The sequence below is a fragment of the Anser brachyrhynchus genome, assembly GCF_964034855.1.
Source record: "Anser brachyrhynchus genome assembly, chromosome: 1".
NCBI classification, from domain to species: domain Eukaryota; kingdom Metazoa; phylum Chordata; class Aves; order Anseriformes; family Anatidae; genus Anser; species Anser brachyrhynchus.
This window is the reverse complement of record NC_137694.1, coordinates 199438638-199510726: the sequence shown is the minus strand read 5'-3', so window position 1 is coordinate 199510726 and position 72089 is coordinate 199438638. Positions and strand designations below refer to the sequence as shown.

The 72089-nt window shown below is 36.9% G+C and overlaps 1 long non-coding RNA gene across 1 annotated transcript; it reads left to right on the top strand.

Moving 5' to 3' along the window:
- Positions 1–38723: 38723 nt before the first annotated feature.
- LOC308187694 lies at positions 38724–43538 on the top strand. The gene is made up of 3 exons (XR_013944869.1): positions 38724–40133; positions 40538–41218; positions 43071–43538. It is a non-coding gene; the product is annotated as an uncharacterized lncRNA (long non-coding RNA).
- Positions 43539–72089: the final 28551 nt, after the last annotated feature.

Genomic DNA, 72089 nt, shown 5'->3' with positions numbered 1-72089 from the left:
GAGATGGAACTTGATACTTTATCGGTATATGACATGGCTATGTGAAAGCATCAGAGTGGATCCACTGACTCATGATGTTCCTACAGCTGAAAATTCTTTAAAAATTACCTACTAATTACATATTAAGTATATCTTGTCTAAAAATTTCAATAGAAGTATCACAGTTTTAAATGGGGTAGGAGATCAGTGAAATTTGTTCATAGCTGTTGACCATGAATTGTAGTCTTGTTGACAGAAGATTGCAGTAACCCAAGGATTTAGTTTTAGTACACATCTTCAAAGACAGGACCTTGGAGACATAACCAACTAAATCTATCATTTAGGCAACTCTGCTGTTCACAAAATGGCCATAAAGGTGCTACCTAACCTAATAAAATCACTGACAAAGGTATCTAAAAGCTTCCACTGATTTATATTCAATGAGCTATACAGAACTCAAATTCAAGGCATTTATAATAGAATCAGAGAATCATAGAACTGTTTGGGTTGGAAGGGACCTTAAAAATCATCTAATTCCAACCCCCTTGCCATACCATCCAGTTCCAACACCCCCTCCCATAGGCAGGGACACCTCCCACCAGACCAGGTTGCTCAAAGCCCCATCCAGCCTGGCCTTGAACACCTCCAGGGTTGGGGCATCCACAGCTTCTCTGGGCAATCTGTTCCAGGGCCTTACCACCCTCTGAGTAAAGAACATCATCCTAGTATCTAATTTAAATCTCCCCTTTTTTAGTTAAAAAACAATACCCCATGTCCTATCATTACACTCCCTGACAAAGAGTCGCTCCCCAGCTTTCCTGTAGGCCCCCTTTAGGTACTGGAAGGCTACTGTAAGGTCTCCCCAGCGCCTTCCCTTCTACAGGCTGAACATCCCCAACACACTCAGCCTGTCTTCATAGGAGACATTCTCCAGCCTTTTGATCATCCTCGTGGCCCTCCTCTGGACTCGTTCTAATATGTCCATGTTCTTCTTGTGCTGGGGGCCCCAGAGCTGAATGCAGTACTCCAGGTGGGCTCTCACCATAGCAGACTAGAGGGAGAGTCACCTCCTTCAACTTGATGGCCACGCTGCTTTTGATGTAGCCCAGGACACGGTTGGCTTTCTGGGCTGCAAACGCACATTGACAGCTCATGTTGAGCTTTTCATCAACCAGCACCCCCAGGTCCTTCTCATCAGGGCTGCTCTCAAATCATTCTCCACGCAGCCTGTATTTGTGCTTGGGATTGCCCCAGCCAAGATGCAGGATTTTGTACTTAGTCATGTTGAACTTCAAGAGGTTCCCACAGTCTCAAATTTCAGGTCTGTCAAGGTCCCTCTGGATGGCACCCCTTCCCTCCAGTGTGTCAACCACAATACACAGCTTGGTGTCAACGGCAAACTTGCTGAGACTGCTCTCAGTTTCACTGTCCATGTCACAAACAAAGATGTTAAACAGTGCTGGTCCGAATACTGACCCCTGAGGAACACCCCGCATTACTGATCTCCACCTGGACACTGAGCTATTGACCGCAACTCTTTGAGTGTGACCATCCAGCCAATTCCTTACCCACTGTGTGCTCCATCCATCAAATCCATATCTCTCCAATTTAGAGGCAAGAATATCATGCAGGACAGCGGCGAATGCTTTGCACTAGCCTACGCAGATGATGTCAGTCGCTCTTCCCCTATCCACCAATGCTGTAGCCCCCTGGTAGGAGGCCACCAGATTTGTCAGGCACGACCTGCGCTTGCTGAAGCCATGTTGGCTGTCACCATTCACCTCCTTATTTTGCATGTGCCTTAGCGTACTTTCCAGGAGGATCTGCTCCATGATTTTGCCAGGCACAAAGGTGAGAGTGACTGGCGTGTAGTTTCCTGGGTCTTCCTTCTTTCCCTTTTTAAAAATGGGGGTTATGTTTCTCCTCTTCCAGTAAGTGGGAAATTCAACAGACTGCCACAGCTTCTCAAATATGATGGAGAGAGGCTTACCAACTACATCCGCCAGTTCCATCAGCACCCATTGATGTATCTAGTCAGGTCCCATGGACTTGTGCACCTTCAGGTTCATTAGTTGGTCTCAAACCTGATCTCCTACTCTGGGGAGTTCATCATTCTCCTGGTCACTGCGTTTGCCCTCCGGGGGTTGGGCCATGTGGCTGGAGCTCTTGTTGGTGAAGACTGAGGCAAAAAAGCAATTGAGTTTCTCAGCCTTCCCCATATCCCAGGTGACTAGGTCTCCCTTTTTCGTTCTGGAGGGAGCCCACAAGTTCCCTAGTCTTCCTTTTATCACCACTGTACCCACAGAAGCCTTTTTTTTTTTTTTTGCCCTTGATGTCCCTGGCCAAATTTAATTCTAAAAGGGCTTTGGCTTTCCTCTGGCTGCTTGGATAATATCTCTTTCTACCTACCTGACAATTTGTCCTTGTCTACAGTTTCTGCAGGCCTTCTTTTTCTGTTTAAGCTTGTTAAGGATCTCCTTGGTCATCCAGGTAGGTCTCCTGGTGTTTTTGCCCAACTTCCTCTTTGTTGGGGTGCATCACTCCTGAGTTTGAAGGAGGTAATCCTTGAATATTACAACTTTCCTGGGCTCCTCTTCCCTCCAGGCCTTTGTCCCATGTTAGTCTACCAAGCAGATTCCTGTAGAGGGCAAAGTCTGCTCTCCCCATTCCAGGGTAGCAAACTTGCTGTGCTTCCCTCTCACTGCCCTATGAATGCAATACTGCACAATTTCATGATTACTGTAGCCAAGGCTGCTCTTGACTTTCACATTCCCCATGAGACCTCCTTGTTGTTGAGAATGAGATCCAGCATAGGAATTGTTAGCATCCAGCATTTCTTCTAAGGAAGGTACTTCATACTGTAATGAATGTGTAGCTATATAGAATGAGATCATCAGAACTCTCAGGGAAAGAGGTCTGGAATCAATGGTGGTTACTTCCTGTGCTATTTCCTATCGTTTTGTTACTGTTGGTGTTGTTTGTTCTGTTTTGTTTTGTTTTGTTTTTCAAAAAATTCATATATGAGAACAATATGCAGTATCAGAGAACAATATGCAGTATTATATTCATAGGCAAATTAATCTCCAATACATTATGTCTGCTTGTTTACAAATTCAGCAGATATGATAACATTTTCTTACCCTTAAAATTCCTTCTAAGATACTAAGAACTGTCTTCTATGACACTAAAAACTCTTCCAGATTCCATACTCCAACAGAGTAATGGGTTTCAAGCCGTGATGCTCCTTTCTGAAGGTATGGACTTTCTCTAGCAATGGATATTTTAAACATGCTGTTTGAGTTAACCTAACTTGACATATCTTACTATCTTTTCATTCTAATTGCATTTTCAGAAGACTTTTTGACATCCACAAATTTTATCAACAGTTATTTGATATTCACTTCTGCCTATTGATATAAAAGATTTTAATAATCCCCTAACTTTGACTCTTGAAAAATCTCTGTAGGTACAGGATCTGTAGATGACAAGCTCCCTGTTTTTGAAAATTGTCAGTCTGCTATCAATAACTTTAATTTGCGACCTATTTATATCGCTATTTTGACAATCTTAATCCCAAAATCATAATTGTAAAAAATAAAATTCTTAGAAATCTCTCAGAATATTCTATGTACATAGTTATCATTATCAAATAACCAGTAATACTATCATAGAGCTAACTGCTATAGCTGTCATGTGGGAAATGTGCTGTGCATGTAGTTGTCTATGGCAAGAATATCATTAAGATGTAGTCTTTCCTGCTCTTCCATGCCACAGAACAATATACTTTCAACCAGTATAGGTAACAATACATTTGTACATGCACTGCTTAATTCTACTTTCATTGTCATATACAGAAAACTGATATATAATTTCTCTTCTGCCCCAATAACTAAATGGACCTCTGGTGTATTTTGAATGGCTGCTGTTTGACTGTGAAACTCTCTACCTAACTAAAGAGGACTTTAAGAGGAAGTTTAATTCATCGTAATTCATCATCTGGAGCACAGTTTAACTATTCTAGAGCTCTAAGACCAATTTTGACATTGTGTTCATATATTGTACTAGGACAATCACATCTTCTCTAGTCGAGAGTGAAACAACTATTACATCTACCTGTCTAATAGATAAAAATGAAGAGTCGTTTGGGAAGTAGCTTGGGATCTTCAGAAGAAAGGCAAAAGAAAGAAGGTACACTTCAGAAGAGAATGCAAAGTATTACCTACTGTGAAGTCCTGCAAGGAATGAAGTCCATCATCAGCCTCTGTCCCAGAGTCTAAGACTTGCCCATTGAAGCATGTTAATTACAGAGTACATATTTTTTAAAAAAACTTATCATGCATACTTAAAAAATTAAAAAAACTCTGTATACAAAAATATTACTCTTTAGACATATAAGAATTTCAATGTCATACTCCGTAAGTATTAATTGTATATCTAGAGAGATAACAGAAAGCTTTTAGATATTGTGCTGAGAATAGCATAATAATAAAGTAGCTAAATTGATATCCATTAATTATTAGGGCTTTATTTTTGAGTTTATTGAAATTATTGTTTCAAAATATTTTGTAAAGTAAGAGACAATGTTCTTGCAGTCAACTTCAAACATGAAAAATACTGTTTTAAAATTTGATTATATAAATATTTTTATCTTTGGGATTATTATTTTTTTTTTTTTGTGAAAAAAGTCCTAAAAACCATCTGTAGTTTGGACAGATCTTATTTTCAACACGAAAGATACTAAAAGAATTTTGACACTATATTCAAAATCTGTCAAGATTCTTTTATCTGAAAAAAAAAATTGAAAAAGGTATAAATTGAATGGCAAAGCAGAATGTAAAGTTACTTTTGCCATATTAACCAGATGTATCTTTTCCAAAATATTCATTATATTTAAGAAAGCCCAAACAATTATTGGATTTGATGAGATAGTCCTGATGAATCTTGTTCTGACTGAGAATTATTATATGTAAAAGTCATGTGCTAAACAATAGGAAGTTAAAAACTACAAAGGGATCTTGGCAGACCTAAGAAGATTGTAAGGAACAAGAGAAATTAGGTTGACAGCAATCAATGGAAAAGTTTTACATTTCTAGTTAACACCCATCAAAACAAATAAGACTCACTGTAGAATTATGTTCACACAAACAATTAATTTTGTCAGCTGCTGAATTTTTATGAAACATGAACACAGGCATGATGCCCTTGATTCAGCCTCTCGTGTGGTAATAGCATTCAGTCCCTTAGAGTTATGCCAGTACTTTACTAGATTGGCTGAACTGGAGCGTGTTTGTTCTGACACTATAATCTCCTGGATTTTCAATTAAGTTAACAATAAAAATGCAGTAGTGATGTTATACAGAGTGTGATCTAAGTAGGATGACTTTTGTAGGGACATCACTTACTATACCAGCTAAAAATGTCAATGTTCCCACAGTGTTTAGACCAGATTTGCTAAGAGCCCTTTTACACTCCTTTATCTGTTTCTGATCAATATTTATTTATCTGATACAGATCTGGCAAACCTCTGTGATGAAGGAGCCTTACTGTATTCAAGTGAGCATTCAAAAGCTGATTGGCAAAAATATCCAGTGTGGACCATGAGATCTTTCTAAGAAGCAAGAACTTGAAAGTATTTTATATGAAACAATCATGGAATATTTTTTAAATGGTATTTCAAGCATGAATCAGATTTTAACATGTCTGCAACTTTGTACCTTGTCCACTAACCATGCTTGTCAAGCATATAACCAAGTTTTGTGGGTAGGGGTTATTTGTTTTCTGTTTGTTATGAATCTTTGGGACTTAACTGGAATACTGGAGAGAGAACCCAGCTGCCTTCTTTAGTGCATTTCTTAACCTTACAGTAATAAAGTATGAATGCTATTGCAAGTATCAGTTACACATTGCCTTTTCTTCCAAAGTGAATTAGTCAAAAATAGCTTCCTGTCTTATTGATACTATTGCCTTCATACTGATTTAGTCTTGCCATAGACTGATAATGCTCCCTCCGCTCCATATCTCATCTAAAATCTCATTATCCAAGGAAAGCTCTTTTTTATACCTTGTTACCATATCATTTAACTCTCTACCATCTGAATGTATCAAAATAGAGCTTCTACATTATGACAATGCTGTTCACTTCTTAGACGGTCTCAGGCTAGGCAGACAAATTTGTATGCATTCAGGTCTATCTCAAAGACGATTTTAATCTCAACAACTTTAAAAATCCTCCAACATTTCACTGTTTGCTTTAGGTGGAATACAACAGAACAAATATAATAACTTCTCCACAGGAGAAGATATTTAGAATGGACTTAAACTTTTTCTGCTTTAAGGAATAGATGGTGATTCCAGACTTCTGAAAAGGTCCCAAAGGTCATTAAGAAGCTAGAGTTGTTATTCGTGAAGCAAGTAATAAAGCACGTTTTCATTCAGGTACCACCATCCATATAAAATGACCCTTTTCTTCCTCGCAGTGATGGCATATTGTTTACAGATTGAGTAAGAAATGAAGAGAGGGAAAAAGTATCTTCTGAAGCACTTTATTCTCAGCAAAGGTTAAGTAGGAGTTACGCCTCTCTTGCTTGTTATGCTTTTTCAGAGCAAGGCAGTAAGACGCATACAAGAGAGAGATTTCTGAAGAACTGCGAGGAGGGTTTCTCTTTTACATATGGAATGAAACTACAAAAGCCATTGTTGCTACTTCTGGCTTCACTATTTCTCTCAGAGATGAATTTTGACATCAGAGTTGAATGTAGAGGACATTGTTTAGTTTTATTACCTCGGGATGAGACCAAAAGCCAGACTATTCAGCTACGATCTGCACCACACTCTCCTTATGTAATCTACCCCTGCTGACACGTTTTTCCTTTTTCTACAATTATTCTCATTTGTTTTCTGGCCAGTGTGCTAAAATATAACCAAATTTTCAGTCTGTAATCAGCTCTATTCACACAGATATTGCCCACCTGTGCATTGCTTGCTTCCTTCTACCTTCTTCGTATGTGCCTTGCTTCTTAAAATCTTTTACAATATACATGCCGAGTAGTGCTCAGGATTGATTTACATGTACAATTCGTTTGTGCACAGAGGAGCAATCACACCAAGTTTATACACAAGCTATCATTAATCTGTTCAGCAGTGTATTCCCGTGCTAGCATGGAGACTCATTGACTTTCCAGAATCACACAGGGCAAAATTCATTGCTGTTACAAGGGCTTAGCACAAGTTTTTCCCTCTGTGGTATGTGACTAATATTATCCACTTACCAACAGGAGGCTGCAGTTCTGAAGCTCAATTCGTTAGCATTTGTAGAATACATCAGAAATTTAAAATGAAATGTGCTATTTGCAGAAAAAATTGAACTGCTAAGAATGTTGAAAAAAATAAATAGAAAGCTACCAAGTGAATTGTCCATTTTCATTAGCAATGCTGCTTCTGATCCATTCTCACATTTTTGAATGTTTTCTGATATATGACATCTCACACTTTTTTTTTTTTCAGTGTCAAGCTCAGAACTTTTTCTTCAAGACATCAAAGAAAACTAAACTGAACTGAAAAGCGGCTGTAGTTCTTCAACTCTCAGCAGCTTTTGAGGGCAGTAACACTAATTTTGCTTGGCAACCATTCTATCATTCTCTCTCCCTCCCTTCCTCTTTCTCTTCCTCTCTCCCTCCCTCCCTCTCTCTTTCTCTCTCAATATATATATATATACACATACACAAAAATCCCTTTCCCCCTGTTGCATGTTTCTACAATTCTCGAGTCAGAATGAGAAACTCTTATGCTGTTTGATATCTTCCAGCTTGTTTGCCTATTGAAAACATTGGAATTGCCTGCAAAACAACTCTGCTTATTTTTCATTATACATTGAGATCACATAATCTGCTCTTTTTTGTTGTTGTTGCTGTTGTTGTTTTGGACACTTGCGGAAATTTCAACTAACATCAAGCTGCTAGTGAGAGTTCAGCCATATAAATTCCCTGAAATATTGTACACCTGTCCATAATGTGACATCTTTTCTTAAAAAAAAATACAGGATAATCCTGTGAAACTTGGGGAAGAATATTTTATTCTAAGGGATATTATATAAAAAGAAAATTTAGAGTTTCAAGATCATATTTGTTTGTTTGTGAACAGTACTTTTGCCCTCAGATTTACAATTCAATTTTCATAATTTTAATTAATTATTTAAAATGGCTTTTCTTACCTATTTTATTCTATTTAAGTACCTATTATATTTAAATTCCTAATTGTCACTTTTTTTTTTTTCTATACTATTAAAATACATTTTAATTTGTAGCCCAGTCACAGCAGAATCATTATTTAGGAAATTTTTGCTAACGTCTGTTTAAACTAGGAAAATTTCCTTGCTAAGGATTTAAGTAAGTGAGGAAGAACTAGCCATAAGAAATTCCATGAGTTTTAAGAGATTGGAGAAATGAGTGTTTAAAGACAGAGTGTCAGGCTGATTCTTAATACAAGACTTCAGAAACTGTGTACATATATTATTACACTGTTCAGAACACGGCCAATTCATATCCAGCCTTTTGTCATCTTAGCTGTTCTCTTACACTTATCGTTTACTGAAAAGTGAAAAAGAGATAAAATGGCAAAATCAGATTAAAATAAATTTGGTTGCTCAAATCCCAGTAAGTAGTCAGGCATTTTGGAGCAGATATATTACTGAAAAAAGTGTGTCTGTATTTTTTTTAAGCTTTATCATGACGTGTTTCTTATAAGAAATTACATTTATGACTCAAGAGTTTGACAGTATTTCTCTGTTGCAATTTATACTTTGATAACATAAATTAGGTCACAATGTTCAAAACAGAGAACCCGATTGTTCTTTTGTAGGGACTGAATCATGAGATGACAAAAGCTTTCAGCACTTTGTGAAAGAAATTAAGACACTGAATGTCTCTGACTTCTTCATCTTCATAATTCCTAAAGAACTTTAAAAATGCAAGTCTGTAATTCTCATTGACAGTCTCTTCACCCAACCCTTGCCATCCAGAATTTAAGTCTATGAACTTCAGCAATAATTCTAAATTAGTTTTTTAGGCTTCTTCTATAATAAATGAAGAGATACATGAATCTCCTTGAGTGGGTCAGATCCCTCTCAGGAATGTCCATTTCTCTCAATTCATTTGCAGTAAGGTTGTGCTTTGTACAAGTGGCTGATTCAGGCTTTCTTCTATATCCTTTTAAAGGACATAGAAGCTATCACATCCTTATCTGAGTTACAAGGCTTAGGATAGACCATGGTTTAAGAAACATGTGATCATACTGTCCTTTTCTGTCCAACAGAAGATGACCTGGGAGTGCCGGTTGACTGCCAGCTGAACATGAGCCAGCGGTGTGCCCACATGGCCAAGAAGACCAATGGCATCTTGGCCTGCATCAGAAATTGTGTAGCCAGCAGGATTAGGGAAGAGATTGCCCCTCTATACTCAGCACACATCCTGAGTACTGTGTTCAGTTTTGGGCCCCTTTCTACAAGAAAAACATTGAGTTGCTGGAAGACATTCAGAGAAGAGCAACAAAGCTGGTGAAGGGACTGGAAAATTAGTTATGAGGACCAGCTGAGGGAATTGGTGTTGTTTAGTCTGGAGAAGGGGATTCTGAGGGCAGATCTCATCATTCTCTACAACTACCCAAAAAGAGGTTGCAGTGAGGAGGTTGTTCTCTCAGGTGACAAGTGTTAGGATGTGAGGAAGTGATCTCAAGTTGTGTCAGTGAAGCTATAGATTAGATAGGATGAAGAATTTGTTCATGGAAAGACTGGTTACGAGTTGGAACAGGCTTCCCAGGGAAGTGGTGGGGTCTCCATCCACAGAGGTATTTAAGAGACGTGTGGATATGGTTTTTATGGACATGTTTTACTGCTGGACTTTACAGTGTTACGTGATGGTTGGAAATGATGATCTTATGGGTCGTTTCAAAACTAAATGATTCTATGATTCTTTACAGAACTTTAATTTCAGATGTACAATCTAACTGTGGCATTTGTATTTTTGTTTTAATTTTGGCTATATTTCTCAGGTTGAATTGCACTCAAGAGAAAATTCATGAAAAGTAATATTGCATAGCTTTATGTCATATTTGGTTTAGTCTTCCCTTCACAGAGAGCGGAAACAAGGACAGGTTGTCTGGGAGGAATAGAGACATTATCCAAGCAGCCAGGGATCAGGTTAGGAAAGTCAAAGTCCTTTTAGAATTAAATTTGGCCAGGGACATCAAGGGCAAAAAAAAAAAAAATGGCTTCTGTGGGTACAGTGGTGATAAAAGGAAGACTAGGGAAATTGTGGGCTCCCTCCAGAACGAAAAAGGGAGACCTAGTCACCTGGGATATGGGGAAGGCTGAGAAACTCAATTGCTTTTTTGCCTCAGTCTTCACCAACAAGAGCCACATGGCCCAACCCCCGGAGGGCAAAGGCAGCGCCCAGGAGAATGATGAAATCCCTAGAGTAGGAGAAGATCAGGTTTGAGACCAACTAATGAACCTGAAGGTGCACAAGTCCATGGGACCTGACTAGATACATCAATGGGTGCTGATGGAACTGGCGGATGTAGTTGGTAAGCCTCTCTCCATCATATTTGAGAAGCTGTGGCAGTCTGTTGAATTTCCCACTTACTGGAAGAGGAAAAACATAACCCCCATTTTTAAAAAGGGAAAGAAGGAAGACCCAGGAAACTACACGCCAGTCAGTCTCACCTTTGTGCCTGGCAAAATCATGGAGCAGATCCTCCTGGAAAGTACGCTAAGGCACATGCAAAATAAGGAGGTGAATGGTGACAGCCAACATGGCTTCAGCAAGCGCAGGTCGTGCCTGACAAATCTGGTGGCCTCCTACCAGGGGGCTACAGCATTGGTGGATAGGGGAAGAGCGACTGACATCATCTGCGTAGGCTAGTGCAAAGCATTCGCCGCTGTCCTGCATGATATTCTTGCCTCTAAATTGGAGAGATATGGATTTGATGGATGGAGCACACAGTGGGTAAGGAATTGGCTGGATGGTCACACTCAAAGAGTTGCGGTCAATAGCTCAGTGTCCAGGTGGAGATCAGTAATGCGGGGTGTTCCTCAGGGGTCAGTATTCGGACCAGCACTGTTTAACATCTTTGTTTGTGACATGGACAGTGAAGCTGAGAGCACTCTCAGCAACTTTGCCGTTGACACCAAGCTGTGTATTGTGGTTGACACACTGGAGGGAAGGGGTGCCATCCAGAGGGACCTTGACAGACCTGAAATTTGAGACTGTGGGAACCTCTTGAAGTTCAACATGACCAAGTACAAAATCCTGCATCTTGGCTGGGGCAATCCTAAGCATAAATGGAAGCAGTGTTTGAACTGGATGGTGTGGCAAGGGGGTTGGAATTAGATGATCAATAAGGTGTTTTCTAATCAAACTAATTCTATGATTCTATGATTGATAAGAGATGTACATCCAGGAGAAAATGGCCACCTTACAGGACAGCTAGGAAACAAGTAGTCAACTATAAAAGTTTTCCATTGTCCTTCTTATTCAATCAAGACTTGATAAAGAGCAGTATCTCTGGTAACAGTGTTCATTACGTTATTGATTTTTTATTTATTTATTTATTTTTATTTTTACTTTTATTTAGCAGTCAAGCTTGGTACATGTTCTCAAAAATAATTCCTGAGTATTTTATTGGCATGATCTTCTGGCTCAAAGGGCACTCTCTTTTAAAAATTAAATTTACAAACAGGGAAATAAAAATGACCTATTCCTATAAATCAGTTTACTTTAAACAGAAATGTCTTATGTTTAAATTGACCTAAAAATGCAGAGCTTAAATCTCTTTCAAAAACTGATGAGCACCCATCATTTTCTTTTTGTTCTTGTGTTTAACAGGGGTAAATTGTTTCAGCCCCTGTTTTGTCCCCGAAGGACTGTTTCTTGCTTACCTCTGTGCCTCACCCATAATTTGCTCTGCACAGTGAGTCTTAGAAATTAAACGAGGTCTCCAAATGAGGTGTAACCTCACAAACAAAACTGGCCAATGGGAGAGAAAGGGAAACAGAAGTTTCCCTCTCTTCTGGCAAAGCAAAATTATTCAAAAAGTCCTAAGAAAAATCTTTCGTTTCCTTTTAATGGTTTGCTCTTTAAGCCAGTCCTCTTTATAGGCATAAACAAAAACGGATTTTTGACCAGTATTAACAAGCTAGAGAGAGACTGACTTTCTGCAAAGAGTCATTGAGTGGGAACATAGGAATCTCATTATTATCATTTGTAAGCAAAGATTGTGAAAAATACACAAAAAGTAAGAAACTTAACAGGTGCCAGATTCTGCATCTTGGGACCGGACAACTCTGTCTATATGTACTGCTTGGGGTATGTCAGCTGGCCAAGGGAAGGGATTGTCCCGCTCTGCTCTGTTCTGTTGTGGCCTCACCTTGAGTACTGTGAGCAGTTTTGGGCATAACAGTATATGCGTATAAAACTGTTGGAGAGTGTCCAAAGGAAGGCTACAAAGACGGTGCAAGGTCTAGAGGGCAAGACATATGAGGATTTTCTGAAGATGTTTGTTCAGCCCAGAGCAGAGCAGGCTGAGGGTAGGCCTCATGGCGGCCTGCAGCTCCCTCACGAGGGGAGCGGAGGGGCAGGCGCTGAGCTCTGCTCTCTGGGGACAGCGACAGGACCCGAGGGAATGGCATGGAGCTGGGACAGGGGAGGGTCAGGCTGGGTAGGGAAAGGAAATGATTCTTCACCTAGAAGGTGGTTTGGCACTGGAACAGGCTTCCCAGGGCAATGGTCACAGCACCAAGCCTGCCAGAGTTCAAGAAGTGTTTGGACAACGCTCTCACATATATTGTCTGATTTTTGCATGGTGGTGTGTGGAGCCAGGAGTTTGACTCAGTGATCTTTGTGGGGTCCCTCCAGCTCAGGATATTCTATGATTTTATTAATCTATTAACAGCAAAATGGTATCTTCTGAAGACAAAAGTAGACTGGGCTGGAATCAAGCCAGAAATAGACTTCTGCCAAAACAATGGCCCTGCTGCCCATGTCCAGGAGTACAGTTCTGCTCACCAGTGTGGAGTTTCTTGGCAAGGACTCAAGCAAATAGGAGCCCAAGCAGGTAAGGTTTGAGGAGAGAGAGCTTCCACGAGCTCTGTATTAACTGCCCTCCCAATGTCCAGGCATCAAGGAAATATTTTTGTTTTGTAAGACAAAACTTTTAAAAGACAACTTTTCCCAATTTTTACCTTTCTTCTTTGTTTCTTTTCATTTTCTCTGGCACTGTACCCTGCAGTTCTGTCTTTAATATCATCTGCTGCAAGATGGCAACTTGATTTTCCCTGTAGTTTGTCACAGTGGAGCTAAATTGTTGATATTTTCCATTGTAATCTTATTAATATTGGCTTAACAGGCACACACTTTTCTCAGAATGTCACTGGGCTCTCTTACTACAAGGGAAAAAAGCAATTGATTTTTCATTTAAACAGACACAAACCAAATTTGTCTATACAAGAGTAATTAAATAGAGATTTTGGTTAGTTTCAGAGTCTGGTTACCTAAATATACAGTCAGAAAATCATCCAAAGAGTACTACTGTCTTATAGTACAATGACAATTTAATTATCTATTCTAAATACAAACATATCTATCACTACACAAAGGAAAAAATACATAAAGTTACTGTGTGAAACCTTGGCTCTCAGAAATCAATAAGAGTTTTGCTCCTGACTTCACCGGGGACAGGATTTTGAATAGAAGGCATAGAAGGAAAACAACCCCTCCTGGTATCCTAAGAATAGCTATAGGTTAAGCAGCAATGTATCAGCTTCCTGATGATAAGCAGATCTTTCCCTCTTCCCTTCAATAAAACACCCTAGATTTCACTGGGACAGTAAGTTCATATTTGGGGCTTCATATTTCTGAACCCCCCACACTGAACACCTTTTGAAGGAGGTTAGCAGCACAGACTGCTTCGCTGGCAGACAAAGACCTGAACTAAGGGTTTCTTTTCAAAAGTAATGTGAAGAAATTATATAAAACTTGCACAAGAAAAGAAAGTCCTAATCTGATTTCCAGCTTCTTTTTAAGTTTCTTCAACCAGCTGCAGATGACAGCTGTTTTGGGTCATGCTTTATTTCATATTAGTGACTAAGAGAGAAAATGGTTTATTTTCAGCAGTGATAAGTGGCTCTGGAGCCGACCGCTTCAATAGGCTCTCAGAAACTCTGAATAAAGACAATTTTACAAGCTTTATATCATCAGTTTTGTGTCTTGTCCAGTCCTATAAAACTCTTCAGTTAAGCAAATACTGTCCAAGAAAAGACACTAAAACACACAATCTTGTCAAATAGTCTGGGTAGTAATATGCACAAGAAAGCATAAAGCATGTAAAGAATATAGATATGCTTCATAGCATTGCATCTGTGATTTTTTCCCTGCATACTGCTCTTGTAGGCACTTATAATCTTTATTAGATATCCTTTATGCCCATGGTTGTAAAGAAGCCATCTCCAGCTAGGCACAATTTTGAAAGGATTTCACCATTATATTATTTTTTCAGCCTGAAACTGATGGCTTCAGTCTTCTGCCTATGTATATGGAGCTTGGAAAACAATAAGTAAATCCATGTGTCACAACAAAGAAATCCAAAAGGATTGAAGTTTAAAGGATGAGGTTTAAATAAAGGCATACAACAGTTTTGATCTGGAGAAGGCAGGATGATCTAAAGGATTTTTTTCAAATCACCTGTATTCTCCAGTGCAGTGACGGTCTATACATAATGCAGCATTAAGTTGAAATGCCTCTTCCCTGGAGTTTTTGTCTCCAGTTCTAACATGCCTAATTGAAAGTGATCTGATGTTGGATGTTTGTGTTAGTTGTCAGCAAAACAAACAATACACTATACTTCAGGGAATGAGATGAATCTGGGGGTAAAGGTGAAAGTGTTTCAACATCGTCACCAATCAGTATGTGGAGGGAAATATTTATTGCCAGCTGTTACGGACAAAAAAATTGGGTCTTTTATTTTAATTAAACCTATATGCAGCAATTATTTCTTACTAAAAAGTATTCCTTTCACAGCATTTTTTTCTTTCACTGAATCTTTTCCAAATGGAGTTCTGCCTTCAAAAATGCAAATAAATCAAGAGACATAAGAAAAAAAGCTTGTGTGGCAGAAGAACAGCAGTGATCACATGTAAAAAGTTGCAACCAGGAAACTTTGAAAGCAAGTAAGGTTGAAAGTGAACACAGGAGAGCTCAGCTGGAAATGAAAACTGAGAGTGTATTTTCCTGATCTTTTTTTTTTTTTAATACTATTTAAATTGCCTTAGAATGCCTGATAATATACAATAAAAGGGTCTAGATGATATCTGAATGTTGTCAGTCTTTCAGCTGTCATCTCTTCAAATCTAAATTCCCTCACCTATATTATCTCATATTTCACCCTTTAAATTCTTGGAAAGCCAAATCAAATAACCTATATCTTGCATAATTAATTATGTTGGTGGGATTTCAAGGCCAAGAAACAAAACCTATAATTAATTTTTCCTTAGTGACTTTTGCATTTTTTTTTCCTCTGTTGATTTATATTCTAATCTTTCAGTCCTTAAATATATGTAAATTTTATACTTGGACACTCAGATACATGTTTAGGTACATAATGTGGTCACCTGTGTAAATAAGAAGCATTTGAAGACTATACCTGAACATATCACAAATGTATTAATATAGAAAGCTGTGATTAACATCAATGGACGCATCTGTAGAATGTTTTAGCTCTTTGTTTTCCTTATACTTTTCCATCTAACAAGCCTCAAACAAAAGTTAAAATCTGTTAAAAAGAGCCAAAAAATGAACAACTTAAAAAAAAAAAAAAAAAGAAAAGAATAAGGAACTTATATTGCTTTGGGATTTCTATCCTTAATGCATTTCTTTCTTGTTGTCATGGTTCTTTATTTCTCTTGTGGATAATTTTTAACAATAGAGGATGCCAAATTATTGGGAATGCAGATTTCTTTTGAACTAAATTAAGTAAAATCCCTAAAACATAAGAGCTATAACCTCAAAAATACCAACGCTACTACATCAAAAGGCCTTTGAAGAACCACATGGGTAAGCTAGTGTAACATTATTTTATCCTTTCAGAGGATTAACCTGACATAATTTTTTTTTTTTTAATCCCAATGCTATGTTCATCACAGCATCCATTTTTCCAGAGGAAAACTATATGCAAGACAGTTACATTTCAAAACCAAAATATTTCTGGCCTAGAAGAACACACTCTTCTGAGAATAACAGAGTTCGAGTGAAGTGGAACATGCTGTAGCGTTGGCATTCCTGTTCCTCGAAAGTGCACAGGGACGCCAAGAGTCAGCCTGAGTTCCTTCAAGTAATGTGCAGAGAGAAGTTTTGCAAACCCTAATATTTTAATTCTTTGGCCTCTCAGAGCAGAGTGTCACTGACTCTTGCCAGACAAAATCAGGTCCCGGGAGACATAAATTTGTTAGAGTGGCAACTGGTGCTGAGAAGGAGATACAGTCAGTTTGGGGGACTGCAGTAGAAGCACTAACATACTGTGTCTAATATCCTATCTGCCTAAGAGAGACGAGATCTTCCCATACATATGCATTTGTAGACATAAACTCTTGTGCTCAGATTTGGATGTGACTGAGAAGATAGATGAGACTGACACATTTGTTGGCTAACAGTCAACCATGATGTAGCTCTTTATCTGGAAATAGAGTTAGGAATCCATTTTCAAGGTTATTATGATTTAGACTGCCAAATAAAGAAAGGATGCCTCCATCCGGAATGAATACTCTCATCTGTGATGGTCATTCTAAAGGACTGAGGACATTTTAGGTGATTTGCTATTGCATTACATTGACCGTTCTAAGCAGTGCTTAGAAACATTCCAGGCTATATTTTGATGGAAAAGATCACCTTCTCTCTGCTGGATGTATTGTTCAACTCTGTTTACTGTTGCCAAAAGGTTTTTGTTCATAAAAGAAAACAGCTGGACATCAATATTTTATTTCTTCCTTCATGCATTCTCATAAAATGAGAGAAACTTTGAAGATTGTATCTGCACACATACGAAGAACCACTAGAGGCCATCATCTACCTCTCAGTGTAAACACAAATACAGTTCAATTAATGCATAAAATTGACATGGAGGAATCTCATGATATCAACAAAGATAGGCTGTCCATTGCTGGGATCTCAGAAATGAAAAGGACAAGAGGAACGTGCAGGTCCAAAATTACTTATCTGGAAAAAAAAAGGGGGGGTAGGGGGGAGCATGAAAATCTACAGCTATGACAGGAGGAGAAGCAGTTTCCCCACATGACAAGAGTGAGACGGTCCACTGCAGTTGCTTGTGACCAGCTGTTTGCCAGAGGAGTGTTTTTGATATACTTCCTGCATAGTAAAGTGTCTGCATGCAATTTGGTATCCAGGTAACATTACCAGAATAATTTCTTTCCCAGAACTAAGAATTAAACAACATGTCTTTGACCTCCAAATGTGTTTGATGGCTCACAGCAGGCTTCTAGTTCTTTGCATCTATTACAACAAATTCCCTGGCATAATTTGTCACATCTATTTGTTTTCCAAGGAAAACATATTAAGGCACAATTAAAATGAAAGATCAAATGTAAATAAGGAACAGTATTTGTACTTTCTAATGAATGTATAAATTCTATCATAATGCAATCAGACTGTCTTTCAGTCTGATCTCATTAAAGTCAACAGGACTGTGTTTGACTTCAGAAGGAAATTTATCCATGCCTTTGCATCAAGACTTTCTCATCTCTATGGTTATATTTTATATCTGTATTTCTGTAATGCTTTGGAGCCCTCTTCTACAGACAAGGCTTCCACTGTACCAGGAATGAACATGATCTAATGATCAGACTGTAAATATTAATTTGTTTATTAGAGCTTCCTTCTGTGATTGTACAGTTGTAATTCTCCTTCTCCAATAATATAGGATCAATTCAGACATGCTTTAAAATCCTCTTCAACGTCCTTTTATTCTCTCTGATCCTTTTATTCAAATGAAGAATGAATCTCCCACAAGACCAGGACTGGGAAAACACAGCTAGGTTTTCTCAGGGGATGGGTCAAGGCTATGGCACTCAATCTTTCTGAAGGGCTCATGGCAATGACTGTTCTTACCTTTCCTATTGAGGTATAAGATGTAGTCCAGATACTGTCCTTGTTTCAAAAATAAACACAATGTTCCTCCATCACTAGAACAAAGGGGAGGGATAAGAAATATGAGCCATTATTATTATTATAAGACAAAAATATTTTTCTCATAGAAAAAAAAAAAGAGTTCTTCACAGACAATTCCAGATGTATTTATATATTCTGTCCAGATATGTGAAAAATTTAAACTGGGCTACATAGCTAACGTTAGTATGATGTTAAATCCAAGTAATACTCAATAGTGAGAAGGAGAGGGTATCAGTTTGCACAGTCATGCTCATGCAGCTACACCTTCTCTAATTACGTATTAGTTCAATTCTGTGGCCCTCCAATAGTGACACAGTCCATCTGCAGCTTACCAGGTGATTCCTGTTATGATTCATTTAATGCAGTGATGAGCGAGATGTGGCTATCTGAGCTAGTTAGTCCTATTAGTGCTTGCATTGGCTTTAATTAGGTCAGATGTCTGATGCTTTTTTTGTGTGTGTGTGTCTGTGTGTGTGTGTGGTGCTTTTTTTGTTGTTTTGTTGTTTTTTTTTGTGTGTTTTAAATGTCCAGGAAGGAAAGTACAGCTTCTGGTTCCTTTATATAGCACAAGGTTCAATCTGTTCCCTAACTAACCAACTCTATAAGTTGTATTCACCTCAAAAATCTGGATTGTGGAGACGTGACTCATATCAGCAAAATATTGCCTATCACACAGCTTCCAGTGACACTACTAGCATTACTCATATGAATAACTTCTCAGGGTTGAGAGAAGGTTCACAGAGAAAGATGCTCTTCAGTATGAATATGACTACCTGAAAACAAGTCCTACTCACATTTTGCATAGTGGGAAGATTGCCTGTAGCAGCAGCAAAATGCTAATAACCTGGGTTTTTGTTTGTTTTCCTGAATTCTGTCTAAGGCAGATTTTAACGTCTCATACTCTACAGACAAGCCTTCCGAGGAAAGTAGTCTCTGGAAGAATAGAGTACTTCTCTGGGTCAGTAATTCTGCATGGGGCTGACATTTTCATAGTCATTTGGCTCGTGTTTCAACATCAACAGTGCATTTGTAAGGTTCATCCACCTTTACCCTTATGATGGTTCAAGACGTTTCATAGTGACAGAGCATTTTACTACATCCAGCCTTGCCTTTTTATGTCTGCAGTACAGTTTCACACTGAGTGGTACACTAAGGATCTCTGCTGGGCCTGCAGATGTGGGTGAAGTACCATGTTGATGTGACTGCATTAAGGTTACAACTAGAGTATTTTATGGCACACCGAGTTAATTTTCCTACTACTGCATACTCTGCCTGCATATTAAGCCCAGGTATGGCGCTGAAGTGGCATGCAGTTGGCACTGTTTCACAGTTAAGTCTTTGAGACATGTACCTGCTGTGCTTACTCCTTGCGGTGAGTATAGGGTCGGTCTGTCCAAGTTCTCAGTTCTTCCAAGTCTATTTCCAGAAAAGGTTACCCAGAGAGATTGTGGAGTCTCTCTCCTTGGACATCCTCAAAAGCCATCTGGACAACCTGCTCTAGGTAGCCCTGTCTGAGCAGAAGGGTTGGAGGTTACTTCCAACTTCAACCATTCTGTGATTCAGTCCTTCCTCCACCCTTCTCCTGTTGAAGAAATCTTACCTGCACAGCAGTATGGTCTGGGCAAATCTAGCCTCACAATCAGCCCCTACTCACCTAAAGAGTAGTTTTCTTTCAGCTTGTCTTTTGGGTGTAATGATACCAGCTTGAAAGGCAACTTCTACTTGTGCTTGCTTCCTGCAGGAGGTTACCACATTTCCATTATTTTTGCCACTTTTTACTCTGTTCCAGTCAACAACAACACACTCCAAAACAAAACCTAAATCAACCAACCAACCAAATAAAACAGCCCCAAACAGTAGATTCCAGAATGTAGCATTGAAATGTGATGAGCAGTTTTAATTCCTTACTAGTTCCTGAGCTTGCAGCCTGGAGCAGGTGGTAAGGTCTACAAAGGGAAGTGACCAGCAACCAGCAGCTGTGAGGACTGAGAACCTTAGTCACACAGGAAAAGATGTGTGAGGTATTTACCCAAGTTGTTTCAAGGGCCTCAGTGCACCCATGTGAAGAAGAACATATTTTTAATCTTCAGTATCACATGCGTTTCCTCTATTTGCGGTTGTGTTTAAGCAAAAAAGATGATATCCTTCTGCACCATTCAGGCAAAGGAGTTAAACTGATCAAAGTTCAGATAGGTATCTATCCTAATCTTCCATAAAGTAAAAATGTGTTAGGAAACTATTTTGTTAATCTCCTCTTACCCATTTTTCTTTTCCTTTGCTTGAAGATTTATATTTATTCACTTGCTCATTGTATTCTTTTTTCATGACTGCTTTGGAGGCAGTGCAGAGTTGCTGTTGCTTTTTTCCTTGCTATTCATTTAAAGCTCTCTATTTGGCTTTTTTTTTTTTTTTTTAATTCTTTCATTTAATGTCAATCTGTTTTGATTAAAAGACCTTTATCTTTCCCCTTCTGTGCTCATTCTGTCTCTCTCCATTTTTTTTTTTTTTTTTTTCTTTCAGGGTTCTTAATTTACCCCCAAATTTAGAGACTGCAAGTGGAATTAATGCTCATTCTAGATGGTATAGACAGCAGACATCTCACTTCTCCAGGCTTCAGAAACCCCAGTTCTATCTATTGGACTTGTACTTTGCCTAGATGTGCTTGCAGAGTAAGCAGTACTGCCCTGCAATGAACACAGCACTGGAGATGTACAATAAAGTGCTCTAGACACTTCAGCAGGCTCTGAACAGGCTGCAAACTCAGGCCACAGCTGATGGGCTTGTCTGCTGAGTGGTCTGAAGGTAACTGCTCAAAGGTAACTGCTTTCCCTTATGCATTATCCCAGTGGCTTGGAAAATGGCTTAGGAAGTGAAAGACTGGACTTTTAAACTTACCTTGGCCCGAAGACTTCCATTTCATGATACCTGCTTTGTGTGAAACTGCATCCTATATTTCAGGGGTGGAAAATTTTCCACTCTCATTTTGATTTTTTGACCGATCACTTAACTCATTAAATTCACTAACAAATCATTCTTCAAAGGGGTCACTATACTTCCACTTTTTCTATAGTCACCATCCCATTAAACTGAGTGTGCAACTATATTTTGGCAGCCCTTTTTTATTTTATTTTATTTTATTTTATTTTATTTTATTTTATTTTATTTTATTTTATTTTATTTTATTTTATTTTATTTTATTTTATTTTATTTTATTTTATTTTATTATTTTATTTTATTTTATTTTATTATTTTTTTCAGCTGCTGAACAGTGCCTTCCTTGTATCTTCTATCACTACATGTACAATCTTTATAAATCTTTATATTATTTTGTGGCAGGATGAATCTAAACAACCTTTCTGTCCACAGAGCTCTTTTCGCTAGTGGATTGTCAGTCTCAACTGCTAGAAAACTATCAACTTTCTATAGGTTTTGCATTGGTCTGCATAGTTATTCCTCTTCTTGGAAAACTGTAAATACTCTGTCAAGGGTAATATTATGGCTTTTATTTTATTTTATTTTATTTTATTTTATTTTATTTTATTTTATTTTATTTTATTTGTTTTTATATGTTTTTATATGTTTTTATTTTTATTTTAATTTTTATTTTAATTTTTATTTTTATTCTGTCTGTATCTATTGATACTAGATGGGAATCCTAATCAGATCTTTTAATCTCACTGTTTCTTTCTGATGGTCTTGCAAAAGATACAAGGATAAAAACTCTATCTAATCCAAAAAAAAAAAATGTATACAAATTCCGTCTAATTGAAGTGATCAGCTACAAGTGTACAAATGTACAAATTTATTCTATCTTCCTCAGAATATTCAGTTTCTTGTCTTATGTGCCTTCCCTAGCCAGACCATGTCTCTTAATAAACCATAATGACCAAAAAGACCTATCATGGCAAATGAAGCATGGCCATGGAATTTGATCAAGAAGAAGGGAGTCCTGAATCCTTTAAAATACAGTTCCCATAAGTCAGAAAACAAGCACATGCTTGTTTGTTTGTGTGTTTGTTTTTTTCAGTATTGTCCAAAAATTATATTTTTGTTTGTTTGTTTGCTTGTTCTATAATAATACCAAGATATCTGTTCTTTAGTCAGAAGTATAATTTTTCTGTGGACAAGTTAAACAACATAAATATGAAAATAACCCTTTTCAGGGTCATGGAAGAAAACCCAGCGTTCTTTCTAACTGTACTTTGCACCTTGTGCAGAAGACCTTCAATCTCAGCATCAAATTTCTAGTTATGCTGTAGGGTCTTTGAGGAAATGGCTTTCTAATTTACAGGCATGGCTTTTCCCTGATTTTTTTTTTTTTTTTAAATATGGACATTATTAAGGTATGCAAGGTAAATTTTAGTCAGTAGGATCAAATTTACCTGGACAAGATGTTTCAGTGGAGTGAAGAAGGACTGTATCTCCACATGAGAAATCCATTCCATTCCCAAAGACTCATACCCACCATAATCCATAACACATAGAATTACAGAAATGGTCTTTGGAAGGGATTTCTGAAGGTCATGTCCAAGATCCACCTTGAAACAGGACTACTGTACATATTGTATGGCATCTGCCATGGCCTACTCTAGTCAAATATAAAAAACTTCCAAGGATAAGATTCCATGTTCAATCTGGGCAAACAGTTCCTGTCCTGCACTACTCATCTAAAGAAGTTTTTCCTGATGTTCAGTCTGAATATCCCAAGCTGAGACTTGCATTTATAGACCATCATTTTGTCATCCTACTCTATTGAGAGTTTGGATCCATCATTTTTATAACTACCCTTCAAGTACCTGTGTGCTGTTATTAATGTTCCAGCTCCCCCTTAGCCTGTTCTTAGCAGCTATTACTGCTGCTATAGACTTAGGCTTGCCATCTGTTTTTGCTATTTTAAAAAACTTTAAAGTTTATTAGTCATTAAAACACATCTTTTTAAAGTGTTTGATAGATTTTATAAATTCTGTTGAAGCTACAGAACTTGAAAGAATTGATCATCGAGCTGTGCATCTTTGGGAACCTGGAAGCATTCAGGGAGAGTCAGAGTATCCATGCCTGTAAAAAAAGACTGTACACAATAGCTCTGGATTATTACTAGGTCTCTTACCTAGCAACTGGGTGAATGCACTGTTTTAAAACATATGGGTGGAAGTAGGCAGCACAGGCAAGTAGGTGTATCTATCACAAAGAAATAGTTGGTCTGTACGCTGAATGGATAAGTAAGACTAGCATGACATCAGACACAACTGTCAGTAGTTAAAGAAGAAATTTAAGAAATAAACTTGGACAGAACATCAAGAGACTTGAAGAGATGGAATGGATGATGAATTGAAATCTGTGCAGAGGAAAAGGATCTGGGGGTGCTGATTGATGCTTACGTGAACATGAGTTGGCAGTGTGCCCAGGTGGACAAGAAGGCCAATGGCATCCTGGCTTATATCAGGAATAGTGTAGCCAGCAGGACCAGGGAGGTGATCGTCCCCTTGTATTCTGCTCTGGTGAGGCTGCATCCCAAGTAGTGTGTTCAGCTTTGGGCCCCTCACTGCAAGAAGGACATCAAGGCTCTGGAGCATGTCCAGAGAAGGGCTACGAAGCTGGTGAAGGGCCTAGAACACAAGCCCTTTGAGGAGCTGCTGAGGGAACTGGGGTTGATTAGTCTGGAGAAGAGGAGGCTCAGGGTAGACCTTATTACTCTCTACAACTACCTGAAAGGAAGGTTTGGGGAGCTGGGGGTCGGCCTCTTCTCACAGGTAACTAGGGATAGGACTAGAGGGAATGGCTTCAAGTTGTGCCAGGGGAAGATTAGGTTGGAAATTAGGAGACATTTCTTCTCAGAAAGAGTGGTCAGACATAGGAATGGATTGCCCAGGGAGGTGGTGGAGTCACTGTCTCTGGGGGTGTTCAAGAAAAGGTTGGACCTGCTGCTTAGGGACATGGTTTAGTGGGTGACATTGGCAGTAGGGTGATGGTTGGACCAGATGATCTTGGAGGTCTTTTCCAGCCCTAATGATTCTATGATTCATAGCCTTGGAATGGAGAGCAAGAAGTGTATAAAGACTGATTGAGATGCAAGAAAAGGGTGGATCCTATCAAGGAAGAAAAAAATGATATTTCAAAGGAAATTTCTAGGAAAGAGGAGTAATGGAAAAGGAAGAAATGAAAGTTAAAGAGGCTAGAAAAGGCATGTACAGTGATCAAGGAGACCTAAACAATAAAAGATGAATAAGTACTATATCTGTAGAGGTAAAAATGGTAATGCAAATGCAGATGAAGAGAGACAAGATTAAACCATGCCTTAGATCTACAAAATGAAGGAGAAGAAAGAAATGGAGCTGATAACATATATAAATAATACAAATTTATTATACTGAATTTATCCCTGAAATCAATGGAGTTGTTAGGGGCTGAATTCAACCCAGTATGGTTCTTATTTTATGAATAATAAATGAATAATAAATGATAATTACAGTATTGATCTACCTTTTACATTTAAATGTTTTATTTATATTGTTTTCATTGCAAGCCTCTGGAGACTCCTATGCCTTTGCATTTGTATTCTGATGACTGCTCAGAAATCTGGATATCAAGGGTGTATGATATAAGTTTTAAGATAATGCAGGAAAATATCACTTAAGCGAGTATGGCAGAAACAATATGGTTCTCTTTGGTGCATAACCCTGGTGAAAGGATTCAGTAACCATAAGGCTGATGCTTGTGCTTATGGAAATCTTGGTTTTTGTAAGATGCATTGTGTTTGGACTTGTAGGTGAGATCATCAAAAGAATTAAATACAGTCATTCAAAACCTGTGCCTTCATTTATGCAAAACTTAAGTGGTAACAAAATCACACAAAATCAGAATGTTACCATTTTGCACTCAGTTTGTACTGGAGAAAATGATTATATTAGAGTCAAGGCAATGACAAATTACTCTTTGGATCATTGAGTAAATATGAGGAACATAAATATTTAGTCAAAATATTTCCAGACTAGCTGAATAAGAAGGTTGATGGAATATTTTACAAGTAAAGAACATGTTTCAAGATTATAGGAATCTTCCTTGGGGGCGGGTAGCTTAGCTGTATCTGAATGGATGTGTGCTTGATATCATGAAAATATGGTTTTCATGATAATATGACATATCCATGACCAAATATACCATGGAAATATGAAGATAATTAACAGCGAAAGTATTAATCAGTGAAGCAAACAAACAAAGAAGACAGTGCGAATAGTGCTTCAGAGTTTCTTGAATCTCCATACAAGTTTTTCAAGTTCAGAATTTTGTGTGCAGGTTTTATCAGCTGGGGTCATGATTGCAGTTTTCAGTTAAAAAGTGTCATGACCCATATCTACTGTTTAACTTCCACCTCATCACTCAAGCTTCTTTAAAGGCATACTTATATTTGAATCACTGACAGAAAAACAGATGGCTTGTCTGTGGTTCTCAGCGTACAAATGAAGTTGTTAGAAGTATAAACATTAAAAAAAAAAAAAAGATATCTGTATGTTTTAATTCCTTTATTGGCAATGCAAAATTCTGTACCGTTATCTTGGGTTCCCCACTGCAGTCCAAAGAAGGCAGAGGAACCTTACACTTTGAAGTTAGATCTATTGCTTTTATAGAATTATTTTGCTGTTTTTATTCAGAAGAAAAAGCAGGTAAACACAGGTGTACAAAGCTAATATCTTAGGATCTCAGAGTAGAGTACCCCTTATATATAAACTATATTTCTTTAGTAGAAAAGAGAAAATAAAGTCTTAGAGTCCCTGTTCTGCAGCAAGGAAGCTTAACACCTGAAGCATTAAGAGTGACATCCCCAATACGGGAATAGATCACAGGGAAAGTCTGAGACAAACCCGAAACTGAGTACACATCTTCTAACTCTTGGTCTAATAATTTAACTATCAAGTTTAATAACTGAGGTAATGTAAAAGGGTAAACTGGACAGTCCATTAACAGATTCTTTAAGCCCCAAATATACTATTAGAGAAAATATTTTTGAAATAAGAAACCATATCCCAAGCCTCTTGTCTACCATTTGAAAGACATAAAAAAAAAAACATTTGTCATGGCCCTCTGCATTTCAAATGATTAACTGTGACTTCTTATCCCTTTGAGTAGAATAGCTGGAGGCTGAACCGCAAGAAGAAACAAATATGACAATTTCACAAGAGTAGTATTGTTTTCTGTTATGTTAAAGCTTAGATATTATTATAAAAATCAAAGGTCCATTAAAAATGTGGTTGAAATGGCTATGAATGCTGGTCTTTCTAGTTCTGCATTGCTTTAAAGATATGTCATGCAGAAGTAATCAACGAGCCCCTTGCTTCCTAAAACTCTGTTTTCAGACATGGCTGTGAATTTTAATTGGTGTTAAGGGGAATGATGCAGCTAGAGTAAGTTAGTCCTAGTGAAATAGCTTCTACTGAGACACAGAAGTGTCACATTGTACTCGTGAAGTTTGGGAACAGAGCATGAAAATAATGAAAATTGCCCCACAGTGGTACGTTGCCTTCTGCAAAGAAGCAAAAATGTTGAACTGTTGCTACGACATGTATTTTTGAAGTGAATGCCAAATCATTATTACTGTATTCCAGCAGTGACTAGAGGCTTCACCTGAGATTGGGATCCTCATTATTAAACAAACACATAGTGAGATGCTCTGCTCTGCAGAGCTCACAGTCTAGAGACAGACAAATGGTAGTGGGATAAACAAGGATGTAAAAGAAGTGAGATAGTAAAATATCAAAGCAGAGGTTTGTAGAAACAACACCAGAATATCCTTGTGATTAAAACTAAAGCTGTCACTAGCACTTCAAATGCTTCAGGTTCTGTGAATATTCTCATTACCTGTTTTCAAACACTTTTTGCTTTGGGATGATATTTTCTCTGCTTTCTTTCTCTCTCTCTCTGTGCACCTGTATCCAATTACAGCTTCAAATAGTCTTCGTAGTGTGGAAAGCTAGTATATTATAGCTGTTCTACGCAAAGAAAAAGGGATGAGCCTGATAAATCAGCTGTTTATAGGTTGGTTATAATAATTATGTCAAGACCTTATGATAGTTTCTCATAGACAGGTATTTATACTGTTACAGAATAAACTGCTTTATAAGCAGATATAAGTGTATGACTATGTACAAGCTTATAACTATGTTTTGTATTTCCATATGTTATGGAGTAAAACTCACAAGGTGATCTAGGCTTTTAGGTCCTATCTAATCTCCACTATTTGATAGTCAAGTGAAAACATCATGCTCTCAAACTTCTACTCAGTGACCACGTTAACTTCACTGGTTATGAAAATCTATAGTGCCTCAGGTTTCACCATTCACTGCCTGACTGTTGGGAGCGTCATCACTGCTAGGTAGAGAAGTGCCTTGTTCTCAATGTATTCAGCTATATGGCATGATTTCCCCTGGGAAATAAAGGTGCGTTTGTCTGAAAACACAGCTTAGACCCATCTCTGCAACTCTTGAAATCTAAGGAAACTTCACCCTGCTCTTATGTGTTAGTATGCTGAGTGCCTTTTGTTATATAGGTTGCTTTTGAATTTTTTTAACGTGTCAAGTTTCTGAGTAAATATTTGTTTTTCAGCTCTAAAAGTCTACAAGGGACTAACTTAAACTTACCAACTTTTTTTTTCTTTTTTTTTTTTCCCCCTCTCCAAAGCTCAACATAGTTCTCACAAAACTGACACTATTGGTAAAAATCTATATATTCTCTCCCCCACATGTAGGCAGAAAAGAATTCCACTGTATTCAGAAAATAATCCCACAAACCAATAACCATGTTTCTGCTGGTTTGGAGAAGAGTAAAATCTTATTCTTAGTAACTCAAAAGGAACATAAAGCTGAGAAGGTCCTTCTGGATTGCCAAATCTACTCTGCTGGTATAGCAGTCAGCCAAGTCATATAATCTCATGCATAAAATTATGAAACTTAGTTTGAGTTGTCTGCTTTCCTCCCCAATATCCATAAGAAGGTTATCCAGAATCTCACTTTACTGATCTGGTAAAAGCTGTTTGCAAAACTGGTTTGCACTGGGTCCATTAAAAGAAAGACAGAATTTACATCCAGGACTTTTCCAAAAAATCCTGTTTAATTTGTTTAAAACTGTAGGACATTGAACTAACAGTTTGGCTCTGACATATTTCTGTTTAAAAGAATTTCACTTGCAGTCACAATTATACCTGTCTACACTCTGTCTTGACTTGCTTTAATGCTGAAATATCAATATGTCTGAAAAGAATAGGAAAAACATATTATTAAAATCCTAGCCAAATTTTCATTTCAAACATAACTTTCAGGAAGACCATCAATCCACCAAAAAAAGTGTATTAAAGACATATAATTAGATGAATAATACAAAATAAACACTTTTCTGAGAGCAGGTTACCATCTGGCAGTTTATTTTTATGTTAAAATAAGCTTACCAAACATATAGGCAATAAAAATAATTAAAAATAAAATAAAAGCTTGCCAGTCTCATTACCAAAATCTTCTCATCTCTGCTTGACAGTGAAAGGACAGTGATAGTGATTATGATGAAATATTGCTTAGCATTTAAAAAAAAAATCTGTTTTCTGAATACCTGCTGGGAGGTGGATGACTTATTTGCTAGACTTTCAAGGCAGAAGCGATTTAACTATGCTAGCTTAAAACCATGTTGGTCAAAATAATTCATGGAGGTTATTCTCTCAAAGAGTGACAAACTATAACAAGCTGAATCTGAGCCTGGTAACTGTGATCTTCAGCAGCTGTGTCAACTTCTCCCGTCATGGGTAAGCAAATGCCCTGGATGCTTCTGTAGGCACTTTGCTATTCAATAAACCATATGTATGCAGTGAAAAAGAGAGCCTGATTAATGAATGAGGTTTTGCCTGTATTCATTTTGACTTTGCCTTTCCTGGTGCATAATAAGATAATGAGCACCTGATGGGTACACTACAAATAATGATTATAAGTGGTTTAGTCATTCAGTTAGATTTAACTAATCTCCTCCCTTCCTCAGAGCAGGCTTATTTCTGTTTACTTCTACAGAGATCATTGCTGCAGTTGTATTTTTTTAAGGATTAAAATAAGCCTGACAGGTTAAGTTTTAGTTTTAGTCAAGAAACAACACAGAATATATGGAAAATGAAGGGGGGGAAAAAAAAAAAGGATAGAGCTTTTTCTCTATAGTCTTATCTGAGGATTACTGGGCTTCTTCCCTTTTCCAGAGCACCTACTTTGAATGTGTCTACAGACACCCACAAGCAGTCTGAAGAAAAGAGACAGAGTCAGAATGCATATAATAGATTAAATATGGTAAAGAAAACTAGAAGAAAAAGAAAGGAAGGAAAGCAGAAAAATGCACAAAACTTGTCTAATGTAACCCACACCTGTAGCATTGCTTTATAGTGTCTGCCAACAGCCAGAATCAATACTAAAAGATCATGCTTATAAATAGAAGAAGGAGAGAGGGCTAAGATCTGTGCAGTAAGCTCTAGACCCATGTAGTATCTTTGTAGATCAGACCACACAGTCTGTTAAATGCAAATTGACCAGAGAACAACTGTTTAGAAGTTTGTCCAGAGTGATTAGCTTCAGTGGATGCTGAACAGTTAGTGGTAACGTCTTCTTGCTTAGGATGTAGATACAAAATTGTTTCCTGCATATTTCAAAGCAAAGATCTATGTGCTTACCCCAGGGACAAAGATATTATAGAGATGTATCTCTTCCATTAGTCACTTTATTAGTATTAGTGAACATGTGGTTTCCCCAGCTAAGCATACTGTTCTATTCACTGGGTCATAAAGTATTTAATTAGGGCTACCACCTATCTCTGAAATATTAAGGAAGATTGTGAGACTTGGTAGCCACTGGAGTTCTTCTTCACAAGACATGAATTTTCTGGGTCTTTTCCCCCAAGCTGCAAAGCAGGTATTCAAAAACTTAAAATACTTCAGACAGTCTGTCTCTTGGAGATTGGCCAGTTCACTCAGTGATGTCATTTCAGCATATGCAGGTAGAGCAGATATAGATGACTTCTTGTAGCAAGCAGGAGTAAATCCTCTGTGGAGGCTATGTCCCATCTTCCACACAAAGCTTATATCACTGCTGCTCTGACTGCAAAGTTTTAGCCCTGTCACACTGGAGCAACCAGCCTTCTGAAAGGCACTAAAGCTCTTTGATGAGTGCTGTAGTGCACACTGGGACTTTGGTCTCCCTAAATATCCAGGCTGGCACCTGTTTGGAGCATGGTGCAGTTTCTGTCAAGTCCAAGTTCCCTCTGTTTGGAGATTAGGGTGTGCAGCTGTAGGGAAGAAGACATGGTGCACCTGCACGTTTTATTCTGATGTTGAGCTGGGCACACACCCAGGGAACTGCAAAATGTTTCTGAGTGAGATGACTGAGAGAAAAGCTACCTAGGAATTTCTATCAACAGGAAGCAAAGATCCACAAGGAAAACAGGAATATTTCCTGAGGGACATGTGGTGAAGGTCAAGTAAAGTGCCTTTCCCTCTACCCTGCATTGGTTTTCGGTTTCTCTGTTTTTTATCATGACATGCAGTCTCAGTTTTACAGGACAAAGAGATTCAGGCAAGGCAAGAGGAACCTGCAAGAGTCTGGCATTTGGGTTGCAGTTGAATTATGCATTTTTATTAATTAATCTCTTTACAGAGAGCAGTTGTTCTGAGTGAGGGGATCAGGTGCTTCAGCAAACAAATAAATCCTGAGCCCAGTGAATGTGAGAAGAAAAATAGTCAATTGGCTCAAAAAAGAAAGAGTGATTTGAGAGCATACATTTGTAAAAGAGCTGCTCGTCTAGGCAGAAAAGAATGGGAGTCCTGGGAGTAAGTGAGGGGTTCCTTCCTTCTATGCTGCAGAAGCATAGAAAATATGGCACTTCTTTATATCCATACATATCCCACACAGTTCTTTCACCCATAAGGACTTGAACCCCCAAACCATACACTGACCTCAGTACAACAGTTGAGATATTTCAATGGTAAATTTTCTTGCAGGAGATGAAATATTTCAGTGGTAGAAGGATAAAAAGTAAAACTTGCAAATGACAGTGTGGGCAGAAAACAAAAAATGAATTAGAGGATATTGAGATCATCGCATTAACTCTAAGATAAGCTAAACTAAAATGTACAGTATTGCACTGCATAGAGAAAGACTGTAGGTCAGGGTCTCAAGTGTTGTAAATTGGCTTGTTTCCACTGATGTGAAACTAGCGTGAGGTCTGAAAATCTAAATGTTATGCTTATTTACACCAGCTGGAAATATGGTCCAATACTTTCTATCACCACATATCAGTTCCCTGGGAGCATAGCTTTGAAATCAAACTCTTGAGTTGCTGGCCTGCTCACTTGGATCAATTCCCTGGAAGGTGACCACAGCAAATGTGGTGCATTGTTGACAACAATACTTTTTTGGTGCCTTTGCTTCACAGATGCCAGTATGATTTAAAATAAAGTCCAGATGCAGCAAGCCTTTCTGCTGATTTCCCTAATGAACTGTGAACCTCTAAAGTGTTTCTACTGACCTTGTATTGAATATGCTTTCGGAAAGGAAAACTGTACTATTTAGAAGTGAAGCTCATTTTACAAGCTATGTGAACAGTCTGTCACTTACTGGCAGAGCTCAGACAGCTGTGGCAATGAGGGCCAGGTCACACCAACATCCTCTTGAAGAGAGTGAGAGAACCTATGGGAATTCAGAAAATAAAACACCTGAAGTGCTGAAAGTGTGAGTTAGATCTGTTCTTGAAAATAACGGTTGATTGGTTCATTCAAGCTTGGCATTAGGGATTTCAACGCTTGAATCCTACTCCCTTTATGAACTTAAATACTCTCAGAAAGTCTTTGAATGGGGATATCTTTGTAGTGGATACCTAGTGTTTGTGATAAAATTACCCTAATTCAGAAAAAAAAGGTAATATTACAAAAAATATATTGATTGTTGGGTATTTATCTGTTGAAATGGAAGAAAATGAATAAACAAATCTGCAACAGGCATTTTCCTGTTCCCTGGGTACATCAGCAACATCAGTAAGAATGAACATGAAGTCTGTGTTTCATGGTGTTGTCATGTTACAGCTGTAGGCTGAATACATCAAGCTGGATAAAAACAGTACAGGAGGAACAAAACATACATCATTTAATAGAGTTCTGACTTCTCTCATCATCTTTCAGCTGTCTACAAAGCCTGTTTCTAACTTATTTGAATATTACAAGGCCATAGTCATTTTACGGCACACTGACTGTGTACCATAATGGTAACTATTTTGTTAGTGTCACTAAGAACTATCACAGTATCACAGATTTCTAGGTTGGAAGAGACCTCAAGATCATCGAGTCCAACCTCCGACCTAACACTAAGTACTCCACTAAACCATATCGCTAAGCTCTACATCTAAACGTCTTTTAAAGACCTCCAGGGATGGTGACTCCACCACCTCCCTGGGCAGCCCGTTCCAATGCTTAATAACCCTTTCGGTAAAGAAGTACTTTCTAACATCCAACCTAAAACTCCCCTGTCGCAACTTTCGCCCATTCCCCCTCGTCCTGTCACCAGGCACGTAGGAGAACAGACCAACCCCCACCTCTTTACAGCCTCCTTTAAGGTACCTACAGAGAGCAATAAGGTCGCCCCTGAGCCTCCTCTTCTCCAGGCTGAACAAGCCCAGCTCCCGCAGCCGCTCCTCGTAAGACTTGTTCTCCAGACCCCTCACCAGCTTCGTTGCCCTTCTCTGGACTCGCTCGAGCACGTCCATGTCCTTCCTGTAGCGAGGGGCCCAAAACTGAACACAGTACTCGAGGTGCGGCCTCACCAGAGCCGAGTACAGGGGCACAATCACTTCCCTAGACCTGCTGGCCACACTGCTTCTTATGCAAGCCAGGATGCTGTTGGCCTTCTTGGCCACCTGGGCACACTGCTGGCTCATATTCAGCCGACTATCAACCAATACTCCCAGGTCCTTTTCGGCCAGGCAGCTTTCCAGCCACTCATCTCCCAATATCTGAATTTTCAAGGACAAAAGTAGTAATTAATAGGTCCACAGATATTAGTCTCTGTTTCTTCTTGTGATAGTCTTTTAATAGCAAAATACTGTTCTGTTACCCACTCCTCACTTTTCTTTCACATGCAATTGGCATAACCATTGATATTTACCATCCTAACCACATTTCTTCAGCTGCTTCCTGTGTTTTACAGTTTCTTTTGTCACAGTATTAAAAGTGAATTCTAGGGATAGAATAAAAGCATAATATCCTCAGTAAGATACCTACAATGACAACAACAATGTTCGTAAAAAATGTCTTCACTGCCTCATTTTACCTAGAGCAGTTTTATGGTTCCTTTATACTTGCATATCATAAATGATTCGTAGTTGGATGCATGAGAGAAACAGTTTACTGAAACTAATCCCAGCAGTGGGCAGACCTATTTGTATTACTCTGGCAATGTTCCTTGCAGTAGTACAGTCAGTTGTAAACATAGCAGGAAAGTGATCTCTAACTAATTCTCATAATATCCACATATCACTGGGAGGAATATCATCTTTGTTAGTATGGAGGCCTTCAGCCAGAATTTACTTCAGCTGCCCAGTTTTCCCATGTGTCAATAGAAGGATTAACCTCCTGATGCTATCTGTACTACTATGGCATGGAGCATATTGGTCGAAAATACTGGGGTTTCTGTCCTTTGTCACCACTCACAGTGGTCTTCTTCAGAGTTGATCGGTCACAGAGTTGTTTCTCAGGCACCTCTGGAACAATGCCTTAATATGTCTCAGGGCTGCTTCTCTAGCCACTTAATTTTTCCATCAACAGAAAGATTTTTTTTTTTCTGAAATTAACTATTTCTATTTCACATAACCCAGAGGTTGCTGTCTACCTCTACCCTGATTGTAATGACACACAAAGGCAGGTTTATGTTCTTAATTTAAAATAGTAACTTAAAAATGATTCACAAAATTTAGGTCACATAAACTTGTAAAAAAAATAAGTGCAAGAGCAATAGCACAGATAAAATGCAAAGTCATTTAAAACAACTTCCAAAATGTCTAGCAGAATCTACTAAAGCATTTGTTTTATACAGAAAATTTGGACTGATATGCAGTACATTTTGTAGTATCTTCAAGTAAAATTTTCATGAAATAATAATGAAAATAAAACAGTGTAAGGAAGTTTTTTGAAGGAAGTTTTCTCTCCTTACAAAGAGAGAAAAATATTTTGCCCGGGATCCATTTCAAGTGGCATAAATGGAAAGCTTGGACTAAGTTTTATATCTATTCCTCCCAGGATAAAAGGCAGATTCCTACACAATGAATGATGTGCAGAATGAATGAACAGTGAATGAACGGCAGATCATTTTGAATGCATCCAGAAGGAGGACCTGCCTGGTTATCTTAGCACCTAACTGTGGGTAGGCTGAAATTCAGCCTTTCTGTTGCGAACAACCAACAGAACAAGGTTCCATCTTGAACTTCTCAGCACTGCCCACAGGACTTTTTAGCCCAGAGTCACTGCAGAGTGCTACTTTCACAAAGAAGTGAGATTTCCTCCAAAAGAAATAGGAGTGGCTGAAGCAAACAGATGATGGCAGATGATAGAATGTCTCAGGTTGGAGGGGACCTTAAAGGTCATCTAGTTCCACCCCCTCTGCCATGGCAGGGATGCCACCCTTGTTGCCCAGGGCCTCATCTAACCTGGTCTTGAGCACCTCCAGGGATGGGACATCCACAGCTTCTCTGGGCAACCTGTTCCAGTTCCTCTGCTTGAAGAATTTCCTCACTTGATACTTAGCAGCTACAAGAGATCTCTAAACTTTTAAAGAGTCATAAAGGAAGATTAAAAGGAACTGAAAAAATGGAAAAAACCTTCAAAACAACAAATATTCATTGCAGTTGGCCTTAAATATGAGCAAAGTACTTAGAAGCTACAGAGCTGAAAGACTGAGAAAAAAAAATCATACAGTGCTCACAAAAATCACATTTGTCCACTTTCTGTGAACCTCTTATGAAGTGCTTGTCCTACATGCTGAGTGAGAAGCACTGCAAATGTTATCACAGCGTGGTTGTTTATATGATGATACTAGCTTGAGAATGAAATGGTTACGCTCTCCACTTAAAACATGACATATGGCTAAAGGAACCTCAGATATTTGCTAATGGGGGTTTGTTGTTATGTGTTTCCCTTAATTTTCTCAACATTCTATTCCTACAGACCTGTATTTTATCTCTTGCTGTTTTTCCAAACACTTGTCTGAAGTCTCTAATTTCAATTCTTAAACTAATTTTTTTAAAATATGTATTTTTCCCTGTAAGCTCTATACAAAGTAGATGCTGTGAGCAGCTTGTCAGATTGCAAATACTTTCTGTTTATGGAGGATACTCTATGTTTAGAACTACACTGCTTTTTCTAACACTAATAGTGCACTAAGGCTAACAAATGTGTGGATAAATTCAGTTTAATGAAGAGAGAGGTTTAAGTCAAAAAAAAAAAAAAAAAAGGAAGAGGAAAAAAATGAGGAAAAAACTTCCTACAGTTCTTCCAGTTCTTCAAGGAAGATTCACTGAGCCTGATTCTTCATTCTTATGTATCTGTTCCGTGGTTTCACAAAAAATTGCCTTTGTCAGCAAAACTGGTTTAAGAATCTCAGATTGTCACCACCTTCAGCCAATTATTCTTACCCCTGTAAAGCACTTTAGCTCTGCTTAGCTGTGTCATTACAGTTGCAGGATGTGTATTGTAAATGAAATGGTCCGTGTTAGAAATCAAAACAAGAACCAGTGAAATCTGATTCCATCACAGACTGTGAGGGGTTGGAAGTGCTGCTTGGGTGTGGTTATTGCAACATTGTTGGCATGCTTTGAATGATCAGTTCAATTACACGCATATTTTGATGTTAGGATGCTACTCCAAACATTTTTGTGGAAACAGCAGTGACCTTGGCAGGTTTGGCTTTTCTAATACATGTCTATTCAAGGAATTATCTCCCAATAAAAGAAAAAAAATCTACTATGACAGTCAAATGGTCTCTGCTTAAGAAAATTTTTGTTCCTTTGAAATATGTTTTACATTTCAACAAAATTTCTATGGAACATTAAACGTAAGGAGATTCACTTAGATTACAGAAGCCATGCTCTTTTTATGCACCAGTGGCCACCAATAAGGCATGTATACCCCCTGTGCATTCTAGGTAGGGGGCCTGTAGAAGCTGCCTCTTTCAATTCTATCTGATGTTTACAAGCTAGGCAGTCTTCTTTCAGATATTGTGGGTGTCTTGTTCCTAATGTTCAGGCATATAAAACAAATCCATCACATGGAACTGTCAGTGACATTTCTACTCTTTTCTGTTATTGTCATTATAGTGAGGAAATAAACATGAGTACCCTGCTTTAGCCCTTTGTTTTTTCTCTGATAGGGGATTAGTCATTCAATTCTATCTGTAGAGACATGAATTACAAATGAATATCGGTGTATTCGTTTTGTACCTACAGTCCCATAATTCACCTGATCTGTATCTGAATTTACAATGCATTGGTACTTCAACATACTTTAAGACAAAGATTTTTCTTCCACTTATGTTTCCAAAAGAGTCCAGAAACAATTCTTTTTCCTCTGTTCCTAGTGGCAGGAAGATTATGATGAATGAAAACTCCTTGCTACTTCTTAGCCTAAATGGAAAAGGTAGAAGGGCACTGATTTCAGCTGTAAATAGAACATGATTGTAGATTACTCACTATGAGAGATACTTAACAGCAGTGCATATTTTCTGCAATATTAGATCAAATGGGCATTTGTAACTTATTAATGTTTATCGCTATGTATTTCTGCAAAGCCACCAAGGGAAGTGTTCTTTGCTCTGCTAAAAGATGGTGAAAACCAAGATGCCTATCTCATTTTGAAGGATGGAAAGATCAAGTTAAAGATTTGATTTTGGCTATAAAATGGCTCCTAAAATGAAAGCAATTTCGAACAGATTCTGGGAGACATAGAAATATACTATTCAAGGCAGAAGCTTGGACAAGTTAGCTAAGAGAAAGAGTCCAGATTCTTTCCTTGACTAACTAAAAAGTTGAGGCTGCCAGGCTACTCTTTATAATACTATTCCAAAGACCTTGGGAGAGAACAGATTTGTAGAGAGAAATATTATCATTCATTAGATCAACTGATATAATTAAAAAAAAATCAAAAAGACAGGCTTTCAGGTATATCTGATGTCTAGCCCAGCTCAATCATTTATCTCACAAATGGTCTTTTATTTAAAGATGACAAAGTTGAAGAGGAGCACCTCTCTAATTTTAACTAACCCACAATTGGGAAGGACAGCTTTTCAGGAATAATTTGCTCTGTCAATTTTAACTAGGTGACCAGAATTGCAGAGAGAAATGAAGTTTTCAACACAACATGGGTTTATGTAGCAGCACAGTGACACCTTTTTCTCTATTTGTCTTTTATAACTTCTAACTATGTCTTTTTAACCATGATGGATCTCTTCACTGAGCCATTCAAGAGCTTTTACCATGAGCCAACAGGTAATTTAGAGACCCAGATTGTGTATGTTACAAAGACTCTTTTTTTTTTTTTTCCTATGTTTACATTACTTTGCATTTAACAAAACTGAACTTCCTTCATTCACCCTTTCAGTTTTGTAAGATCTTTCTGCAAACCTTTGGTATTACTTCTGGTTTTGATTACTGTGAGTAGCATTTTTGTCATCAGCAAACTTTGTTGCACCACCTTCCACAGAATATCTCCCTTGTTGAACTTCACATATCTTAGCTCAAATCATTCAGCCACATCAATGCCAATATACTTCCACTGTGAAAACATTATTTCTTGCCATCTTGGGATAGTTCCCCTTCTTTAGCCAGGAATTTGTCAAAGCCTTTTTCAAATCTGAAACCACTATTGCAATTAGATCACAGTCATCTGCTTGCTTACTGATTCTTCAAAGAACTATTCTAAAATATTTATTTCTAGAATATTCTAAAATATTTCTGAAATATTTCTGAAGTATGATTTCCCTCTGCCAGAGCCCTGTTGCCTGTGGCTTATTGCAGCATGTACATTTATGTTTCCGCTAAATGTACCAAAAGTTGGCAATTTGCAATTGGCAGACCACAGAAGTCAAATATACAGACCTATAATTTCTCATCATGTCTTCCTGAATTATCTGTTTTATAATCTGTAACTGTTGTCAAAATCACCTTTACTAATAGTGATTTTACTAATAAATTACATACCACAGTTAACAATCACACAGTTTACTATTTGAGTTGCTCTGAAGCTCTTGAATGAATACCATATGGTCCTGCAGATACTTTACTCTTCATTTTATTAAGTTATTCTAAAAACTTTTCCACCGACACTTCAGTCTGTTTCAATGACTCATTTGTCACAGGAAAAGCTCCCTCTGACTTCCATAACAAAATCTGATGAAAAGTATTCAGACAGCTTTTCTGCTGTGGCCACATTTTTTTCAGTTCTTTTTACACCTTGATTGTTTTCCCTAAAAGAAAGTCTCACATATGTACTGCTTCTGATATATATATATATACACACATATATATATATTAATGTTGGCTTTTGCTCATTTAGAAACCTGCTCCATTTTCAATATACTTTTTTGCTTTTGTGTTTAAAAAGACAGATCTTTTGTTCTTTGCTTTTTTCCTTGTCTGGATACAAACTCTACTTTTAAAGTATACCTTCTTCTTTCATGGAGTGCTCTGTATTGACTGTTATCATTCAGGAATGACTACTTAGAATTATGATAAATAGCTCTATGAGAATGTCAGCTCAGTGCTCAGCAGTAGTCAAAAATCAAATTGAATGTTAGGAATTACTAAGCAAAGAGTAGAAAAGAAAACATAAAACATAATCATACCAGTATATATATACACGTTATCCCCAAATCTTAAAAAAAAAATAAATAAAAAATAGAAAGAAAGACATAACTGGAAGAGGTTCAGTGAAAGACACCAAGAATAATCAGAAACATAGAATGGAAGTCAAATGAATTCATAAATAGATCAGGACTACTGAGTCTGAAAAGTGACAAATGGAGAAAGACTTTGACAGAAGTCTATACAATCATATGAGAAACAGAAAAGATCAAAAGAGACAGATGGTTCATTTTCTCTTCCTAAGCAAGAACGAAAATATCAAATGTTAGCGGGTGGTAGGTTCAAAGCAAAAAGAAGAAGGTGTTTCTCTCCATTATGTGTAGATAACCCTTCCTCACCAGGTCACTTTTCTTTGAGCATCTTTTACTGTACACAAAAAGACACTGCAAGCAGTAAATGAAACACTCACAAGCACACTGCAATTATTTAACGGCTACTGCAGCCAGCAGGGAGCAAAGATGACCATTCTTATGCCTACAGGCCTGGTGAGATGCACGTGGAATATCTGGCCCAACAGTTGGATGCTGGCAGAGAAGTGTCAGCCCCGTTGTGCTCTCATCTGAGCTGGTCTTTGGTGCAGCTGAGCAGCCGATTCTTTGCTTTTTCCATAGGGCTTAATACATATCCATGTCAGTATTTTTCTCTTGAATCCCTGAACTGTCACCTTATTTTTTATTATTATTTTTTATTTTTATTTTTTACTTTGCTTATCTTGTGAGGCATTAACTTACTATACTCCCTTACAGCTGAAAGACAGGTCACTCAGTATAGCTGAGCCACACCTGGGTGTTAAGGAGGAGTCAGATTGATTTCCATGGGTTACACTTTGGAAGATTTTGCTCAGGATATTGTGGATACTTATTGTGGTTTGCATGTATTGAAAAAGTGGCTGGCCTAGTTCATAGACAAAAATATTCCTTTGATATCTGTTAGACTGAAATACCAGGGTCCTAATTCTACCAAAATACTGTTTCTGTTTCAAGAACTTCTTAAGTAGTAAATCTCTGGGGCCTTTGGAAGGTATTCACTGCCATGTGCATGCTTCCTCATTTTGATCTTCCTTCAAAATCTGCTTGTAGTCATTGATGGAAGTGGGACATCTGGCTTTGCTGACCTTTGGTCTGGCTCACCATGGCTGTTCTCATGGCCTAAAAGCCTTCTTTTCTCTGCTACTTAATAGTGATCTTTCTTTTTTGTTGTTGTTTGACTTTTTTTTTATTATTTTTTTTCCAGAGATTGCATATTACTTTTAAGCAGGGTTGTCCATGTGCTGATTGCATATTACTTTTAAGCAAGGTTGTCCATGTGTTTTAACTAATATATGTATATATATGTATATATGTATTATTATTATTTTAATTGCTACTTCTAATTTCATTTTACACTTTTTTCTTGTTTTGTTTTTGTTTGTTTCTTTTTCTCAGAAATTTCTCTTATACAAAGCTGAAGAGGAGGAAGGACTTTCTGATCATACTGCGAATTTGAATGAGGGAAATCTGAGAGAGCACACATCTTGAAGAATCTGCTGCTGCAGCTTCAGCTGCTCTGTTTTGGACCATATATTTGCCTGTTGTTTTTCTGCAATGTAGTCATTTTGCTATCTCAGTATTTAAACTCTTTATCAAAACTCATTGTTTCATTTTCCCAGATAATCTAAGGGTTAATTAAAGTATCTAATTATTGTTTTCTTTCCTTTTTGTCTCCTTAATGTTAGCATTTTTGAGTTGCTTCCATTGACTTGTGATAATATAATGTGATATCAATAATATTTCTTCTTATCTAAGCATGAAATTTTGGTTCATATAATTTTTGTTAATTTTTAAAGTTAATTTATTTGCTATATTTCATTCTAAGCTTTCTTTAATGTATGAAACATTTCCTTAGCAGCCTGATCTACTTTGTCAGTCCTATATATTTTGTACTTGTTTCTAAAAGCATGCAAGTGATCCATTTCTCAGTCCAAGTTTTTTTCCATGCTTTTTATGTCCGTATCCTTACTTCAAATGAATCCCTTCAGTTCATTCATCTTTTACAGAATTTCAGTATTTATAGACTTCTAGTGTGATAGAAACACGTCTTCCTTTGATCTGGTTGAGTATTTTTAGGTACATGTTTATGTGGTGAGATTATTCTTTGATGTTTCCTGTCTAAAGTTTATTGAATTATATCATTTTCATGGATGAAGATTTTTACTCTTAAAGGATGAATCAGCTCAGATTGTTTTCTCTTTTGGCCTTGTTAGATTTAGCCTAATCCTTTTTGTATAGGTTCTATATATTTCAAAGGCTTCTAAAACTCTTACCCTCACTTCCTCACGCTAATTGTGCAACCAAATTTTAACACGCAGTCTCTCCACTTCTTTGTCAGCTGGTGTACAAAACACTGGAGACTTTCCAGGGAATATATTGTCAAGGCACCATTTTTACATTGACATTTAAAAATTACAGTTTGTGTCCTTTCCTCTCCCCTACTAGTTCATGGGTACTTCACCATCTGTATAGAACAGGTAGAAACTTTGTGAGATCCATAGCTTTTGTATGCAAAAGGCAAGTTATGACTGAGTCCTGTCTGGCTTTATAAGCTCACTTGTTTCTCTTTAGCTTGATCCAATGCCCCCTCTAATGATTGCTGGAATGCAACTGATCTGAACAGGCTAGCAATAGGTTATACCAATATTTTAATTATTTACTGATGGGCTTTTAGAACTGAATGTGCTCAAGTGCTAAAAGTCATCTTAAATGAGTATATGAAAGAACTTTAAAGAAATTCTGCCCCTCATCTTCTCTCCACTCTGACCCAGGACAGATCTCCAAGGAGTGATCGATTATTTCCTTCTTTTACCTCCCAAACTCATGAAATAAAGATTAGGACACAGTCAGTTCCAACTAAAATCTCACTGACTCTCCCCTCTTGTTTTCCTGTCTCCGCACAGTGTTCAGAAAGTAGGACACACCAGCAAGGATCACGAGGGTTAGGCATGGAATAGCCTCCTGCTTGGGTAGCTTAGTCTAGAATGAGTTGAACTTCACCTTAGATTAACTCTAAAGTACAGACTGGAGAAAACAGGTGCATAACTGTCATGCAGCCATCATTTTAGAAACCTTACAAATCATGTTGATCTGGTACTTTACTTGACAAAGGGGAGCACTGCTGACAGAAAAGAACAGACCCAACTAACTAACTAAGAGCTAAAAGCTTAAGAAAACAACAAAAATGTCATTGGAAAACTTCAACAAAGCAAATCCATTCTCTTATTGAATGAACAATTTTATGCCACCTCCTGTGGCTGTCCTGCTTCTTTATTCTTCATGTTTGGTAATAAATAGATTTTATAGGATTGCCTAAGTAATACCAATTCCCCCCAAAAGGTTTTTCATTTCAGAATGTGCTGTGCTGTTCTGAGTTCTTTGATGAGGTGGCTAATGTAACTGCTTTTTATTACAGGTCAGCTGGTATGAATCCCATCACCAGTAATAGAGAACCACATTAAGATAAAGCTGATTGGAAGGAATCATTACTGTTTATTAACATAAAGATCATTCATTTCCAAAGCTTACACTAAATAAATATGCATGTGTATCTAGTAGAAATCATGCCAGTTCAAATAATTGTCAATGATTATACTTTTCTCTAGCAGTTTTTCATTAGAAAATTAAAACTGAGCTTGAGCTGAAGCACAATTGAAAAAATTAAATATAAGTAACTTAAAATCTGTATTTGTACTTTTTTTTTTTTTTTCTGGTTGCCATTACACTAGTTTTACTTTAGAAGTGATATTTACATGACAAAGGTGATTTTTAACATGAATCCTGATTTAACTTTTTTCTTAATCAGAAGGTAATAAAAGAAAATTCTTACAACGACTGCAGACATAATATGTATTTGTAGCATTGTTCAAAAGCTGAAAAAAAATGATATAATTTTTTCTTTTTCTGTTTTTTTTTTTTTTTTTTTCAGGGTGGTACAACTTATTGCTGAGTAGAGGAAAAAAAAATGCATGGAGAAACCATGGAGAAAATACTTCTGATAGTATATGTGTGGTCACTTTATTGTCCTTTATAGATTCCAGCCTTCCACCACGTTGAGTAGTACCAGTCATCTCCTAAGGAATTTGAAGATGCAACAGAGGCCAGTTATAGTACTCTTTAGTAAGCTCCCAGATATCATAGTCATTATTGATTTAGATTTTTTTGGTTGGTTGGTTTGGTTTAGTTTGCTTCCAGTTACAAGCAATTGGAACAGAAAACACTTCTATTTCTTTTTGGATGTGTATTTTGCTTGTTTGATAACATTTTGTGGCAAAACACTTTGTCCTAGACATTTCTGTGGGAGAAAACAAAAACAAAACCAAAACACAGTAAAGGTTATATATAGGTTGAACTAGTTGTTCAGGTTTTCTTCATAGTGAGTGAAAGATATAAGTATCTTCAGAAGGTGACTAAACTTAAAGATTTCTGAAACTTTTTGTGGGAGTGTGGCCATGGGGGTCGGCAAGCCCCATGGTTGGTGATAACATCAGACTCTTAACGATGTGGCCATCAGGAATGTAAAGAGTTTAGAGGGAACAAAGAAGGGTGATTCAGGAGACCCCTTGCCGTCTCGGGTTGCTTGTTCTCCGGCCGTTGGGGCATGGGGGTTGCTGGGTGTTTGCTGTTGCCGGGCAAAGTTGTTGAATGGTTAGGGAAAAATACTGCTGTGGGGCGAATGGTATGAAAAGGGAGCCTGTCCCCGATAAGGATGCAACATGGATAATGAAGTTATGTCATCAATAAAATAGCAGCAGTTACTGATCCTAAAAGAACCCTGGTGTCTGTGTGGTCATTACACCACACTTTTCACGAGTCCAAATGATTTAGTACAATGAAAGTAGTACTGAGGTTTCCATTAAGTAACTTTTTCTGTGAAGATGGCCCAAAATGAGAATTTAGAAAATTGTTCACATTATCACTTATCTCATTACCATATGTCAGATACTCAGGAAAAAAAAAAAAAATATATATATATATATTGAACTGTCTTGATGTTGCTTCTGATAATTATAATAAATTCAGTCTCTGAAATTGTAAACTATTTAACAATTTTCACACCTTTTTTAATGGTGTAATGGTGCCTGGTCCTTGTGCGCACCTTTTGTTCTTTTTCTTTGCTTGCACGTTTATTTTGAGATTAAATCTCTTCATATTTTGGGGAAAAAAAAAACCAAAAAAAAAACAAGTGGTTATCTAGCATACCTCTGTATTAATTGTGAGAGTTCAAATATATATATGAATAATGTGATGGTTTTATGGTTCACCTGGGACAGATGAACACATACTGAGGGTGATGTTAAAAAGGAATATTTTTAAAATAAATTGTACTGTCCTGAAAATGATACTGTGTAGCTATCATATTTAGTAGATCTAATGGTTTATGATAGAACTTCTGAAATGCTTCCCTCAGAAATAGCGTGTTCTTCAGACAAAGCATATCATATGTCATTTTTTTGCATAGTATTTGTAACAAAATGAACATTCACGACAGTCAAAAGATATTTTAAAACCATGCTGCATGAAAAAGAGATGATAAAGCTCAGCACAAGATCTGTTGACTAATACATTAAACCCACAAATACAATTGGACATAAATTTTTTTACATTCTAATTCTGTTTTTTAAACAGATAAAACAAGTTATCACTGAGTTTTATGCCCTGTTAATCAACACAGGCTGCATGCAGCTGAAGTCATGCAGTGCCGAAACAAGTTTATTATGTGCACTATATGACAAAGGTAAGAATTTTCATTTGAGCATTCAACTATGAAATAATAAAAACAAGGATCTGTGAACTGAAGAAAATGAGGCCAAACTTTCCTTGAATAGTCCTGTAGAGATCTTTTTGATGTCAATGTAAGCTTCTGTGTGCATGCAGAGGCAGTATACAATAGTTTTATTTGATAAACATCACTGTGGGGTTCAACACCTCTCCCTTGTAGTCAATGGATCAAGAACAATGTATGCCGACTTCAGGTTTGGTACTAAACATCCTATATCAAAATAAAATAAAACTGAAGGCATATCTTCTTCTGTGTCCTACTAGAATCTAATGTGTCCTCTAAGCTGGATTCAATGTAATTGTACATATATTCTCTGTAAATAGTTTTGCTGAGCTGAGATAATTCTTATGCTAACTGTAGTCAAGATAGAGAAGCAAATCAAAGAGAAATATTATATTTGGGGATTCAGTAGATTGTATGTGGAAACATTTCTGTTGGTTGATGCTGTTGCTGGAAATATGCTATTTTATTTATTTTTTAAACAAAATCCTGTCCCCTAGGGTCCCTCATCTTTTACATATTAGGGAAGAAACATTCAAGTGAATGTTCTTTTCTCCACTATATCACTCAATGAAATTACATAAAGAAATGTAGAAGTGGAAGTAAAGTCTCTCTCTCTCTCTCTCTCTTTTTTTTTTTTTTTTTCCTAGCAAAGAAAATGCAAAATAAACAGCTATTGAATAAAATTGTTCTCTCTGAGTTTTTCAGTGGTCCTACAACAAATTTTGAACAAGAATAAACACCATGGTTTCATGAAGCACATTAGGGACTTTCTTAAAAATTAAGTATTTACTCAGATTCTTTGTTGGAATGAATAGTCATAAAACTCTGGAAAATCCCACAATTATTAGAAAAAGGAATTCCACCAACACTCAAAGCAAGGACTTTGCTAATTACTACTTCTGAGGTGGGTGCCCAGGAGAGCCTGGTTTTACTGCCTTACTCTGTAGGCCCAGCTTTAAATATCTAAGCATATACATTATGGTCTGAGCACAGCCAAACAAAGCAATGGTTACATCTCAGTAAATCAATGCTTGAAGGAGAACTAGTTTCAAAACCTGACTAATAAATAAATAAAAAAGGAAAGCAGGCTAATGAAAACACACCTGAAGTGCAGGAATTTGTGTGAAAGTGCATCACACAAAACAGAAGTAAACTTTTATATCTGATGTTGGTGAATAAACTTCCTTCATTGATGCTAGGGTAGCTCCATGCTTTAGTCATGTGTCACTCAATCCATCTGCCCTCCCTTCAGAGTGGGCCAGCATCCAAAATCCACTGGATTTATTAGTTGTGCCTGGCTCATCTTTACTGCACCTGCCCTGGGAGCTCAGTCATCCTCCTCTTCTCTGTAGGCAAAGATGTCTTGAAGAGGATATGTCAGTCCACTTAATATCTGCCTTTAATGTGTCAATCTCTCTTTGTTCTCTTTCTTTACCCACAGCTGAGAAGCTCTAGGAAGAGGAGATCCGTCAGTGGCCTGCCTGATCCAGATTGCTTTCCTTCCTGAGGGCCCTTCAGACACAAACAGGTGTAGCACTGGGGCTACACAAGTAGCACTGGCTACACAAGTTCCTGGGGCTAACCAGACATAGATCTTAAAGCTGGTCTCTCCTGCTACAGTGAATTGGGGTGGGACCAGGTCTCTAGACTACCACAGGTTCCCTGTATGTTCTTGGATTAATTACTTAATCAGCCTGACTATATTTATTTCTCTGTTTGTTCATATCTATTTAATCTACAACAGTTTCACTGTATCTTGTCTCTTACTATGTAGGTCTCCAGTGTCGACCATAACAGGGTCCTGATCTTTGGTGGGACCTCTATATATTATTTTTCTACAGATAATAAATAATAAGAGCATATTTGCTGTGCAGGAGAAATGAATGTGTAATACAGATAGAGCTGGAGGAAGACAGGTTCTTCTTTACTGCTTGTTATGTGGATGAGAAAAAAAAAACACACCACAACAACAACAAAAAACACAAATATATTTTGTGTGGGATTGGAGAAAAAAATTTTTGTTCCTGAGGAACAGCAGTACTGCAATCTGCTGTTTACACAGTGAAGAGGCAGTAGTCCATCCATTTTGTGTCATGTGTCCCTCTAAACTTCCTCACGAGTTCTTCTCCCTTGGATTTTGTCTCCGGACAGTGGATGAATTTTATCCAGTTTTGAACTAGTTTGCAGAAACTTTAATAAGTATAGAAAGCAATGTAGGAATATGAATAACTTTTGTTGTTGTTGTTGTTGTTGACACCCTAACAGAAACACAGGGTGCCTTGGAGCTGTAAAGCTATGCAGCTTTTAGTCATGCTGCTGAGCACATTGTTATACAAGTGACAAAATGTGTCTGGACAGGTGCCTCATTTTTTGCACAGGTTCCGATTCTCATCAGAGATATGAGCAAGTGACTGTCATTAATGTAAAAGTCTTTGCATGCTCTTCTGTAGGAAATCAGTGTTTTACTTCTACATTTTAACTTCATTAATATATATATATAATAAGAGGCAGATGAGGCACAAAGCATACAACTAAATAACGGAGCCTGATGTAGCTCTGACTCAGCCAGGGGATTTATACAGCTTCACAAGACAGTCCTGCCCCAAAGATCTAGCACCTAATAAATAAAACAACTAAAGTACATGAGGCAAATGCTCCCTGCACAAAAGTTTTTGATACTGGATGAAATGAGTAAGAGAATTAATGTCTCCTCTTCTTTAAAATTGTTCATGCAAGTTTATAAACCATATTGACATGTTCCATTTAGGAATGGATTGGGACAGTATGGCTTGTGATAAATTGGTTATTCAATTTCAGGTAATAATATTACATGCATCAATTTGATTGTGTATGATTTCTTGTGCAACCACTGGAAAATATTTTCTGCTCTGCTTAAAGGTGGTGTCCAATCACGTGGTTTTCCACTTGATTACATCACTTACTTTTGAATTGGTCTCTTTATTTAAAAATAGGAAGTATTTTATCAATTATTTTAGTACATTCTTGTAATAAACTGTGGTGTTTCTGTGCAATTATTTTCTCACACTACCCTTCAGGGCAGGGACAATCTGCCTAGTACCCATCACCTTGCAGTATCATTGCATATAAAATGAACTATTCCAGAGAAACAAAAGGTCAGATGTTGGTCTTCTTCAAAAAAAGGCATATTATTTGTAGAAGGCTGATAGTAACTAAATGAATAATCACTGAAGCATTATGTGGTTTTAATAGTATTCTATCAAAAACATATTTGGTAATATATGAAATATTTTTTAAAAATTCTGGCAATGGAGCTCATCGCTGCTATTTAAGCATATAATTCAAAACCGGGTGACACTGCTCAATTAATAGTTCAACATGCATAATATAAATAAAACAAATGAAGCAAAAAGGAAAAAGAAAGCCTATTAGTAAAATCCAGCATGGATGAATGCATATCTTTTGGTTGTTCTAATAGAAAAGTGATGGTAGTTGTTCAATTATGAAATAGTGACTTTCATATTTACTAAATAAACTATGAAACTAGGATACTGAAAAGAACAAAACAACAACAACTTGACATTAATAGCATGCACCATATTCAGTGTTGAAATTAAAATATGTACTGATAAGCACACTTGAGGTAGTTCTCATCTCCAAAGGATTTCATTTAAGCAGAAAAAAACACAGAGTTTATTTTTAAGTAGTCTTTGGTTGACTAGGAGACATATTAGAAACCACTTTCACACACAGACATACACACACTGTGTTTAGGGTGAAGGTAAGACAAAAATAAAATGAGAAAAAATGGATCCCAGGTACACTGATTTGGTTGCTTTCCAGTGTTCTGCCCTGTCCTTAGTTATTATTTAGATTTCATGGCACTGTGTTGAGTGATTTATAAACACAGAGCGAAAAACCAAGGTTCCTTTCTTTCCCCAAGCATCTTAGCCTAAGGAAATGTAATAAAAACCAATGTGACTCTGCCCTTACACTAACTGACTAAATCAAAAGACAAAATAAAGCCATGAGTTTTTACTGCTTTATCAATTGGCAACAAGCAGTTTGGTTTTGGCAATGACAGGTTTTTACTTGTTTGGAAATATGTAGGGTAGAAATTCAAAACTATGTTTTGAATGCTTATATATGCACATGTGATTGTATTTTACATGGTTAGTTTTTTGAAGAATAGGATTTGTAGTTTTACTTTATTTAATACTTTTTACTTGAGACATCCCTTCACCCAAACTGTGAAGTGAGTAGCTGAATGTTGTAATGTTACCTGAGGATGAATAAGAAGCTATAACTTCTTTACAGATCAGTGAAAATCCAAAGCTGAAATTCCTTTGCAGTAAGGCACATATTTATGATGCTTTTTCCTCCGTACTTTTAAAAAATGACAAAAAAAAAAAAAAATCCTTACTTTGAAATTGAATATCTTATTGGAACCACCACTTTTTCATAGGGTCTCCATTTGAACTTTCAGTGGATTTTGTGTAGCACTCCAGCTGAAGTAGTAAACAAACATATGAAGAAATACGAAAGATCATGGCTAGTATTATCAATTGAGATAAAAAAGTGTCAGGAGCATAAATTGGCATTTTGATACACACACAAATATTCATATGAGCATTGTGAAAGAAATGCATACAGATACTTGAATATTGAATAACATATTAGAAAAATATTATTAAAGTTTTTTTTTTTTAATTTTAATTTAAGGATCTCAGCTGTGAAAGGTCAGAAGAAAGATTTTCTGTACTATGCTTGTTCATTATCTGCAGGGACTAGAGTATTTAGTCACAAGACAATGGCCAATTTGTATTCTGTCTTCATTCCTTGAAACTACTCTACTTTGTCCCTCAATATTTATAAAAGTAGAAAGAGAATCTTAGATATAGCCATTGAAGCATTTGAGACCTAACAATCCAGATTTTGTTTTTAAATTTGTCTCATTATTTGTGTTAGTAGCATAGTATATTTTATGAGCAATGCAATGTCTGCATAGTTTGTGTTCTGTCATTCAAGAACCAACCTTATATCTGTGCTCCAAAGCTGTTAAGGGTTATAGGCAGAGTGCTATTTTCAGTCCTAAGATAATTTCTGCAAACGGAAAAAAATAGTAAAATTAAAGTGGTAAGATGGAATCACCCTTTTCCTGTCCTACCACTTTTGAGTCTTAAGATTCAGATATTGAGACTATCCACATGGACCACTTGGGTCTTTTGTCTGAGGGTAACATTTTGTCGGAGTAATGATATAGGCTTCAGGCATAAGGTACAGAAGTGGTTTTATCTTGTGTACAACAGAAGGGCTATATACCAGAGCTAAATGTAACTAGGAGTTAATTAGAAGCCAGGGGGAGACCAAAGGCTTGTGACAGGAATAAATCAATGCTTTTGATCACTAGACCTTGTGTAGATTCTGCTGCCGTAACAGAAAACCAGTACATGCTATTTCCTTCAAAACCCTTGACACAACTGTGATAGACTTTGCTGGTATACAGTTGCATAGGTTTCTTTGACTTTAACTGTCCCTATTTAGATCTTACTTTGGATTATTACTAAGGGAAAAAAAAATGTTTTGGTTGCTACAGTAACATGTCCTATAATCCCCAGGCATGTGTGAGCTCTTCATCAAATGTTTATGACAACAGATAAGTGTAAATCCAGAAGGAGAGAAAATGACAGACTGCTCTCAGACCCTCTATGTGCCATGGAGGTGAAGGACCGTGTCAACAACTGGAGATGGACTAATTTATTTCAGGTGAAGGTCTATTCCAATCATTTTAATTTGCCTCATCATAAACCCATGCTGCTTTTCAATGGCAGGTTCTTCTATTAGTGATAGTGATGGAATTGTTACTGAGTTCAAGTGGGGCTAGGGCTGACAGGCTGTCATCTGCAAAGGATAGTGGGCCACTTTCTTCTGTGGGGTGTGTAGTGTTGGGCTGGAAGTCATTAAATTATGGCTTATTTCTGTCTCTTACATGGAATCGGTATTTAAATTGGACAGAACACTCATAAAAAGCCTTCCTGTCATCAGACTTGAGTTATGCAAAATCAGCTGTACTTTGAGAGATGAAGTGGTTGTACATCTCAGTCTGTGCATGTATAAAGCTGCATGCTGAAAACAGTATGCGAAGTTCAGTGTCTATGCCTGTGTGTGTTTCTCTGGCAGATGAGTCTGTTCTTCCACCTGGCACAATCAGCAGATAATGCAATTATAGTCACAGCTAACTCCTCATTACCCATGGCTGGAATGTTCCTGTTGTCTATTTTTTAGGCCAACTTAAATAAATGTGTTGTTGTTGTTGTTGTTGTTTTCCCTTTCATAAATACTACCTTAGCTGACATGTAAACTTAATATTCCCAAAGACATTTCAATAAATATACTTTATTTTTAAAACCTAATGTACATGCATTTTGTATTGTCTGTATTCTTTATTGAATTTATCTTCACTCCAGAATTTTTGTGCTTAAATTGAAAGTTGAAGGTAGTTTCCCTTTAGTGTCATTTTGTCTTAGTATGATGAGGAGTGTGAAAATCTGCAGTCACAGTCTTTCAGCCCAAACAGATAACACAGATAACATTGTTTTATTTCTGACGGATACTGTTTTTTTGTGCTGAGATGCATGCGTGGTACGTTGGATGTGAATGCACAAGAAATGTCACACACAAAGCAGCAAAACTGTAAATCATGAAGGTAGTGGGTGGAAATAGGCTTCCATCACTTCTAGGTAGTGTTCACTACATGCTGACCGCAGTATTTACTCATTCATGGAACAGAGTATTATGGTTCCCATTAATGTTTTCATAAATGACTTGGACACAGGACTTGAAGGTAGACTACATAAGTTTGTGGATGGTGCTAAACTGAGAAGATCTATTGAATCCCTTGAGGTTGGTGAGGCCTTGTAGAGAGATCTTGACAAATTAGAGGGCTGGAAAATCACCAAGTACATGAAGTTTAAGAAGAGCAAGTGCTGGATTTTGCACCTGGGAAGGGGCTACCCTGGCTATAGGTACAGGCTGGGGAACGAGAGGCTGGAGAGCAGCCCTGCAGAAAGGGATCTGGGGGTGCTGGTTGATAGCAAGTTGAATATGAATTAACAGTGTGCCCTGGCAGCCAGGAGGGCCAACTGTATCCTGGGGCACATCAGGCACAGCATTGCTAGTCAGTCGAAGGAAGGGATGGTCCTGCTCTACTCTGTGTTGGTGCAGCCTCACCTTGAGTACTGTGTGCAGTTCTGGGCACCACAGAACAAAAAGGACGTGAAACCGTTGGAGAGTGTCCAGAGGAGGGCTACATTTGGCTATCAAATACACTCAGATAATGCTCTTAAATTAGCACAATTAGGCAAGACATACGAGGAGTGTCTGAGGTCCCTTGGTTTGTTCAGCCCAGAGCAGAGCAGGCTGAGGGGAGGCCTCATGGCTGCCTGCAGCTCCCTCACGAGGGGAGCGGAGGGGCAGGCGCTGAGCTCTGCTCTCTGGGGACAGCGACAGGACCCAAGGGAATGGCATGGAGCTGGGACAGGGGAGGGTCAGGCTGGGTGTTAGGAAAAGGTTCTTCACCAAGAAGGTGGTCAGGCACTGGAACTGGTTCCCCAGGGAAGAGGTCACAGCAATAAGCCATCTTGAGTTCCAGAAGCATTTGGATAATGCTCTCAGACATATGGTTTGATTTTTGAGTGATTTTTGTTGTTGTTGTTGTTGTTTGTTTTGTTTCTGTGTGTGGAGCCAGGAGTTGGAGCTGATGATCCTTGTGGGTCCCTTCCAACTCGTGATTTTCTATGATTCTATGGTTTACCCATAAATAGAGTTTTTCCTCTATTCTGGACTTTGCTTTGCCTGCCAGTGGGCTTTGGAGTTTGTTTTGGAGGGGAAAGGTCCATCTGTGTTTACAGGAAAGCATACAATAAATGTAATTGTAGCTTAATGATATCAGTCGATCTTCTGGATTCATGGAGTAGAGAGTATATGATTATTTTAAAGGAAACAGTTTGGAAGTGATACAGAACCTTGTCCAATTCAATAGTGGTGGCCTTTTAATAGTTTCAATTTGACACAGACCTGAAGGAAGAGTTGAAAATACTCCTTCATAGTGTCTGCAAGAGAGAAAAAAAAAAAATGAATGCAATATTATATGTAAACCACTAAGTTACATGTATATGAGTATATACAACTATTCCTCGGGTATTAAGAATAATTCCTATTTTTTTTTTGAAATATTTATAGTCCAAGTACTTGAAGAATGTGAGAAATTTTTTTCTATAGACTTAAAATCTCCTGCATTACAAAAGCTGCTAAAGTACAGCCATTTTCTGCCAATATTTTTAGTTGAGCTATGGCATTTCTTTAGATAAAGATGACATCATTCAGAACTTACTTTAGTGTTTGGGAGCAATTTAGAATCTACCAGACCTCAGGTAAATTATTAGAGTGCTTAAAATATCCACTTATTTTCTCCATGTTTTACTGAGATAATTATATTAACTTAGATTTTTTAAAAATGTCTTCTCTCAAGTTATCTTTGAATTCAGTATTTGTTTACTGAGGGTGCCCTATTTTTTTGTTTTGTTTTGTTTTAAAGTCTGTGAGAGTAGCCTCCCACTCACCTTTGCCTTAGTCAAAGTCAAAAGTCTTGTTCAAGAATCAATATGAAAGTTTTTGGAGCCCTTGGACCTTTGTGCCAGCTCTCCCCCAGAAACCCACGTACTTTCTGTTGAAGTAGCCATGATGGGATCATTTGATGTCATGGAACTGTTTGATGAATTAGGAACACAGAAACACCTGTACCACATAAGATTGAATAGAAATGTGAGGAGACGTGAACTTTAATCACCTTTCTATTCCCATGTCTTTGCATTTAGGTTTTTTTGCACTTAACTCTGGCCTTGTAGTTTTGGGCTACTGAGAGGCACTGGACTTGAGTAATAATATCAGTATAGAATTTTCAACGTTTCTGTGAATTCAGAGAAGTTCTGGTAGATATCTCCAGCCACTTAGAAAATTAATAAGCAAGATTATGGAAAAAGTTTGTGACAGATTGTTTTATTGAAATATTCAATTTCAAAATTTGTAACATTTTATGAATTTAGCCCAGAATGCTTATTGCAGCTTAAAATATAGCTTAAAGTGTATTTATCACAAATCCCCAAAGAGATGATATTACGAGCAAAGTGAAGTAAACCATCTGATTCTTGATCCCTGTAACTTAGATAAACAAATCTTAAGGAGCAGAGAATGTCATGGAAGTGAAAGAGAGACACACATTTAAAATAGAAAGGAAATGCCACTCAGTGATTAGGAGGCCTCAGATAAACTTTGTTTTCCCTTTTCATAGTTCCTTTCTTGTCTGACAACAGTTATATATCACAGTAGTTTCTCTGACTTTAATAGTGTGATTCCAGATTATGGCTCCTCTACAGTCTTGCACTGGACCATTTGACTATTGATTTAAAGAGATGCTGGAGTGCCTGAATGGAGCAAATCACTGTGTGGAGGGAGGGGAACAGAGATCTGGGCTCCAATTATTAGCAGTGCTGTCAAATGAAAGAGCTCTAAACAAGTCTGAATGACCTCACAGGCTAAGATCATGACGCCCGCAGTTACCGTGTTTCAGCAGAAGTATTTTAATGCTTTAAACAGAGGTATCATCTCCATCAATTACTTATTACTTAATTACTTATGGATCTTAGTCATTCCTCTTAACCTTCTGCTTTTTTTTGTTGTTTGTTTGTTTGTTTGTTTGTTTTTTATATTCCTGAAATACATATACCTCTCTTGTATTTGAGTATTTATTCAGTTAAAAAATTACATACAGATCTAATGAGAATAGCAAAGCAGCTGATGGTGAGAATGGGAACATAACTGTTTCTGAAGTACCACCTTACATTTTGTAAACACTGCTTTTCGTATGCCAGAAATGGCTATCAAATACACTCAGATAATGCTCTTAAATTAGCAAAATTAGGCAATTAACTGAAATTTAGGACGGGTAAGAAAGTGGAACTGAACCCTAAATGAGGTTTAGGATTTGCACAGCCAATGTAATCCTAAAAGCCTTTGAAGGAAAAAGCCTTCAAACTATTCCACAGTTACCTGTAACTCTAAGGACATATTTGTACAGTCTTTATGTTATCCTGTTTTTCCTTCTTTCAACCAATTGATTCAATAGAAATAATTCACCTGATGCCTTGGTATTTCAAAAGGTCATTTTTTCACCTGCTAAGTATATGATGCCATCTTGTTTGACTTTTATACAAGCATCTATATGTTTTTCCTCCTTCTGTCTGTTGGGAGTATATCTCTGTAAACAAACCAGAAATGTTTCTTTATCCTTTTCCAAATTTCTCCTTTACTTGCTTACTCCATGGAGTTCTTTGAAAACAAAACAAAGTAAAAATCTTAAGTCTTCTGGTATGCCAAGATCAACTATGTCTCCGTGCATTCTCTTTGTTCCTTGTCTGTCTGCATTCATCTTTTGTTTCAGGTCTTATATTTAGACTGTGGGCGCTCTGAGACAAGGGCTGTCTTTTTTGATCCATGTTCAGTGCTGAGTGTTAAAGTAGTGCAAATAAATAACAATAATGATGCATTGCTAAACTATACCAGGATACTGTACTGCTGTACTCAGCTAATTCAGGAAGTGAATCAGGAGACATGGTCATCACTTCCTGTCAGTACACATTGCAGCTTAGCAGACATGGAGTCTATGAAGATTCCTATCAATTCATAAGTTTGCAAAGACTGTTCTGACTTTAAAAATTCTTTAGTACTTAATACTTTGTGGAGGTAAAAGTAGGTTGTAGAAAGTTGTAGAAAAAAGTCCAGAGCTGGTAATTTTTGTTGGCAACATTAAATTTTCAAAATCTTTTTATTTTTAAAAAATAGTCTACTTTTAAAGAAAGTTCTGGAATAAAAATAAATGTTTGGAACTGGTTTTGCAATGTAATTTTGATCTTTTTCAGAATAAGTTCCCACATCATTTTGAAATACTCTTTCATTTTGACAGTGCAGACCACTCCCTCACTCTCCCTCCTCATCAAGACAGGGGGAGAAAATTCAACCAAAATACCACCATGGGTTGAGGTAAGGACAAGGAGATCACTCATCTATTACTGTCATGTACAAAACAGACTTGACTTGGAGACGTCAAGGAACTATCAGTGGAACTAGAACATAAGAACTACCAGTGTTGGTGATGAGCTTGGCTTTGTCCAGCCCCAGGTCACCTTTTGGAACTGGCTGGAACAGTCACTCTCCAAAATGGGGCCTTTCTTACAAAGGCCACACCTGTAGCTCCCTTGCTATTGAAACCTTGCCATGAAGGCCCAATAAAAACTCGGTTCTAGTTTAGAAGCTTAAACGTAATATTGGTTTCCCACTTGAGTTTAGGAATATTGTTCTTTTGTGTACTACATCAGTGATTATTTCCATATTATGTCCAGGATGATTTTTAGAAAAGCAAAATTGAAATACAGAAGTATTTTATTTTTGCTTCTGTGATTTAAATTTACTTTTTATTTTTTTGTCTTCATTAGTTATATTTATGTTTTTAATAAATTGATTACTCAAGATAGGCAGTGATATCCTTATAGCTTGCTAAGTCTGTATTAATAATATACACATGCTTTATTAACAGTTATTAACATGAGTATTCATACCTTTTAGAAAATATTTCTTCCAGTTGTATTTGCATATTTCCTCAGTTGTTCTTCAGTGTATCAAAAATGATTTACACTTGCTAGTATCTATAGAGTCTTGCAGTCGATAACAATTTTTTATTGCTTTTAAAGGGCCTTGAGGTGGACCTCCATCTGGGAAAACAGGCAAATCACATGGTCTACAAGAATTTTTGAAATAGCGATTACTTTCTAGTATATCTATGCATATATATATATATATAATCATTATCCTACTTTACTTGACCTATATCTTTTTTTTTTCATATTTGCTCAGAGCTTCCTACCCCCACCCCCGCCCCAGGGAGAGGAATAGGAGAACAAAGAATTCAGTATTTTAATCATTCTGCTTTTACTTCATTCATTAACAGACCCATTTTCTTCTTAATACCTCTTTTTGCACTGATATATCCGTAAAAGTCATTTCTTTATTAGAAAGAAATAAGACTGCCATAGAAAAATATCAAGAGATGTGGGAGTAATACAGATGAGAAAACTGAAATAAATGTTCAATGATTACATGTAGGTTACTTGTCAGTCTCTTACACTATTATTTCTAATCTATATCTGGCTGAGAACTCAGTGAAAAATGGATATTTGCCAAATTTCAGACTTTTTTTTTTTTGGGGTGTGTGTGTGTGGAAAATCTCCAGAATGGAACATCTTTATTCTCTGACATTTAACTTTTGAACTCTGTTGAATACAGATTTTTTAAAGGAGCACTTTGAAACTTACAGTTTATAAAGCCATTACAAGTTCTGGTTATTTCTAATTACAGCAATATATCTTCACAGAATTTTTAAATAGTTTAACAGGAAGCATTTGCCAACAAAATTTTACAATTCCCAGCATGTCCACTATTCTGCAGTCCCACGTTGTCTGTAAATTTCTGGTCTGCACAATTAGCAAAGCACTTTAATCCATAACTGATCCTGTGCCATAGAATAACCCATAACAGAGAGCAATTTTCAGACAAAGGTTACTACTTGAGAAAATATTTTTTTCCTTTGTATAGAATTTAGAATTGTTGGAGGGAAAAAAGTATAAAAAGAATTTGATCTCTTTTCTTCTATTTTCTGTCAGAGAAATAGGATACTTGTTAAGCCTCAATCAACTATGACCTTTCAGATGAAGCAGAAACTTCCACACTTCCATGCATATGAAGTACTAGGTGAGTGGTCTCCAAGGGAAGAAAAAATCGAATGTGGATGACCATATGGATGATATTTCTAATGAATCCTAATCAGATGTGTGTGTTTCTAATGTTTTGTCAGTTGGAGCTCATTTTCCTCTGATTTGCTTTTGCTAATCTACCATGTAAATATTCCTTGTTCGTAAGCTTAGACATTTCTCATTCCTTTTCTACCTCAATAGAGATATCACTTTATAACTTGTCTTTAAAATGTCTCCTTGACAAAATGCCTGCAAGTTGTACAGTGTGGTGCTGAGCCTAAACTCACCTTGTGAATCTAACGGAAGTAGATTTGCCACTTTTTACTAGGCTGAATCTTGAGAGTGCCAGTGGATTTGAGACTTGCTTCATTGTCTGTTGGAAGTCAAATGCATTCTAGCAATGAGAGGCTTTGAGAAGGCCCTTGCAGTTCAGTAGAGGAGCACTTTGTAAACCTTTGAGGTCTTTGTCTTATTTGTGAGGTGCCACTGCTTGGCAATGGATGGCCTTTGAAAGATCTTGACACATTCTTAGGAATAGGACATTTACTGCTTGACAGCCCTCCCTAAATCTTTCTTGACATTAGATGAATATTAAAGTAAAAGTGAATTTTAATGAAATTCAGAAGTTATGAAGTCTATTTTTTTACTTGGAAACAGATACTGAGAAATGAAATAATAACACATCTTAATGTAACTTATTCTGATATAGCTTAAAGATGATTTTTTGCACTCCGGTCAGATTGGATGCTCTGAAGCCTGAGTGTTGGCCACATTCTGTTTATAAATTATATCAAAGATGAATATTAATATCATACTAATTTTATAATTGACTAAAAGAGTAAAACTCTGAAATAAAATGTTATATATTACATTCATACAGTATCTGTGATGAAGAATTATTGACTGTGATAATTTCTAAGAGTTAGGAACACGAAAAACTGTAGATCATCTGATATACGTGGTGCTATTTTGGTCCTTGTCAACGATAACCTCATCCTGTGGTCTCCAACTTGGTGTTGTATGAATGAGAGATGATGTATATTTCTATTATTTCCCTTTCTTTTGATGGATCATAATAATGTCACACATTTTGGCTTGGCTTTGTTTCATGGGAAACATTCTCCCATTTTTTCACTGTCTTGCTGGCATGATGAACTAACTTAATGTTAGCTCTGATCTACAGCTGTACCCTACCAAACCAAAGCAAGTTGGCTGCATAACCAGACCCAGAGTGTTGTGATCAGCAGCACAAACTCCAGTTGGAAGCCGGACATGCATTAGTGGTATGCTCTGGGGCATGGTAATGGGTCTAATACTGGTCAAGAGCTTCATTAATGAGCATGATGATGGGATGGAGTACATGAAAAGCAAATTCGAAGATGATACAAAACTGGGAGGAGTGAATGATACACCAAATGGGAGTACCACAATACAGAGTAAAAATGTTTATGTAGCTTGTGGATTCAGCTGGCTGTAAGGCATAGAATTGTTATAAAATGCTGAGCTGTCTTGAAGAATAGTGCAACATTCCTGGACTTTCTGTGCTCTTGGCTAGTCTAACAAGTAATAATAGTTATTTCTGAGCAAGTGTCATTTCTGAAAACCTGGTGAAGCATTTTTCTTCTCACCTGGAATTATTAGCTGTATACTCTTCGTTGCATCTAACTCGAGACTTCTTGGACCTCAGCAAACAAACAAAGGGCTTTGGATAACCTAGCTCAGAATTCAACACCTTTCACATACCATTGTGTCATCTAATGTAATTCTAAAAAAGGAAATCCCATGTGGGGCTTGCTTTAAAAAATGATAGGACAAGGTTAATAGGACAAATCCTGTGATGAGAAGTCAATGCATAAGAAAAGATAAAAGAAAGAGATAATGTTAGCAAACAGCTGTGTGGAAAATGGATGCAGTTGGTGATTAAAGGTCAGAGTATGCACACAGCAAGCACATGCTATAGAAGGTTAGAGGGTAAAATAGCTAGTGGCATGGATTAAGAGGCCAAGTGCAAAAGCAAAGTAGTAGTGTTGGCTGCTTGAACAAGGATTAGAACAGGAAGGTAGCAATGCTGTTGACTGCAGTACTTTCAATGTGTGTGCCTCAAACAGGTTTGACATATAAAAGAGGGTGTTGTGTCAAGTTAAAAAAAAAACTTTTTATCAAATAAGATGGTGAACCAGGACCTCAATCTGTATAAACTTTATCCAGGGAAGACAAAGCAGGGATATAAGCCTTCTCCTGAAGAGGATATTTTATATTTTCTGTTTTCATTTACAACAAGCCCGTGATATATGTCTGTGAAAATATTTGGATAGCTTTTATTTGTTGTAAAGCTCAAAAGTGATGGAAATTTTGAAAGACTTGTTCATTACATATTGTATTTGACTATACTGCTTGGCAGTAATACTTGTGCCCTTTTCTTACTTCTCTGGTGTGGTAGGATGTGGTAGAAGCATATGATTACTTATGAAGAGTTGCAGCAAGACAGAAATTCTTAACACTAACAGTTGCACAAAAATGTTGTTATTGAGTATGATTTGAAAACCAGACATGGCATTTGCAGAGGCACTGAGGAAAGCAATCAAATGCCTTTACACTTGTTATCTACGTCATTCTTTTCATATGTATGAATAAAGGAATTTTTATGTCTGGTTGATAATAAAGACAGGAGGAAAAAAAATAAAAACAAAACAACAACAACAAAAACCTATGTCTTTACAACATTGATACCTTCTGTAAAATACGTATATCTTTCATATTAACTCTGATTTAAATATTCACTAACTTACTGTACCAATTTATTTTCTTTGCTCTTTAAAAAAAAAAAGAAGAAAAAAAATCAGTCTAAATGCAATTGCAGGCTAAAAACAAAGGTTAGGGGAAGAAATCAAAGAGTGAAAAATATGAGGAGTAGTGAGGAACTATTTAAGAATACTGGATAGCTGAAAAGCTACAGTCATTCTTGAGAAAGAAAACCATGCTAGCTACAAATGACTATAATTTAAATGTAAAATAGAGCGTTTACACATGACAAATAAAAGGAAAAAAATGATAATAAATATCGCTCATATACTAGAAGTTATACGAAAGTGGCATGGAATACTAAGGGGCAGAACTAACCCATGTCTATTAAAGACAATAGGAACAAGGAGGGATTGTTTCAGATAGATTTCGGTAGATAGAAATATATTTAGAGATAAAAAGATTTTTATTTTGATATTTGTTTTTAGAGAAGAATGATAGAATTATCAGTAAATGATGGATGTTCAATAAATTTATTATTTCTGCTTGGGGAATAAACATTTATCTGAATCATGTCACACGAAGATTTCATGAAAGCAACCAGAAGGTGATTAGCTTTTCTGAGCTACGATCTTAAAAGCATCGGCACACTATTTATGACTAAAAGGTTTAAAGGATACGGCTAAGGAGCTCTCTGGGCTGTTAATGTTGATTTTTCAATAAGCCTTGCTTGCTGGAAAACCTCCAGCATTCTAGAAGAAGCTAATGTTTTGCATTTATTTTAAAGGGGGTAAATTGGTCAACTTTTCACAGTTGCAGCTTTGTCATCTTAACATTAGTCCTGGGCAAAATACTGGTATGGCTGATAGGCAAATCTACTACTAAAAACTTAAAGGAATCAATATAATTAAAGAAAATATGGAAAGACATAGTAAAATATTTGAAATTCTATATTTGGTAGATAAAGCAAGTAAAATTAATTGCTTTTGTACAGATTTCTCTAATGCATTTGACTTGGTACCAAAGTACATGTTTATGAAGAAATTAGAATTATATAAGGACAGCTGTGCAAGTTCAGCAGAACGGAAACTAGTTAACTCTGGGCCTTCTCTGTAAAAGTTGCTGTTCATCTAGTGATCTCTTTAAGAATTCAGATTCTGACATGTGCTTTTTGCTATTATTATCAATGGCTTGCAAGAATGCATAAAATAATTACTAATAACATTTGCAGTGAATCTTACTGAGCAAATTAGTGAATCATGATTTTATTGCATTAAAATAAAAAAAAAACACACTGAAAAAATGCTTATTTTTGCTTTTCCAAGTATAAATGCAGAATAAATGTAATGCTTGTAGATTTAATTATATATATATGAAAATAAATATTTAATATAAAATATTAAATATTTAATATAAAATAAATGAATAAAATCTTTGAGTTGTATTCAGCATGTTTGATTTTCTGTGATAGTTTTATATATACCTGATCCCAAAATATTTGTGTTGTATAATATCAATCCCTCATTCGGTGGTACATTTGTTTTCTTGTGCTCTAATGAAGCAGTTAGTTAAGTCTGTTTACTCATCTACAAAACATATATTCCTTATATCAGCATGCAGTCATGTATACATCATTGTATTTAGTGAAATAAACAAAGACTTTGTTGTTGTTGTTGTTGTTCTACCCGAAATTCAAATAGCTAAATAAGATCTGGATCTGAATGCGAAGGAGAATTCACATATCTAAAAAAGAATGTGTAGGTCATTTATTCCCAGTGTGCAAGTCTGAACACAATCCACAACCTGTCCATTTATTTCACTATAATAAAATTTTTGAAAAAGTAGACATCATTTATTTTATTTTTATTTTATTTTATTTTATTTTATTTTATTTTATTTTATTTTATTTTATTTTATTTTATTTTATTTTATTTTATTTTATTTTATTTTATTAATTTTAAGGGATCAAATGCCAGTGATTTCAAGCTGCGATGTTGGGGTGGGATGAGAATTGGAGCGTCAAGAAATTTTTCTTGTGAATACAGCCCCATCCTGAGTATTGCTACCATTTTAATGCCCCCACTGCTCCGTCTGATATTTCAAAGACAACCTCAAGTATCTTTCATGTAAGAAGTTAACACAGAAAGAGCTGCCTTTCAAAATCTGACACTTTTTTTCTGTCAATGAGCTTAAGGAAGTGTACAAACAGCACAAAACATGGGAAGGGTCTTTATTGCCCTGGTATGCTCTTGCAAATATCAATAATCCACATATATAACATTTATGGTTACTTTCAATAGATAAGTTTTGAAATCAGTGCACTAAGGGCAGATTCTCATGGCAAAGGGACAGGATGTAGACAGGGCTATGGGGAAAAGATAAAATGAATCCAGTGTGTGTAGCACATATTAAAATCAAAATGAGTATATTCAGGCTAGCAGTGATCTAGCAAAGAAAGTTGGTAGAAATTTGATCTGTTCTAGATCTACCTTTACTGAAGAAAAGAGACTCTAATTTTGTGTGAACATCATTAGGTATATATTGTCATCTAAACACTAGCGTGAAACAAATGCAATGCAAGGATGAATAAGCCAAGAAAAGGCACTCATGGCTTCTGTAAGCCCTGTGGACTGCCACTATCTGGAATACAGTGACAGAGCATGCTGTTTATACATGGTCAAGTCTCTGCTTCCATAAATGGGAATGAAGAGTAGTTGTCACTAGCAACAGACACCAAATACGTGGGATCTAATTCAAGGCTCATTTTAGTATAGATAAAGTACCAATTCATTAAAAAAAAAAAAAAAAAAAAAAAGTTCTGGTAAAGTATTTTCACAGTGAAGATATAGAGAAAGCAAAATATCTTGAAATTAGGCTATTCCAAGAATCAGAAGTGCTATATATATTTTATAGCTTTCTTTTTTCTTTCCTTTTTTTTTTTTTTCCTCTGAAGTCAATATTCTTTACTATGTGTTATTATTGAGCACAAGAGGTATATGATATGTGCTTTATTGTATTTTTAGTGTGCTGGGGTATTTGAAGTTTGCAATGCCATGTGTGTGAGAATACATTTTCAAATTGTATTCCATGGATCTTGGGAATTCATATCTTGCTTTAAGGTTCCTGGAAAAGATCTTGCAGATCATACTTTTCTCATTCAAAAGAGCTCACTTGTTAATTTAAATTCTGTGCGGATGTACTTACTGAATCCTAGAAAATATTTAGTGTCCTGTAAACTGACTAACACAGAAAACCACTGTGGAAAAAATATATAATCAAAATTAGAATTTGTTCTCTCAGGATGTTACAATCTAAATACACACACAAGCACATCTACAGGTACAGACATAGAATACTTGGAGATAATGACAAAAGTCGCTGGTAAAACTGGTCAAAGTTTTTTTTGGGCAGTGGAAAACCACCCAAAAATATCTGGGTTAAGAGTTTAATTTAGCAGACTTATGGAAGAATTCCATAGGAAAAAAATAGTTTTCCACAAAAACAAGTGTGTAAATATTTCACCTCTATATTGCACAGCCAGTCTAATTGTGGAATATGCTTAGATATTGCCATTGTGCTACCAATGTGCTGTCTATCTAATATGAACCAGAACAGATAAATTTGAACCAAAGCCATTTTTATAACACTCTGATCTGAAAAGGAGAAAGCTCCAGATTTATCGACACTTGATACGTTTACTCTACCATACTGACAGCCTTCTTGGTGACAGAATGCTCACAAGGTAACAGTGGAGGAAATGTGATTGAAAAATGGTTCATTTATCACAGTATTAATTCACTGAAGCATTCAAACAAGTTAATGCTTAAACATCCCATGTATATACCCCTGGTTGGTCACCTGGAAGGTATTATCTAAGAGCATCTGAAATATATGTTCCTTTTATGTTTTCAGAGTGGACTAGCATTGCAAAATTTGGCTGCATGTTCTTTTCTTGGAACTTCACCAAATGTTACTTCGAAACATTTTGACACTGTTATGAATTACTCACAGAGTGTGCAGTCCATGTTCTCATGATGTCTGTCACCTCATGGCACTGGAGGAAAGGAAAAAGAACAGAGTCTTTGGTTGTGAGTGAGAGTAGTCCTCTCCCCTCCTCTGTCCCTTTGGTCAAACAGATTGGCTGTAAGGGGAAAATGGCAAAAGGCTAGAAAAGCAGACTTTGAGAGTATAACACAGCCCCTGCAACTAGAGGAAATGTACATAAAAATAAACAAAAATAAATTAAATAAATAAAGTTCTTTATTTTACTGCATTTGAAAGTAATTATTTTTTCTTTTACATATATGTTTGTAGATTAAATAAATAAATAAATAAATCTTCTCTTGCTGCTACCAGCATGTTTCCAGGAAGGTCTCTAGTGATCTTCCTCCTTTTTGTTTAAAATAAATTTGAGGGGAATAAAGAAAAAGGCAAGGATGGTATTTTTCCTTCAGCTTCCTTTGTAGAGAAGATGGGAGACTTCAGTCTTCTGACTGAAACTATTACAATTATTCCTTGAAAGTAATAGCCACTGCAGAGTTACAACTTTATTGCCATTTAGAAATATCACTAAAGTCAGTATGGCTAAACCAACCAAAACAAAGGGCAGTGTTTACCATTTGTCACTTGTTTTCTTATTTATTTATTTATTTATTTATTTATTTATTTATTTATTTATTTATTTATTTATTCCCTTACCTGGTCCCAAGGCAGAGGTAATTTACAATATCTTGGTGGGGTTATTGCAAGTATGAAATGGGTGGTGATTTGGGACATTGAATGAAGCTTGGTTTGTGTTTATTTCATATCTAAATCATTCCTGAAGCTAAAGAATAACTAGCACTTTTCCAAAATGATTCTCAGTTTCTCTGGGTGTCAGAAAGGCCAAACCACTCAAGCAATTTTTAAGTCCCAGCTTATTTCCAATAGACAGGGAAATCATTTTTGACTTGCTCCTCTGAGCTGCAGGAGCACTACATCATTTATATCTCATTTTCTTGAGTATCACAATGTTTCTCACAATGCAAGGATCTACTCCTAAGCCACAAAAATAACTTCTTCAGTTTCAGCAATGGTGTGAAGACCATGTTTCAAGTTTTTGATGGCTATAGAACTTCACATCATTGTGAATCCAGTCTCTGATTTGTGTCTGAATTCTCTGCTAATCATTCTGAACTGTCTTAGTGGTCAAGAATAATAAAGCAATAGAGAGATCAAACTTGGATGTGGCTTTTTCATAAGTTACACTACATCAGGCTCTGATGCCTACATGAATATGTGCTACTGTTTAATAAGCCAATGTTTTTTCACTCCCCAAATAATAACTTTTTCATTTCTTTCTTTTGTGAAGCTGAGAGATATTAATTGACAGTGAGTACACTGGAAGCATCTACTAACAATGCTATGTCATCAACCCCCCCCCCAAAAAAAAAAAAAAAAAGTAGAGAAATCCTGAAAGTTTTTTGTTGTACACGTTTACACTTTCCACGAGTAATTACTCCAGGCCTGGATAACTGAAAATCCAAATGGCCACAGTAAGAGTTACCCAAGATAACTGTCTACATTTAGATCTCTTTAGGAGAGAGTTATTCTAAAAGGACAAGATGCTCAAGTAGTGTTATTCAGTATGACTTTAAGTTTTGTTGATGAAATCCTGTAACATCCCTTTCCAGGGATGAGTGTTTGGTTGTTGTTGTTTTTTGTCGGTTTGTATTTAGTTGTTAGTGGTGGTGTTCTTTGTCAAAACAAGGAAGATAACACATTGTAAATGACCCATAACATAGCCAATCCAGACCTTGTAAATCAAGACAAAAGGAAGAACTGATGACATCAGCTTCTATTTATCACCTAAGAAGGCCACCATATAACCTAATATTTATAATGTACCTGTCTGACCTTAACTGTCTAAAAGTTGTCGAGTCTAAACTAGACTTCAAAGCTCCCTTTGTGGTGAAAAGAAAGGAGCGTTTTCATCTGTAGGGTGATCCATCTCAGCCTAAGATAAATGTTTGAGGTAGAACCATCGAATAATGTAGGGTGGAAGACTGGCGAGATGCATCATTCTGTAGACAAACTTGTCTCATCTTTTTAGCAATAAAGGTCATGGAGACAATCTGTCTAGACTTGACCCATTGATGGATAACATCAGGTGAGAGAAATCTTGCCTGGCTCTGTGGCACTTGGGAAATTATATTAGTTTTCTGTGGCATTCGCACATCCATAAAATGGGGCAAAAGATGTGTCCTTATATCAAAAATACGCTGCAAAATTTGATTCATGGCAACTTGAGTAAAAGACAGCATAGGGATTGTACAACATATTTCTCTAAGGATGAAATATACAAATTCAATAAATTTATATTATCACCTTATTGTAAACACCCAGAGTTTGCATGCAGCAACCCACCTTGAGCCTTGTAAACAGGTCTCAGAAAGCTGAAAAGATACACAGAAAATGTGCACAGTTAAATGAGTTTGGTGATTGTCAAGCTATTTCTATTAGACTGTAATAGGCTTGGCATCTAGGTCATGCTTTGCTGAGGAAAGAATGAGAAAGAGCTTTAAATGCACTTTTCATCTCAGTAGAATGACCCCATATGAATGCCAAATAGAGCCAAAGAGAGCTGTTAATCAGAGATTAAACTCCAACAAACAAGTTGCTTGCCAGTAAATTCTGTGGTCATCTAGTGTGATGTGTTCAATAGGATCAGGTTTTGAATTAAAAATCAGTCCCTTTCTGTTCAAATTCTTTCAGCAGAATGCTGACGTATCCAGTGTTAGAATTTGTTTTAAGCATTAGGAATAAAAATGGGTAAATTCTGACTTCCAAGTAACACAGCTTGTTCTCTTCTTCTGAATTACCTAAGGAGGAGTAGCACTATGGAGACTATAGAGTAAGGAAGGTTCCAGAGACAAAAAAAGGATGAAGTAGAGGAGAAATGTAGATCTGCACTTGAAGAGTTTCACTTCCTACATAAATATTTACTTATTTACAGGAAGAGACAGAGAAAACAGACTTCAGTCAATCATGGCTTTTAGTACTTTATATCATCACTGCTATGGATACAGATGATGTAGTAATCAGAGCTCAAGGGGGAGAGAGGCTTTCTGCTCACTAGGAAATAGGTAGGATAAAGACAGGATGTGGCTGGAGATGCTGATCCAACTAAGCTGACTAGTTGTAACAGTGATGCCTTTTTTAATCCTTCCTTGCTTGGTCACATAGTTCAGGCAACATTTACTTGAATGCACAGAATCTGCAAGCAGGCTGTACACAAAATAAAAGTGATTCTTTAACTTATTGGTTAATATAGATAATAGACAGCCAGGTTTAACAAGCTTTGAGGCTAAGGTTTATAGTCATACACCTGGAGAGTCATCACGAGTCATTTGTGGGCAGGCAGACATCCATCAAGAGCAGAGGGACAACTTTTGTTATTGTTATGAAGGAGCTGATTCTTCATGTTGCAGAGCTGCTGTCCTAGAGTCTCTTTCTCTGTCTCTCTGTAGGGTTGGTTATACCTTTCCTTATCAACATTTTTTCTCTGAAATCCTTGATCTTTTATTTGTTAGTGTCCTAACAATTACATGTCTGTCTCCGTTTTTGCATTTCATTTCTTTTATATCTTTAAATTGCATGCTTTCTCATATCTTCTCACAATTTTCTTAGCAAAACTGAGTCAAGATCACACAGCTGCACCAAACTAGTACTTGCAGCTGCACTAAGCTAGTGCTTGAACCTCTGGGTTGAGACTTACACATTACAGGATCCTGATTTAAACTATAAATAATAGAAACTCTTACATATTTCTTTACAACCATCGTGTGTCATAGAAGAAAATGTAAATACTTCACATATAGCCCTATATATGACTCATAACCCTGGTGAATAAGTCTTTCTTTCTTTTCTTCCTTCCTTCCTTCCTTCCTTCCTTCCTTCCTTCCTTCCTTCCTTCCTTCCTTCCTTCCTTCCTTCCTTCCTTCCTTCCTTCCTTCCTTCCTTCCTTCCTTCCTTCCTTCCTTCCTTCCTTCCTTCCTTCCTTCCTTTCTTTCTTTCTTTCTTTCTTTCTTTCTTTCTTTCTTTCTTTCTTTCTTTCTTTCTTATTATTACCTTGAGCTGCTGAAAATAATTCCTAATGATCTATGAAGAGGATCCCCAGTATTAATTTAACAACCTCAAGAGAAATTTCATGGGATGCAGAAGACTAAATTGAATTCCTGCAAAGAAAGATGATCAATAACATACAATTTGAGCATGCTTTGTATATGTGCACTAGAGGCTTGGGTTGGAGAAGTCTAGATATTCTGGAATAGCCTTACAGTAAGAAAGCTATTTTTTTTAAAGATGGATCTTAATCAATATATACTGTGCATGCTTGTAAAAACACAGATCTGTACCGATGTCCTAGGAGAGTCCTTTCCAGTCCTACATGATCTCTAAAAAAACGCCATAACAAAAAGAACAAAAAGAAATATCTCTTTGAGGAATACATACAAACATATATGAAAATTAATATTAAAATACCCCACGTGGATTAGGCATGACATGTCTTTTGCTTGTTTTTGGAAGTCTCCATTTAAGAGAGCACATTCATTTGGGATAGCATTTAAACACAGTTTATTTCAAGCACATGCTTATGTGAGACAGCAGTTCAGTGCTGTCTGAAACACTGTGTGTTTCAGTTAAGATTACCAGCTTTCTTAATGTTTCCATATATTTTCTTATGAAATGTAGGCATAAGAACACTTCACAGTAAAATTCTCTGGTTAATTTTGATAATTCAGAAAACCTGTGAGTATAAGCTTGTACTTGCTAAGTCTGTCTGTATCCTTTTATAGCTAAATCTGCCCTGTCCTTTCAATGCTACTTTCAACCGTTATCTGAGTGAGAGAGGTGTTCTGAATATATTTGAGTTCCTGTAACATAAAATATGAAAGAGGCAGATGTTTTGTCTTAACCCATGTAATATGTGCCAGAATTGAAATTGTGCCTGTTCTAATGTCATTATATTTAAACTTACTTTTCAGCCGTAGTGTAAACAAACTAAGATGAAGGTACCCACACTCAGGTAACCTGAATATCCCTTTTAGTCCTCCCAGGCATTAAAACTGCCAGTCCTCTGACATTTATCAAACAAGTTTTGGAGTAAATCTCACATGTTATTTATAAATTCAGAGGTCTGATTCAGGAGTAGAAGAATAAGAACTTGTGTCTTGTCAGGTGTCACATACAATTTGAAGGCTCAACACTTGCAGAATCATCAGTGATGCTATTAAATATTATCTATCTGATAGCAGATTAGCTACTTGTGACAGCAAGTCACAGCATTTAGCAGTATGATGACAAATACCATCAAATACCACCAAATAGAAAAAAAATGATGAAGGGCTGGCCCTAAAAGAATTCAGGACAATGAAAAAGGAACACTGAGGAAAGTTTGACACAGTTTCTGAGATGGAAAAGCTTCTTACTGGTTTCCACTGTATATGCCACATTTTTTCACAGGGAAAATATAGTGACATACCTTACTACGAAATATTCTGATGAGTAGAGAAAATGCTTTCCAGTGAGAGTTCAGTATGCATAACTTATCGAAAGAAGATTGAACAGTCACTTGATTAAGGTGTATAAAGATCTTCAGGAGAAGAAAATATCAGGTGCTAATGGGCTCTTCAATCTTTCTGAAAAAGATATTACAAAACTGAAAACTATTGGAAGTAAAAGATTCAACAATTGAACAATTCAAATGAGAAATGTGATGCAGACTCTTAACTATGGGATAATCAAGCATTGGCAGGGATGAAAAGGATAAAAAACTGCAAGCAGTAATGGATTTCTTTTGTCTTCAGATCAAACTGCATACCTGTCTAGTAAGCATGTTTTAGATAAACTCATGTAATTGGACTAAAACCAACATAATTTAGTGAAATGTTACAGTCTGTGTGAACCTTTGGAGATTAAAGGTGCTCTAGGGGCTTCTGGTTTAGCCTATGATTAATCCATATCTAGGCAAGGGCTGACCAACTTCTATATGCTTTCGGAAACCTGGGATTCAGACTGATATGACTACATTTACACATCTGTAACCGACTTAATAAATCCTTTCATTCTGCTCTTTCACTTAAGCCAGTTTGGTTGGCTTATCAATATAGCTGCACATCCAGTGAAAAGATAAAACAGTTCTCTAGCCCAGACCTAGCTCTCTTTAGGCCACCAATTGGTTATCCCTCCTCTAGATCACAGTGCACAGATTGCTTCTGCATGCTGTGTTCCCAGCTCATTTTTACGAAGGGCAGAGAAGTCCCTTCTAATCTTCATCTCAGTCTGGGACACCTGAATGGCTTCAGAGACCAAAGTTTCTTCACCAAAGTGAAGTCTGCTCGTATAATCTGTTTTGTGCTTTCAAACGTAAATCAATCTGGCCATCATTTATAAATTTCTCTCACTGCTTGGTTTTGTCTGTTTATAATTGTCTTAGTGAATATTTCTTGGTCTTTGTTTCAAAAGTGAGTTTCTTCTGTAAAACCCTGGATTTCTATACGCATGGCTGCTTTAGCAGTAAGATTTATGCAGAAGAGATGGGGCTCAGTGTATTAGGTAACTTTATAATTCAAAGACAGAATCAAAATTTTGAATGCAGTGCAGATGAAAAAGAAATAGGGGGAACTGAGGACCCAGAGATCAAGTGACAGAAGAATATGATTCCTTCATCTTGGTGTTTTATTGATCGATCTGTCTGTCTGTCTGTCTGTCTATCTATCTAGCTATCCATCTAATTTCAGATTTGCAGTTGTGTTTCCACACAATCTAAATAGTAGCAGAAGGATCTTCCTTCAGCTGGAGTTTTGTATAGTGTTTACTAAGGGTCTAACAGTTCTGTCTGGGAACTCCTGTAGGTTGCCACTTTGAAAACGTTAGGATTTAGTGTATTTTCAACATGTGTTTCAGAAGGCACTAGAAACATTTTATATGAATAATTTACAGTGTTGAACCCTTGGTATATTTCTCTTTACTTGTCCCTAATCTTTTTCACGTTGAGATCAACATGACTGGTGTCACTAACTATGGTGGGAATTGGGAAGACCAGACCTTTTTCCATTTGTGTTTCTCGGATGTATTCCTGGTGATTGTTAACATGTAAGTCAGGGAAAGTAACATGCTGTCAAACCTGAGAAGTGTCCCTTTTCGAAGTAACATCCCCTGGACATTCCTAAACATTATAAGAGGTAATTAGGTTGTGGTGGTCTATCTCACAGACCCATACAGACCTGAAATAGATGAAGTTCATCTACTCTATCTCTGTGTCCCAAAGCAGGTTCAACTATATTTGTAACATTCCTTGCAGATGTGCATCCAAACAGCCTTTAGAAGGCTTCAGTGAAGTGAACTGCAGTCTATTTCTGTATTCCACTAGAATTCACTGTTTTAAAGTTTCTCTTTATGTCTATTCTAATCTTTGTTACAACAGTTTAAACACATTATTTCTTGTCCTATACCCACTGGGCAAGAAAACAGGCTCTGCAGTAGATTTTCTAGTATAGGCGGAAGCTGTACTGTGTCTGCCTTGGTGTTCTATCTT